The 72089-nt window shown below is 35.3% G+C and overlaps 1 protein-coding gene across 1 annotated transcript; it reads right to left on the bottom strand.

Annotated features, from left to right (window-relative positions):
• Positions 1-40986: 40986 nt before the first annotated feature.
• On the bottom strand, positions 40987-67323 carry LOC142341741 (sodium/calcium exchanger 1-like). The gene is made up of 8 exons (XM_075392918.1): positions 66461-67323; positions 62156-62224; positions 56411-56847; positions 53353-53535; positions 52168-52851; positions 49868-50555; positions 49136-49369; positions 40987-41437 (listed from the first exon to the last, which is right to left on the bottom strand). Exons 1-8 carry the CDS (start codon positions 66612-66614, stop codon positions 41199-41201), a joined length of 2688 nt encoding a protein of 895 aa, XP_075249033.1. The 5' UTR covers positions 66615-67323; the 3' UTR covers positions 40987-41198.
• Between the last annotated feature and the right edge of the window lie 4766 nt (positions 67324-72089).

Below are 72089 nucleotides of genomic sequence, written 5' to 3'. Positions count from 1 at the left end.
TAGTTTCAACTGTTCTCTTGTAAGATTAAGCAAGATTCTTGTATATAAAACTTATGTTGCAAGAGCTTGCTAGTTTCATGCAAATAACATTAATGAATTTTGGACGCTCATCTTGCATGAATCTGGTAAGGCTTTGCAAGACTCAGGACGAAAATCTGGATGAAAACTCTTGCATGGTTGACCAACACTTGCATGGTTGAAAAATATTGAGGAACACTATTTAGTTACACTTAAACACGATAAAATGACGAAAATACGTGTTAAGAGTAGACTTTTTGATATTAGTTCTCACTAGTCCAACTGCGTGCAAACTTTGCATGGCAAAAAAAAAATTTGAATTGAAAGCATAAAATGCCTTGCATGATATCAAATCCTCCAAAGCAAAAAAAGCTCTTGGGTTTACGGCACCACCTCTCCAGGCCATTATTGCGAGACGACTATCTTGCAATATTGCCGTCCAGTTATGACCGGGCTGTTTGTTTGACACACGTTTATGTAATGACATAGATAACACCTTTGACACTTAATGACATTAAAAATGCTAATGGCAAAAGGCGGACTCGAGTGACTATTTAGGGTCCTACAAGTTGGGAAGTTACAATACAGGCTAACTTGCCGCGCTTTGTTATTTATAAGGCTCAGATTTAAAATTATCAATGCCAATAACGCTTTCGTTATAGATTTTACAGACAGCAAAAAACTGCCGGCCGATTCAACTAGAAACTCAGTTACTTATAACTTATGCGCACATTTGAAAGTTTTTGTCAAATCTAACATATTTTAGTCAGTTAAAAAGTAATTTTTCAAATAAGTTTTTAGTATTTTGCTTATATAATGCCAAAAACAACTTGTTTAATCGCGTACCGAAAAATTTGGGCTACTGTGCGTTCGCTTTGATTTACACTTTGGGACCCATAGGGTTAACAAGCCTGAAATTTACTCTTTTCACTTACTTGAATCACCTCAACTCTTCTATTCGTTTCAATGATATTCAAAAAACTATATAAAAATTGTCGCTATGTGAGTTCAAAAATGTTGTTACCAATAATCTTCAGGAATTTTTGTTTGTTAAAAACTGCCTTAGTTCAAACATTTCTCAAAAATCAAGTTTTATTGGTAAGGAGTTCACATGAAAAAAGTACTGGCCACTAAAAGATTTTTAGGATTCTGTATTGATTTTTCAGAATTTTTGTTTGCGCCATCAAATAAAATCAATTTCACGCACCAGAGAACAACAGTTAATCTTGAAACTTAAAAATTGCGAAAAATTGAAAAACGGAAAATTGAAATTTGGGGCTCCATATTAGTCGAACCCTACCCTCCCATCTGGATTTTTTGTGGGACACATAGGACCAGCACAGTATTTTGACACATAGTTGGGGTAACCCTCAGCTTTACATCGACGCACTGAACAATAATGCATTTTTCATGCATTTGGAGATAAAAACTTATTTTTATTGTGGTTGTAGTCACTTTTCATAATAAGCTATTTTCTTTGATTTTTCTGGTTAGAGTTAATCAGAAACCTTGAAACCTTACAGTAGAGGTGTCTCTTGTAGAGTTGGATTCTGATTTGTGTGGGCAGCTTTTTTATAAACATTGGCACATTATTCAAAAATTGTTTGCCAATTTTAGTTTTTTTTAAATATTTAAATCAACTCACCGGATTCTACTGATTTGAAACAACAGAAAACTCCTAATGAGAATGTTTGTAAAGCAAAAATTTTAAAACTTATTCAAATTAAAATATAAAAAGATATAGCCAAAAATTTTCTACTTGAAAAATAAGAGGGTACCTGTTTGATGTTTTCAAGCATTTTAACCAATTGGTTACAAGTCCAGTAGACTGGGATTTTTTCTAGAGTGTTTTTTTTCAAACTGGAAAAATGTTTTCAATATAAACACCCAGTGAACTGAAACTTGATGCTCATTGTTAAGAAACATAAAGTTTTGGAAAATCTTGCCAAGATCTTGACATGGTACTTATTATGAAAATATCAAGTTTTGTACAAATTTGCAAGATGTTTTCATGCGTATCTGGAAACAAAATTTTGACAATTTAACCAAGAAAGATTAACCACAACATGGCGAGGTATACCAATGTGTAAAAATTAAGAAGCAACTTTAAACACGATTTAGCACAATTTCAAATTATTAAGCATATCATATGAATCAAGTTTTATCCAGAAATATCAAGAATCAACGCAAGTTGTCGGAAATTTTAACTCTCATTAGTTTATTACGCTTGATTTTTCAAGTCTAAAGAAATTTTAAAGTATGTGCACGCTTTGTATGTACCTAGTACACACCTTATACAGGACCGTCTCCGGGAAGGCCCCCACTAAAGTCCCATACAAAACCTAAAAAGATCTACAAAAATTAATCAAGATCACATTCAAATACGACTAAAATAAGATTTCGAATGAATTTTTGAAACAACTGAAAACTCCTAATGAGAATGTTTGTAAAGCAAAAATTTTAAAACTTATTCAAATTAAAGTATAAAAAGATATAGCCAAAAATTTTCTACTTGAAAAATAAGAGGGTACCTGTTTGATGTTTTCAAGCATTTTAACCAATTGGTTACAAGTCCAGTAGACTGGGATTTTTTCTAGAGTGTTTTTTTTTCAAACTGGAAAAATGTTTTCAATATAAACACCCAGTGAACTGAAACTTGATGCTCATTGTTAAGAAACATAAAGTTTTGGAAAATCTTGCCAAGATCTTGACATGGTACTTGCTATGAAAATATCAAGTTTTGTACAAATTTGCAAGATGTTTTCATGCGTATCTGGAAACAAAATTTTGACAATTTAACCAAGAAAGATTAACCACAACATGGCGAGGTATACCAATGTGTAAAAATTAAGAAGCAACTTTAAACACGATTTAGCACAATTTCAAATTATTAAGCATATCATATGAATCAAGTTTTATCCAGAAATATCAAGAATCAACGCAAGTTGTCGGAAATTTTAACTCTCATTAGTTTATTACGCCTGATTTTTCAAGTCTAAAGAAATTTTAAAGTATGTGCACGCTTTGTATGTACCTAGTACACACCTTATACAGGACCGTCTCCGGGAAGGCCCCCACTAAAGTCCCATACAAAACCTAAAAAGATCTACAAAAATTAATCAAGATCACATTCAAATACGACTAAAATAAGATTTCGAATGAATTTTTGAAACAACTGAAAACTCCTAATGAGAATGTTTGTAAAGCAAAAATTTTAAAACTTATTCAAATTAAAATATAAAAAGATATAGCCAAAAATTTTCTACTTGAAAAATAAGAGGGTACCTGTTTGATGTTTTCAAGCATTTTAACCAATTGGTTACAAGTCCAGTAGACTGGGATTTTTTCTAGAGTGTTTTTTTTTCAAACTGGAAAAATGTTTTCAATATAAACACCCAGTGAACTGAAACTTGATGCTCATTGTTAAGAAACATAAAGTTTTGGAAAATCTTGCCAAGATCTTGACATGGTACTTGCTATGAAAATATCAAGTTTTGTACAAATTTGCAAGATGTTTTCATGCGTATCTGGAAACAAAATTTTGACAATTTAACCAAGAAAGATTAACCACAACATGGCGAGGTATACCAATGTGTAAAAATTAAGAAGCAGCTTTAAACACGATTTAGCACAATTTCAAATTATTAAGCATATCATATGAATCAAGTTTTATCCAGAAATATCAAGAATCAACGCAAGTTGTCGGAAATTTTAACTCTCATTAGTTTATTACGCCTGATTTTTCAAGTCTAAAGAAATTTTAAAGTATGTGCACGCTTTGTATGTACCTAGTACACACCTTATACAGGACCGTCTCCGGGAAGGCCCCCACTAAAGTCCCATACAAAACCTAAAAAGATCTACAAAAATTAATCAAGATCACATTCAAAAACGACTAAAATAAGATTTCGAATGAATTTTTGAGGAAAAACTAAGCTTTTGTAGCAAACACACTATAAAAAAAACAAAAATCAATTTTTTCAGAAACGGATTTTCTTTTAAAATCACAACTCTTCTCGCAGTTTTTTGATTTCCACCTAATTTTCAGTTGCTCATACAGTTGCTCCAGCTGAGGAACTACAAAAAAGAGGACAAGATACATCGTGCTGCCATCAGAAAAGATAATGTTTTTATCAAGATTGGTCTAGATGTTGTCATGAGCTGTCAAGAAAATTATCTGGTCAATCTTTACAGAATTTTACCAAGACCTTATCATTATTGAGCATGAAATGTTGGTATTTAAAGTTCTTGGCAAGCTGTTTCAAGATTTGCAAAAAAATGTTAACATCATGCATGTCTCATCAAGGGGTATCAAGATTCGATTCACCGGATTTTCTGATATATTGATGACCAACGCTTTACCTACAAGGACGTGGATGAATCAAGTGAAAGATCTCCGTGGAAATAGATTTGATTGTTGTAATTTTTTTATACGAGGTAATCCTTGGAATAGTTTTAAAAATGAGATCTTGATTGCTAAATGTTTTTATCAAATAATTTTCTACTTTTTTGGCACTGAAATGCATTTACTCATGTTTGCTAACGTGTTTTAAAATAATTTACTTAGTCAGTAGAGTATTATAGTTTTCATTTTTCATGATATCAAAATTTGGAGGATTCAATGTGAATCGAAAGAATGGCTCAAACAACTTCCAAGAATATTGAACAATACTGAAATTTCAACTTTAGAACAATAAAATTTAATTGTTTGAGAAGCACCCACTTTAAGACGCAAAACTCCAATTGAGTAACTATTTCAATTGGGGAATCCTATGTATAAACAGTTTTAGAGATCCTAAATATTGTTCCGTCAAATAAGGAGGTTCTGTTTTCCCCAAATGATTTCTTTCTCATGACTCTTCCCTACTTAATCAAAAGAAGTATAGATAGACAAAAATGATGTAGGACAATAGGCTGCTGGTTGCTAATTTTATTATATGGGCGTTGAATAGAGACTGTTATGCAAGTTCTGCTGAGAACAACTTTTTGAAAGTAACAGTTTTAAGAAAAGGAGAGAAGAAATTATTGATTTTGAGTTCTTGTTATTTCATTTCTTCATCTCTATTTTCTCTGTAAAAATTTGATGGCAAAAATCAGTCAGAAACGAATATACAAAAAACAAAGCAAACCTATTATCAAAACCAAATTATGTAACGGCTTGAATCCTTTAAGAGTTTTCTTACTAAGAATTCTTATTACTCAAACTATACCTACATAAAAAAGACACAAAAGAGATTGGGAAAGGTATTTTTTCAGCAAACATTTTTCAGCAAATTCAAAAGAAGCCAAAATTAATTTTTTGGCGTTAAAATTGTCTTGAAATTCGCGAAAAATTCGAGGTTAAGAAGAACATAATTATTTAATTGTTCTTTTCTGACATGGGGAAGTCAGTTTTTGATGGAAAACTAGATTTGAAGAATATAATTTATTAAAACGGACAAAAAAAACGAACACCAGCTCGTCCAGCGCACAACTCAAAATTATTTTTTTTTCATTTTCTTTTTTTTCCGAGAAGCCATCCGGTTTTAAAATTTCAGTTGAACAAGGAATATTTAGTTCACTTTTGTTCACTTTTAGCGAAAAAGTCCGAATTCTATTTGAGAGCTGTTTTTTTAGAAAAGTTGTTATTTTTTTTAAGTCACTCAGAGCAAACCGTTCAATCAATCCCAATGAACAGAAACTTAGCTTTCAGGGAATAGCTCATATTTTTTTTGTCTTCGACTCTAAGATATCATAATTTTTAATAGTGTTTGGATTTTCTTTTCTAGATTTTACTGATTTTTTGAAGTCCTAGGCTATAGACACGTTGACTAAAAGTGCAATAGTCTTCCTAATGAGCATTAAGTGTACCTATCTAGTGCCTCAGGTGGACAAGTAATGGCTGAAAAGACCTTAACTATAACTTTATGGAAAACTTTTATTTTATCGATACCCATTCTTTAACCTTTTTTTGCGAACGCGAACTCTAAGTCAGTCTCAGTAATGAAAGAACCCTCGTTTTTTCTACTGCAAGCAAAATTAATCTGTTTAGCGGTTTTATCTTCAATTATTTGCTTTATGAATTCGATGCGACGAGTTTTCATATATATATATATATATATATATATATATATATATATATATATATATTTCTTTAATTCGGTACGTCTTTTTTTTCAAAATTTCCACAGTTTCAGATTATCTTAAATTAAATTGTTCCCTTTGGCTCAAGGGAGACGTTAGAAGAATCACGGATATTGATTTCAGAGAAAAGCTTGTGGATTAAATGGCTTCGGCAGTTAATTCTAGCACTTTTTTTAATGAAATTTTGGTTTTGCCCGTATTTGTTATTGATCTCACAGTCATAAGACTGATTCTGCTATCTTATTGATGAGTGTTCAACAAAAACAACATTTTTTCCTATCGAGGCAAATCCTAGCGTTTTTATTGACTTCCGATGGAAGCTACTGAATATAGTGTCGTTGATACTATGTTTTTCCTCAATGATTTTTTGTTCAGGCTTGTTGTTTTTTTGAAGTCTTATAGTTGAGAAAAAAGAATCTTAGTGTTGTTAAAAACTAATTGAAGATAGAGATTATTGAAATGAAAAGTTTTTTTTTTAATGGCTTCGACACTTTTGTCTCATTTTTTTTGCGAATTTGCCAATTTTGCTGTTTTTTCCCATTGTTTTTTTAGTCGTAAAATGCTGAGTGGTCTCATAAGCTTCTAAGTGGGGATCAAATGAATGATATTACTAAAATAACTCTATACACTCTGTTCATTGCGAATATGCTAAGGTTTATTTTATTATTCGTTTTCTGTTTTTTTATTTTTCCGTTTTTTGCTCTTTGTTTAGTTATTTATATATTTTTTTTTGTTCTTTTCTTAAACTTGTAACTTATACTCATCATTATGAAGAGAGGTCCGATTCAACTCCTTGTAATTCGAAAACAAATTTTCGATTGACTTTCGTAAATGTTGTTTTGTTAGTGGGAAAATATGCGTTCATAAGATTTTGTGAGTGGTCAATATTTGTGTGTTTTTTCTTCTCTTACCACATTCGCGTAATAACAGAGCCCAATTATATTCGAATGAGGCTTGAGTGAATTTATTTAGTCGTTCAACATAGTTAGCTCAATTAGTATAGATAACAATTAAAATTAAAAAAAATAGATGACAGCTAATGATCTTAATGGCTTCAATAGTTTTTGTTTTGGAAGATAGTTCGTATTTTCTTACCTAGTACACACCATATACAGGACCGTCAACGGGAAGGTCCCCACTAAAGTTCCATACAAAACCTAAAAGAATCTACAAAAGTTAATCAAGATCGCAATCAAAAACTACTAAAATAAGATTTCGAAAGTCTTTTTGATGAACAACTAACTTTTTGTAGCAAATACACTATACTGAAAAAAAACGATTTTTTTCAGAAACGGATTTTCTTATAAAATCACAACTCTTCTCGCAGTTTTTCGATTTCCTCCTAATTTTCAGTTGCTCATACAGTTGCTCCAACTGAGGAACTACAAGGAAGAGGACAAAATACCTCGTGCTGCCATCAGAAAAGATAATGTTTCATCAAGATTCGCCAAGTTGTTGTCAGGAGCTGTCAAGAAAATTTTCTGGTCAATTTTTATAGGATTTTACAAAGATCTTATCAATATTTAGTATGGAATGTTAGTATTTCAAGCTCTTGGCAAGATGTATCCTGGCAAGATTTGCTAAAAATGTTAACCTCATGCATGTCATATCAAGGTATATCAAGATTCGATTCACAGGGTTGTCTGATATATTGACGGCCAACGCTTTCCTACAAGGACGTGGATGAATCAATTGAAAGATCTCCATGGAAATAGATTTGATTGTTGTAATTATTTTATACGAGGTAATCCTTGGAATAGTTTTAAAAAATGAGATCTTGATTGCTAATTATTTTTATCAAATTTTTTTCTACTTTTTTTGCACTGAAATGCATTTGCTCGTAAAAAATTTTATATAGTTGGTAGAGTAGTATTAGTTTTCATTTCTCATGATATCAAAAATTGGAGGATTCTATGTTAATCGAATTAATGGCTCGAACAACTTCCAAGAATATTGAACAATATTGAACTTTCAACTTTAGAACAATAACACTTAATTGTTTGAGAAGCACCCACTTTACGACGCAAAACTCCATTTGAGTAATTATTTCAAATTGGGAAACCTATTTATAAACAGTTTTAGAGATCCTTATTATTATTCTATCAGATAAGGAAGTTGTGTTTTGCCCACATGGTTTCTTTCTGATGACTTTTCCCTACTTAATTAAAAGAGGTATAGATAGACACAAATGATGTAGGACAATAGGGTGCTGGTTGCTAATTTTATTATGTGGGCGTTGAAAAGAGACTGTTATGCAAAGTCTTTTGAGAACCAATTTTTGAAAGTCACAGTTATAAAAAAGGAGAAAAGAGATTATTAGTCTTGAGTTCTTGTTATTTCATTTCTTCATCTCTATTTTCTCTGAAAAAATTTGATGGCAAAAATTAGTCCGAAAAAAAAAATACAAAAAATAAAGCAAAGCTATTATAACTAAAAACCAAATTAACTATTAAACCAAATTATGTAACGACTGGAATCCTTTAAAAGTTTTCCTACTCAGAATTATTATTGCTCAAATTATACCTACATTAAAGGACACGAAAGAGATTGGGAAGTGTAACTTTTTCAGCAATTATTTTTCAGCAAACTCAAGAGAAGCCAAAACTAATTTTTTGGCGTTAAAATTGTCTTGGAATTCGCGAAAATTTGCAGGTTAAGAAGATGATAATTATTTAATTGTTCTTTTCTGACATGGGAAAGTCAGTTTTTGAAGAAAAACTAACTTTGGAGAATATAATTGTTGAAAACGGAACAAAAAAACGAACAACAGCTCGTACAGTGCAAAATTCAAATTAAAAAGATTTTTTATTTGGATTTCGTTTTTTTGAGAACTTATTCTGGTTTAAAGTTTCAATTGAAAAAACAATATTTGGTTCACTTTTGTTCGCTTTTAGCGAAAAAGTTCGAATTCTATTTGAGAGCTGTTTTTTCTTGATTTTTTATGCCACTAAGAGAAAAGTCACCTTTCATATTGAGGTTCGGTTATTGAAAAACCTCATTAACGGTCCAATCATGCCCAATGAACAGAAAATTAGCTTTCAGGGAATCGCCCATAATTTTTTTTGGCTTCGACTCTAAGTGATCATAACTGTTAATGAAATTTTAATATTCTTTTTGAGATTTTAATGATTTTTATGAAATCTGATGCATCTGATTGCATCACACGTTGACTAAAAGTGCAATAGTATTCTTAATAAGCATTAAGTGAATCTATTTAGTGGCTTAGGTGGACAGTTAATGGCTGTCAAGACCTTAAATATAATTTTATGAAAAAACTTTTATTTGAACGTTCCCCATTCTTAAAATTCTTTTGAGAACTCTAAGTCAGTCTCAGTAATGAAAGGACCCTTGTCTTTTCTATTGCAAGCAAAATTGATCTCTTTAGTGGTTTTATCTTCAAGTATTTGCTTTATGACTACGATGTGACGAATTTTCATATATATTTTCTTTAAGCTTTGGTATGTTTTTTTTCAAAATTTTGTCAGTTTCACAATATCCTGATTTAGATAGTTCCCATTGGCTCAAAGAAAACGTTAAAAGAATCATGGCCAAAATTTCCAGAGAAAAGCTTGTGGATTAAATGGCTTCGGCACTTTCTTCTCGCTCTTTTCTAATGAACGTTTAGTTTTTGCCGGTATTTTTTATTGCTCTCACTGTCATAAGACTTATTCTGATGCCTTTTTGATGATTGTTCAACAAGAACAGCATTTTGTCCTATCGAGGCATAACGTATCGTGTTTATTGACTTCCGATGAAAGCTACTGATTACAGTGTCGTTGATACTACGGGTTTCCTCAAATATTATTTGTTCATATTTATTGATTTTTGAAGTCTTTTAATAAAAAAACAATCTTAGTGTTGTTAGAAATTATATGAAAATAGAATTGTTTCAAAAGAAAAGTTCAATTTTTAATGTCTTCGACACTTATGTCTCATTTTTTTAGAATTGGTTTTTCTGTTGTTTTTTTAATCTTAATATTGTCGTGAAATGCTGAGAGGTCTCATAAGCTTCTAAGTGAGGCTCAAGTTAAAGATATTACTAACATTACTCTATGCACTCAGTTCATAGCGATTAGTGCTAAGGTTTTTTGTTTTTTTTTGTTATTCGTTTTCATTTTTTTTGTTAATTGTTTAGTTATTTGTTGTTCTTTTCGTCAACTTGTAACTTATTCTCATCATTGAGAGGAGAGGTTCCATTCAACTCCTTGTAAATCAAATACAATATTTTGATTGATTTTTCGTTGTAACTGTTGTTTTCTTAGTGGGAAAATATGCGTTTTTCATAAATGTTTTATGGTTGGTCAATATTTGTGTGTTTTTTCTCATCTTTTACCGCATTCGCGTGTTTACAGCACCCAATTATTTTCAACTGAGGCTTAAGTTAACTTATTTAATCGTTCAGTATAGTTTTAGCTCAATAAGTATAGATGACAATTAAAATATTTAGATGATAGCTAATGATTTTATTGGCTTCAATAATTTGTGTTTTCGAAGATTGTTTTTAATCTCTTGAGCTTTTCTGCATCTTTAGTTCGTTTCTATGGCTTTGTCTAAACCAAGACAGATCATATCAGTTTCGTAATGACTTTTTATTAAATTTATCCATAATTAATTTATTGAGCTAAAATTTTTAAGACCTTTGAAAATATTGGGTTTAAGAAGTTGATCGATTTTGAATTTCGCCTCATTATTTTTTCTTTTTAATTGTTACCTAATCTTATTAAGGAAAAGTCCTATCTGCTGCATACTTAAGATAAAATAAAATTTGTGCAGATAAGGTTGCATCTGGTTGCATTTTGACGTTGTTTACTAGGTGCTTTGACATTTAAATATTGAGTTTTTGCCGTTAAATTTTTTTAGTTTTTATTGTTTTGTTTCTTTTTTCTCGTAGGTCTTTTGTTGCCAGATCTCTTCATTTGGTTGACAATTAAGTCGAAAATGTAGATCAGCTCAAATCGAAACTTCATGTGCAAACTTGTTATTTGTGATATAACGATATATTAGGTATAGATCTAGGATATAACTGACTACCACATCTTAGAAAAGATTAAAAAATTAAATATTTTTCTCTCTCTTGACTTCGAATTCTTTGCAGCTGAAAATGTCTTGTTTCCGAGCGTAAAGCATTGAACATAAACAATGTAATTAGTGTTCAGTGTAAATTTTTCGTTTTTCTGGGACACATTTATTGTTAAAGACAATTTAAACACAAAAAATTGATCAAATTTTGCGTCTCTTGAATATGCTGAAAAACATTGGCTGTTTTTTTCATCCTTCCCAACCTCTCTTTGTGACTTTTTATTTTAGAGGAGTAGTAATTTTTTGGTTGATAAAAAGTTTAAAGGGTTCCAGTGGTTACATAATTTGCTTTTGATAACAAATTTTTCTATATTGTTGATTATATTTTTCTCTGAAGGTGTTTTGAGATCAAATTCAAAATAAATTTTTTCTTAGTTTCCAAAAAATTGTTTTAAAGATTTTTGGCTCAATTGTGTTGGTTTTGTTTATACATTCATCTGTAAGTTTCCAGTTAAAAGTAAAAAAAAATTGATCTGAAAAAAAGTGTTCCTTTTTTTAAACTCTGATTTTCACGAATAATATTGTAAATACATCGCAAATAATGAACAAGCTAAGGTCTCTTTTAGCATATTTTTCAGTCTTAATGAGAAAAAAGTGAGCTTGTTTTGTTTTGAAGTCGTTATCACAGAAATTCCGCTACTTTATAGAATCTGCAACTACGGTTTTGACAAGTGCCATATATAATTGTTTTCTATATTTTCCTATTTTTTTTTCATTAGTTATTTATCTATTAATTCTTTATGGCAGCTAAAATTGGAAAATAACTTTGTTGGGATTTTTTTTCAACTTGTATTTCTTAATGGTTTTACATCATCATACACATAGTTTTGTGATACTAATATAGTTTTAAGCGATGGGATCTGTTAGCTTTAATTTTTGTAAAAATGTGGATTAACAGGGTTTGTTTAATTATGAACACAGTTTCCAACATTCAATTACCGCTATGCAATATCCCAGTTTCAAATTTTTCAGATAGCTCCGAAAGTTCTCTGTGCTGAAGGCATTAGCCAGAAAATTTTTTGTAAATTTTTCTTCAATTTTGCTGCCTCTTATAAAAGTTTTGACTCGTTAAGTTTTCACTATTTGGTTTGGAAGACACGACGTGTGTTTGGCATCAAAGGTTATGGAGTATACTATCATACTACAATGTGTGTGAGCTGGCGTTCAATTTCATTGTGATGGAAGTTAGATATAGCTAGATGGCGTGCGTCCAAAACTGCTGCTTGATAACCGAGTCAGAAGGTGTCCCCGTAACGCATTAGAACAGCACTGATCAAATCTGAAAGCAGGGTCTCTCAAGGTTTTTCAATACGGGATACTCTTGATACAAAGTGCCTCTTTTCAGTAATGTGCCATCTTTTTGTGATTAATTTTTTGCCAGATTCCCGAGGTGATAGTAAATCAGCTTAAAAACTAATCTTGGGGGTTATTATGAACTCGCACCTGGGGGTTCCGAGTTGGCCAAATTAAAGGATCTTCAACAGTTTTGAAGTTTTGATTCGAATTTCAATTGCAAAATGGAAAAAAATTATATAATATTTTTAAAAATAATTATCTAAACTAAAAATTGAATGTTTCCAGCAGACGAAAGGTTTGAAAAAAAGGCGTTATCACCAGGTTACCCATGCTCTCCCGTGGCCCAGCAGTGCGTATTTTGCTAAATAGCGACCCTATTTCGGCATGAAATGTTGAACAACAAACAACCTTTAATTTCGGACGATTTCCTGTTTTTTAGGTTTTTAGATGACCTATTTTTGGTTTTTGTGGTCTTTTTAGGAACATTCATGCGACCCGTTCCAAACGCTTTTTAGAGTTATCAAGTTTTGTCTAAGACCCTTATTCGAACTTGCCAAATATTGATCAAGACCTGGATGTAGAGTTGCAAGTTGGGACCAAGGCTTGGATTTAGACTAGCCAACTCTTGGCCAAGAAAAGCACAAGAATGACATCCTTTTCAGTCATAATGACATCCTTTTCATAATGAACATCCTTTTCAGTCAAGAATGACATACTTTTCAGTCATAATGAGGAAAAAGTTGGCTTGTTTTGTTTTGAAGTCGTTATCACAGAAATTCCGCTACTTTATAGAATCGTCTCTGCAACTACGGTTTTGACAAGTGCCATATATAATTGTTTTCTATATTTTCCTATTTTTTTTCATTAGTTATTTATTTATTAATTCTTTATGGCAGCTAAAATTGGGAAATAACTTTGTTGGGATTTTTTTTCAACTTGTATTTCTTAATGGCTTTACATCATCATACACATAGTTTTGTGATACTAATATAGTTTTAAGCGATGGGATCTGTTTGCTTTAATTTTTAAAATAATGTGGATTAAAAGGGTTTGTTTAATTATGAACACAGTTTCCAACATTCAATTACCGCTATGCAATATCCCGATTTCAAAATTTTCAGATAGCTCCGAAAGTTCTCTGTGCTGAAGGCATTAGCCAGAAAATTTTTTGTAAATTTTTCTTTAATTTTGCTGCCTCTTATAAAAGTTTTGACTCGTTAAGTTTTCACTATTTGGTTTGGAAGACACGACGTGTGTTTGGCATCAAAGGTTATGGAGTATACTATCATACTACAATGTGTGTGAGCTGGCGTTCAATTTCATTGTGATGGAAGTTAGATATAGCTAGATGGCGTGCGTCCAAAACTGCTGCGTGATAACCGAGTCAGAAGGTGTCTCCGTAACGCATTAGAACAGTACTGATCAAATCTGAATGCAGGGTCTCTCAAGGTTGTTCAATACGGAATACTCTTGATACAAAGTGCCTCTTTTCAGTAATGTGCCATCTTTTTGTGATTAATTTTTTGCCAGATTCCCGAGGTGATAGTAAATCAGCTTAAAAACTAATCTTGGGGGTTATTATGAACTCGCACCTGGGGGTTCCGAGTGGGCCAAATTAAAGGATCTTCAACAGTTTTGATTCGAATTTCAATTGCAAAATGGAAAAAAATTATATAATATTTTTGAAAATAATTATCTAAACTAAAAATTGAATGTTTCCAGCAGACGAAAATTTTGAAAAAAAGGTGTTATCACCAGGTTACCCATGCTCTCCCGTGGCCCAGCAGTGCGTATTTTGCTAAATAGCGACCCTATTTCGGCATCAAATGTTGAACAACAAACAATCCTTAATTTCGGACGATTTCCTGTTTTTTAGGTTTTTAGATGACCTATTTTTGGTTTTTGTGGTCTTTTTAGGAACATTCATGCGACCCGTTCCAAACGCTTTTTAGAGTTATCAAGTTTTGTCTAAGACCCTTATTCGAACTTGCCAAAAATTGATCAAGACCTGAATGTAGAGTTGCAAGTTGGGACCAGGGCTTGGATTTAGACTAGCCAACTCTTGGCCAAGAAAAGCACAAGAATGACATCTGTAGAAAACGAGATAAAATAGTTCTTAATCATCACTGCGTAGTAAGACCTGAAATTAGACTAGATTAGACTCCGAAAAAATACATATCATAATATGGCTCCATATAAGCCTTCATCAAGTTTTCCGGTTTTTTTAATGTGCAGTAATGTCCCCATTAACCTAATAAAGGATCAACACAGCCATGTCCTTGTTAAAAGTCAAGAATTAAGAGACTTTTTTTACAATAAATTTGTGTGTTATTGATATCAAAAATCAACTTTAAATACTCACTATGCAGTGATCGCAACGAACCGCACTTTTTTCATTATCTATGGAGTTCTTTTTGACTTTTTGTAGCAGCATGGATTGACATGTTAGTCACAATAAACAATCATAGGCCTTCTCAAGGATTTCTCGAGTTGATACTAAATCATGAAATGAAAACCAACATACAATTGATGGCTAAAATAGGTACTGAGTTTTTAAGGAAATTTGAACACAAAGTTTTTTTTTACAGAAATCGATTGTACCAAAGAAAACTCCAATGCATTTTAGATTAAAACTTCCATAATAATTGATCATATGAACTGTTATGCGCAAAAATCAGAAAATTTTGTTTAATGTACGTCAACAGGTTCTAGAAAATTTCAAAAGAAAATTCGGAAATTCTCAAAAGAGTCAGTTTTTAACGTGATTTTGGATCATTTTCTGAATACCTGTTATCTTTTTAATATTTTAGTGGTTTCTCTTATCCGTTTTTTGTTTTTTTTTGTTTCGGAGAACTGTGTAAATGCGGTGTTTTCACCCTACTATATCAGTACTCCTATAGTTATTTAATGAACTCCGCCACTGCCGATCCCAAGCCCGGAATGAAAAAGGAGGAGAGTTAAAACACAAAATGTATACTGACAATCTGTTCGCTATTTTACATTTAAATGATTTCTTTTATCTGGTTTTGGTTTTGTTTGAGTGCTGCGTTATAGTAATTGCAGCAACTGCGCCACTGCCGGGGTCACTGTGCAGAATGAAATAGGACAGGGGAATAAACCAAAAAAAATTATACTGGAAAACTCTCAAGTAGTCGGTTGGTAACTTGACTACAGAGTTTTCCGACAGCTTCCTGGCTATTATATTAATAACGACCCTTCAATGAACTTGGTAAGACCTTAGCACGGCACCTTATTGATCTTGATACGGCCTTAATACGGTAAATTAAAAAACTTATTAGGTCGTACTACGGACCGTAGTCAACTTTACAAGTTCTTAGTTTGGTTTTCATTCAAGACCTATACGGTACCGTACTACGGCCTCACCAAGTTTTCCAAGTTCGGGTAACCTGAGAATGCATATATATTGAAATTTATGCGGATGCATAATACAATTGCTTCACATAAACGGAGTAAAAGCGCTTCCTAAATTGATCAGATTTGACAAAAAGAATAATACAAAATTAAATTGACAATCTGAAATATTTTTTTTTCTGAAATAGAATATCACTCTCAATTGGTAATTATCAAATTATTCACAATCCATCATTTACAGCAGCAGGTCAGGTAAGGCGGTTTAGAGCTAAAAGTAAGGCTAGTTGCGATTAAAAGAGTTATAACCAATTGGTTATCAATTAGTGCATCAATAGCAGTTATTAATTAATTCATGTTAAAAGAGCAATTCGGGTTGATTGTTGCATTTAATGAAGCAATCATTATTATCAATCAATATAATCATTATGATTTCCACATTTTTGAAAATTAACCATTCGTAAAAAGAAAGAGAACCAATTACTTCTAAAGTTTTTAATTTTTTAGTCAGAGAAATATGAAATCAGCGCCTTTGATTATGGTTTCAAAATTCAATTATAAACTCGGAGATTTGAACTGTTTTGGGTATTCCACATTACACACGTTTTCATTATCTTATGTATAAAGTTGAAACGCAATTAATTCTGAAAGGAAGCATTCTGCCGTTTAATAAAGCGCAAAATGTTAAAAAAAATAGTTAAAAATTAAATTAGTTCATCAATTTGTATCTGAGAAAATAATTAGCTTAAAGGAATTTGATCATGCTTCCCTTCAAAAACTGTATTGTATTCATCTTAAACTGACAATTAAAAAATTTCCAAACTAGACCGCAATTTTCCTTAAGCAATAAGCAAACCAGTTCAAATTCTCGGTGTAAAATTTTTAATCGATGATTGATCAGTTATTGAAAGCTGTAATATAAAAAATACTGCACATGTTTAGCGAGAACAAATTTCATTGAATCTATACCTTGCTTCGTTAAATTCATTGAGGTTTAAATCTAGACTATAAATGCCAGCAGCTCAAACCATTTCAGGCAATGAGACAAATTAGTATTTCATCAGCAATTTTGGTTGTAGTTTAAATTTCAAGCAATTAAGTTCGTAACTCGATATGAACTTGACTATTCGAATTTGATGACAAAATTATTGAATCAATTCACAATAAGTTTCAACCGTTTACAGAGTCTTTCCATTTCCTTTTTTTACGAAACAAAGAAGATTTAAAATCAGAGTTGAAATGCGATTAGGAAAAATTCATTCTAAGGTAATGCAAGTTTTTAAAAAGCCAAGCATCTTTTTATTATTGCAGTGCATATAATTGCCTGTAACATTATTTTTATGCATTACAATTCCATTGATTTTTTTGCGGTATCAGTTGGAAAAAAACTTCTTGATACCACGAACAACCTTTAAGGCAACATTTATGAAAAAAAGTTCAATATCTGTAGATTATCACAAATCATTTCTAATGATTTTAGAATCTTTTTTTTACCGACAGCCCAAATACTGTCACTGCTTTTGTTGACTATGAATTATTTTTAATAATCCAGAGTCGACAAAAGCAGTAACAGTATTTGGATTGTATGTAAAATAGGATTCTAGAAAAAGGTAGAGGAAAATTTATCGCAACGTAAGTGCATGGCAAGTGGGATCAACAAGTCCATCAATTCTACATACATGGTACTTGACACAGTGATTCTAAAGCAGTGTAAAAGAAATTCAAAACACGTCAAGAAGACTCAGACAGAAGACTTTTTTTCGAAAACCTGTACAGAAAGAATTTTTTCGGTAACAATGACTGTCGAAAACTTCGTTTCTTTGAAATTTTTTTCTTAGAAGTCGTTTCTGCAAATAATTACTATTTCAAGAAAAAAAAGTAATCACAGTTAGCCCAAACCTATCCTTTAATCGGAGAACGAACTCCAAAATATCACAACATAGGAAAGTTGCTTTGATTTGCTGAGATCGCAAGGAACCCAATTCTCTGCGATAATGGTGATTTATCCTAATAAGCGCTCTTTGAATATATTTTGTCAGCAAAAACTCTTATTCAACGAAACCAAAAAAAGTAGTTGCAAATTTTGGATATGTTCCCTAGCAGAATGGCTTGGACGTTCCCCGAGTGAATTTTCCGTGATTTTCGACTAGCTGGCACACGCAAACATTTGAATACCAATGCTACCAATGCTACTGGCGTTCAAAAAGAACTGTAACTGTGTTAACTCATTATAAATTTACACTAAAACCAACAAAATAATCGGTTGAATTTTTTATAACTTGAAGCATATTGTAAAACTGTATAAATGAATTTTTTGACCCGAGAAATTCTTCGACATCTTTTAAAAAGAAGAAAACTTCAAAAAAATCAAAAACTATTTTACTGTAATCTCTCCGTAGTGTAATTTTGACTTGAAATGGAATAGAACATAAATAGTTGAGTTAATTAGGACTTTATAAGCGGAATATTTAGCAAATATTTGTCTTGAGAAGTATATATAGTCCCAACTTTTTCCCAGCAGAAGAGGTTTAGAAACTTGCATGAAGTTTCTAAACCTGTTTTGTGAAGAAAGATGTTTTGACCCCAAATTGTGATAAATTTTAATTTCAAGATTATGGATGAAGAAGTTTTAACCATAAAAAATTGTCTTTTCGAAGCTAGACATATTTTTTTTTTAAAATTAGGAGTTACTTTTCAAAAACTGCTAAAATGGTAAGCGCTTCAACCTTCTCCTGAAATTTGAGTTCTATGGAAGTCAGCAATTTTTGCTATCTCCGCCGTAACTGTGTTCCTTGCATTTGAGCAGCCACTTAAAACTGCAAATTCGTTAATTGTAAAAAAATTTTGTATCATACTTGCTGTTTTACATTACCTATTAAGCAGAACTTGCAGTCAGCTAATCAACAAGCTCGACCAGTTCTGGAAAAATTTGCATCTGTTACTACATTTTTGACAAAAAAAAGTTTGCAGCCAAAAATCCAAAAACTGGAAAGTTTAAAGCTAAAGATTCGGACTATAGGTCTATAAATATGGCAAAACCTGATTTTTTAGCTTTACATCGAAAGGCAAATTTTTATTTTAAAGATGGAAACATTGATTAAGGGATAATCAATGAAATGGCACTTACTCAGATTTACTTTGCAAACAAAAAAATATGGCATAGCGCAAATAAAAAATTGTTTTTGCAAACATAGTTCTCAGTAATAAGTTTTCAAGAACTAATGATTGTAATTACTTTAGCCAGGTAAACTATATCGGTCTCTGGCATTATTCGAAAAAAGATCTTTTGTTGGAAGAGTAGATGTTTTTGATTCGGCGTGGTTTTAATTGCTAACTGCATAATCAGCGTCAATTAGGTTCAGCACTGAAAAAGTGTCTGTAAAAAAAGAGAAGTTTCTGCAAATAAATTACCAAAGATATTCATTTTTTTACAGTTTTAAAAAAAACTGACTCCAATGATTGACGATGTTAGAACCCAATCAGCAAAATCAATTTTCCGCAGATTTACCTAGGAAGGAATAGAGAACCGAGGGTTTTTCGGCCACTGCAAATCAATGTTTTTGAGCAGATGATCACTTTGGTGCAGTAACTACTACCAAAAAGTTGGATATCTTGCTCACAAGTCTAATGGTTTGAACGTTTTCTCGGGTAATCTGAAATAAGTCTTCCAAAGGCTTGCACAGAGCTAGACAGGAGTAGAAAAGTCATATTAGCAACCTCGCAAACACACACAACTATGTGTATGTTCATAAACACTTATAATTCTAATTTGAAAACCGTTGGAATCGAGAGAATCGAAGAGTTTGGAAAATGACGGTCCCAAACAAAAAAGGCCGAGGAAAACAGTAGAGGTTCAATAAGGTGTCGTTCAACCTGAACTTAAAGGTTTGGAGGGCCAAGCGGACCGTTTATCGCGACGCAAGTGCATGGCAAGTCGGATCGTCAAGTCCGTAAATTCTACACATCAGTATTTGACACGGCGATTCTAAGATAGTGTAGAACAATTTCAAAACATGTCAACAAGATTCAAACAGACAACTTTTTTGAGAAGTCTGCAAACAAAAAATTTTTCCCTTAACGATGACTGTCAAAATTTTTGATTTTGAGAAGTCATTTCTTCAAATTATTTCCATTTGAGTCGAAACCTGTACAGAAAGAATTTTTTCGTTAACAATGACTGCCAAGAATTTCGTTTCTTCAAGATTTTTTTCTTCGAAGTCGTTTCTGCAAATAACTACTATTTCAAGAAAAAAAAGTAATCACAGTTAGCCCAAACCTATCGTTTAATTGAGGAACGAAATCCTAAAAGTCTCAACTTAGGAAAGCTGCTTTGTTTGCTGAGATCGCAAGGATCCCAATTCTCTGCGATATTGGTGATTTATCCTAATAAGCGCTCTTTGAATATATTTTGTCAGCAAAAACTCTTTTTTCAACAAAACCAAAAAAAGTAGTTGCAAGGAATATGCAAGGAAACCATTTCCTGAGGATAATGGTGATTTATCCTCTTATAAACTCTTATTTGCATTGTACTTGCTGTTTTACATTACCAATTAAACACAACTTGAAGTCAATTAATCAACAGCCTAAGCCAACTCTCGGAAATTTGGCATCTGGTAGTACATATTTGACAGAACAAACTCTTTGCAGCCAGAAATCTAAAAAACTGGAAAGTTGAAAGCCAAAGTATCGGACTATAAGTCTATAAACTTGGCAAAATCTGTTTTGTTAGCTTTACATCGAAAAGCAAATGCTTATTTTAAAGATGGAAAAAATTGATTTAGTGATAACTAGTGAAAAGTTTGAGACACTTAATTAGAACTATTTGCAATTGCAAACAACAAAAAAAAACGGTTTAGCTTAAAAAAATGTTTTTGCAAACAATGTTTTAGGTAATAGTTTTTCAAAAACTAATGACTTTCAATTATTTAGTTAAGTAAATTATATCGGTCTCCGTCATCTTTGTTGAAAAAGATATTTTTGATTGACCGCGGTTTTAATTGCTATCATTATAATCAGCGTCATTTAGGTTCAACATTGAAAAAAGTATCTGCAAAAATAAAAGGCGGACTTCCTAAAAATAATTTACACAAGATATTCATTTTTCTTAAGCTCTTAAAAAGTGACTTCAACGATTGATGATGTTAAAACACAATCAGCAAAAACAACTCTCCGCAAATATCTCTAGGAACAAAGAGAGAAGCGAGGCTTTCTTGGCCCCTGCCAATCAAGCAGATGAACGCTTCGGCTTAATTAGTACAAACAAAAACTTGTACATGTTGCAATTAAGTCAAATGCTTTGGACGGTTTCTGGCGTAATTTTCTCAGAAGGATTCCAAAGGCCCAGGCAGAGATAAAAAAGCGTATACAAGCCATATTATTACACTCGTAAACACACACAACCATGTCTGCATTCATCGATTCGTATTACTTTCAACTCAAACTGTAGGAATCGAGAATCGAAACACAGAAATAAAACACACAAAGAGTTTAAAAAACGAGGGTCCCAAACATAAAAAGGCAGAGAAAAAAGTAGAAGTTCAATTATGTGTCGTTCAACTTGAACCTAGTTGTTTTTAGAGACAAGCGGACCATTTATCGCGACGTAAGTGCATGGCAAGTCGGATCGACAAGTCTGTCAATCAATTCTACACATCAGTATTTGACACGGTGATTCCAAGATAGTGTACAACAATTTCAAACACGGCAAAAAGATTCAAACAGATGACTTTTTTGAAAAAACTTCAGACAAAAACTTTTTCCCTTAACGATGATTGTCAAAATTTTCGTTTCTTCAAAAATTTCGATTTTGAGAAGTCATTTCTTCAAATTATTTCCTTTTCGAGCCAAAACCTGTACAGAAAGAATTTTTTTGTTAACAATGACTGCCAAAAATTTCGTTTCTTCAAAATTTTTTTTCTTCGAAGTCGTTTCTGCAAATAACTACTATTTCAAGAAAAAAAAAGTAATCACAGTTAGCCCAAAACTTTCGTTTAATCGAGGAACGAAATCCTAAAAGTCTCAACTTAGGAAAGCTGCTTTGATTTGCTGAGATCGCAAGGAACCCAATTCTCTGCGATAATGGTGATTTATCCTAAGAAGCGCTCTTTGAATATATTTTCTCAGCAAAAACTCTTTTTTCAACGAAACCAAAAAAAGTAGTTGCAAATTTTGGATATGTTCCCTAGCAGAATGGCTTTGACGTTCCCCGAGTGAATTTTCCGTGATTTTCGACAAGCTGGCCCACGCAAACATTTGAATACCAATGCTACCAATGCTACTGGCGTTCAAAATGAGCTGTAACTATGTTAACTCATTATAAAATTAAACGAAAACCAACAAAATATTGTGGATGAAGTAGTTTTAGCCATAAGAAAAATTGTGACGTTTTCGGTGCTAGCGCAAAAAAAAAATTGTGGTTTTGCGAACAATATTCTTAGTAATAATATTTCAAAATTAAAGAATTTCAAAACTTTAGCTAGGTAAATTATATCAGTCTCCTGCATCTTTGAAAGAAATATGTCTGTTGGAAAAGAAGAAATTTTTTTATTCGTCGCGGTTTTAATTGCTACCAGCAAAATCAGCGTCAATTATATTCAACACTGAAAAAATCTTTAAAAATAAAACGCAGACTTTCTTCAAATAATTTACCAAAGATATATATATATATATATATATATATATAATTAATTAAAAAAATATCTTTAATGATTGATGATGTTAGAACACGATCAGCAAAAACAACTTTCCCCAAATTTTCCTAGGAACAAACAGAGAAGCGAGCCCTTATTTGGCCCCTGCTATTCGACATTTTTTGAGCAGATGAACCCTTCGGCCTAATTACTACTCAAAAAAACTTGTATATGTCGCGGAAATTTGATGGTTTTGATGGTTTCTAGCGTGTTTTTCTCAGTAGGCTCCCAAATACCCACGCACAGGCATAGACAGGCGTAGGCAGGCCACATTAGCACCCTTACAAACAAACAAAACTATGTGCGTGTTCATAAGTTCTTATAACTTTAATTTGAAACCGAAAGAACCCAGAGAATTGAAACACAGAAAAAAACAAAGAGTTTAAAGAATGGCGATCCGAAACATAAAAAAGGCTGTGGTGAAAAACGGTAGATGCTCAAGCAGTTGTCATTCAACTTGAACCTGGTTGTTTGTAGGGCCAGGCGGACCATTTTTTTAGATAAAGGAACGATAAAGGCCCGGTCTTGCAAACACCGACACCTTTTCAATTGCACTTACAACTAGCAACCAATTTACGCTAACAGAGTTGTAATAATTCAGTGTGCTTTTGCTCACATGTTCTTTGTTCCGTCATCTTGTGGTCTGCATGGCATATCAACATAGACAAGCTTTCACACTCTTGGCCTCCCCCCCCCCCCAAATTTATCAGCTACTTATTCATTCGTTCTCGATGCTTTGAGGGCCGGAAATTAACTTTTGATGTAAACGTTTTGATTGATTAATGTTTGAGTTTCTGGTCTCATTTGTTCCACATAAAGTTGCCAACTCTAACATTGTAAAGCTGTTATCTCAGCTTTTAATATTTCTACTAGAAAATCAACCAAACTCTCTCTCTCTCTCTCTGATTTCCATAAGCTTGAACAACAACAAGTCAAAGTCAATAAAAAATTAACTTTCAACTACAAAAATAATAGAAATAGTCTACTCGTACCATAGCAGCCAACATTATTCGAACCCAGTGAAATTCCTTCCGGATTTTGAACAATGGGCTGCTGCACTGGTGACAAGGGTGGAATTCTAGATTCGCCAAAAAAATAGCTCACCATTTCTTTTTGGTGCAATAACACGAAATGTCTTAGTTTCCAGCAAAATTTGCCTAATAATCCATTTTATTGCGGTTTCAACAAAACATCGAGGATTCTCAATAGAAGAGGTCTTCTAATTATAAAAAAAGACGTTTCGTATCATTCAACGCCTTTTGACTGCATTTGCATTAGTTGTTACGCTTTTTAACAATTATAACTCCAAGTTTGCAAATTTGACAAGTTTGGTTTTTTAACTAAAAACTGGTAAACAGTCTTTGGCAAGCGTGCGAAGAAAAGCTTCACCTGCATATTCAGCTGCTGACCTTTGTTTTGAAGCACGCAACTTTAAATCGTCTCTTAACGAGGAAATTCACTTCAATTTTTAGTAACATTCTCACACAAATTAGTTTTTGGCATGACTAACGGGCATAATTATTTGCTTCCAGAGCAATTTAAAGGCACTGGTGATCTATCGTATATAAAGCAATTGGAGCTTTTGAGTTCGATGAAAGAAAGGTTTAAACAGGTCATAGACCGCACTTCCGGTAATCCTGTGTTGGATGGCGGTGGAAATCCAACATATGCCTAATAATCCAACATATGCCTGATCCAACATATGCCTGATACGAGGCATCTTATTTTTTCTCTTAGATTTTTCGAAAGAGCAAAAGAAATATGTCCCTCATCTGATAATGCACCTAAGTTAAAATATGAATTACTAAAGGCTGAATTTTCGAGACTCCAGAGTTTTTACCTCTGCTCTATCAAAACGAAAACCAGCAGAAAGTGAGAAGGTCATCGAGGTCCGGCCAGAATTGCAGCTTCAGGCAAACAAAGCTTTCCTTACAGGTTCAGCAGATATTCGGACCAACGTTGTTTCATAGGCAGGCGTTTATGGATGGCAAACTCAATTCGAATGTTTGTATACAACTTCGCCATCAAAAACCTGCTATAATCCGTGATGCACTAGAATCTGCAATACACTTAGACGCTGTCTATGAGTAGATATCACTAACTAACTTGCCTGTTATTCGTGGACAGCTTTCCCAGTCCGCATTGCGTTCTCCTATATCATTTGAAGAACGATCTCGTTATCTGCAAGTTCCTAAAGAAAAACCTCTAACATTAACTATCGTCACTTGTAGAGCCCAACCATATCCCGCAAATATTTGGGAAGCCGTCACAATTCAGAGGAGCGTCAATTATTGTCCATTGGCCGCTCCCTTAGAGGCAGGCGGAGATCCTACGATAGAAACAACTCCTTTGTGAAACGCCCTTCTTCTCGGAGTCGAACGCTAAGCAGCTCTCCTAGTCAATAGAGACGAATTCGTTTCTAGGGTCGTTCAGTTTGCTTTGGTTGTAATTGCGAGGATATACAAAGAAAAATTGTCGTAATTGTTGGAGCTGTGATTATTCGTGCCTTGCCCTTCCTAGACTGTCCATGTTAAGAACTAACAGTGAATAACTAAACCATATGTTCTGCGTTGTTTTTGGTTTATTTTGCCAGTTGTTGAAAAACAATGACTGACGATCAAATCAATTGAAATCAATCGCTTCTTTCCAAAATGATTGTTAGGCAGTTCCTCTTTCCAGTTTTCATTAACTCGGGTGCAACCTTAAGCGTAGTTCGGACTTAAACTTCCACAAGATTGCGTGCTCTTTTTCCACGTTTGACTTGAAATAACTGACATCGAAGCAGTGGCAGTTAACGGATCCCAACTGTCTTTTATTGGGGTTAGATTTCTTCTTTGCTGATGACTCAAGGATGACCCACAATTCTTATTCAACTTCTTGGGGCTCGGAATCTGAGTGTCTCCTGCCCTGTTGGAATTGATTTATTGCCCGCACTCAAAATGCTCTCAATCGAAACCCATTTGTTTTTGGTGGACGTTAATCATGCTGTAAAAGAATATGTCAGTCCTGTAGCAGGAGCTCTAGAAACTGATCCTAGACTTTCAGCTCGCTGCAGTTACCGTCAGGCATCAGTTTTTGTACAGCTTTTTTTCTGAAGCCCTCGTTTCTTTGTTCGTTAGCCATCCTTATTGTTGTCCCGATTAATGCAAGAAAAAGAAGTCTCTGTTTATTGGAAAGCGACCTAAACTAAATAGAACTTGGAGTCGTCTAATCAACAACCTATGTCAGCTTCGTGAATGTTTGCATCTGATACTACATAATCGACAAAACAAAAAGTTTGCAGCCAAAATTCCAAAAAGCTGGAAAAATTAGTGCCATAATATCAGACTAAACATCTATGTAAATGGCAAAATCTGTTTTGTTAGCTTTACAACGGAAGACAAATGATTATTTAATAGATGGTAAAATTGATTTAGGGCAAAACAATGATGTTTGAGACATTTAATCAGAACTACTCTGAAAACATGGAAAATACGACATAGCGCAAAAAAATTATGTTTTTGCGAACAATATTCTCAGTAATAAAATTTTAAATTAAAAGAATTTCAAAACTTTAGCTAAGTAAATCATACCAGTCTTCTGCATCTTTGAAAAAAATATGTTTGTAGGAATTTAAGAATTTATTTTATTGGTCGCCGTTTTAATTGCTATCAGCATAATCAGCGTCATTTAGGTTCAACACTTAAACGATCTCTGAAAAAACGCGGACTTTCTACAAATAATTTACCAAATATTTGTACACACACACACACACACACACACATATATATATATATATATATATATATATATATATATATATATATATATGTATATATACTTTATTAAAAATGTCTTTATTGATTGACGATGATAGAACACGATCAGCAAAAACAACTTTCCCCAAATTTTCCTAGGAACAATCAGAGAAGCAAGACCTTTTTTGACCCCTGCCATTCGACAGTTTTTGAGCAGATGAACTCTTCGGCCTGATTACTACTCAAAAAACTTTTATATGTCGCCGAAATTTGATGGTTTTGATGGTTTCCTGCGTGTTTTTCTCAGTAGGCTCCCAAATACCCACGCAGAGGCAATGTCAGACGTAGGCAGGCCACATTAGCACCTTTACAAACAAACAAAACTATGTGCATGTTCATAAGTTCTTATAACTTTAATTTGAAACCTAAAGAACCTAGAGAATTGAAACACAGAAAAAAACAAAGAGTTTAAAGAATGGCGATCCGAAACATAAAAAAGGCTGTAGTAGATGCTCAAGCAGTTCTCTTTCAACTTGAACCTAGTTGTTTGTAGGGCCGGGCGGACCAATTTTAGAATATAGGAATGAGAGCTCCGGTCTTTCGAACACCAACACTTTTTCAATTGCACTTACAACAGCCAACCAAATTAAGCAACCAGTTATAATAGTTCAGCGTGGTTTTGCTCACATGTTCTTTGTCCCGTCATATTGTGGTCTGCATGAGATATCACCATAGACAAGCTTTCACATCCTTTGCCTCATTGAAATTTATCAGCTAATTATTTCATTCATTCGTCCTCGATGCTTTGAGGGCAGTAAAATTAACTTTTGATGTAAACGTTTTGATTGAAAAATGTTTCCGTTTCTGCTCTCATTTGTTCCACAGAGCGTTGCAAACTCTAACATTGTAAAGCTGTTATTTCAACTGTTAATATTTCTACTAGAAAATCAGCCAAACTCTCTCTCTCTCTCTCTGTTTTCCATTAGCTTAAACAACAACAAGTCAAAGTCAATAGAAAATTAACTTACAACTTCAAAAATAATAGAATTTTTCTACTCGTACCATAGCAGTCAAAACTATTCGGACCCAGTAAAATTCCATTCGGATTTTGAACACCGGGCTGCTGCACTGGTCACAGGAGTGGAATTCTGTATTCGCAAAAAATTAGCTCACCAATTTTTCTGGTGCAATAACACGAAATGTCTTAGTTTTCAGCAAAAGTTGCCTAAAAGTCCATTCTTTTGCGGTTTCAACAAAACATTGAGGATTTTCAATAGAAGAGGTGTTCTAATTTAAAAAAAATTGACGTTTCATTTCGTTCAATGTCTTTTGTAAACAATCTTTGGCAAGCGTGCTAATACTTTACGCATAATTCGAATAAAATTTTCACCAGCATATTCAGATGCTAACACTTGTTTTGAAGCACGCAACGTTAAGTCGTGTCTTACCGAGGAAATTCACTTCAAGTTTACTAACAATCTCACAAAATTTTGTTTTCGGCATGACTACCGAGCATAAATATTTGCCTCCAGAGCAATATGAGGGTACTGACGATGTTCTATCATATATAACTCAATTGGAGCATTTGAGCTCGCTTAAGGAATGGTTGAAAAGGGTCATAGGCCGAACATCTGGTAATCCTGTGATGGATGGCGGTGGAAATCCAACATATGCTGATAAGAGGCATCTTATTTTTTCTCTTTGATTTTCTGGAAGCGCAAAGAATTATGTCAGTCATCTGTGATTCTTGTGAAAAACAATGACTGACAATCAAATCATTTGAATACAATCGCTGCTTTCGAAAAACGATTGTTGTGCAGTTCCTTTCACCAGTTTTCATCGACTCGGGTGCAGCCGTAAGCGTAGTGCGGTCTGAAATTTTCACCAGATTGCGTGCTGTTTTTCCACGGTTGACTTGAGATACCTGACATCAAAGCAACGGCAGTTAAATTTCTTCCGAACTTTCTTTTTCTTTTATTGGGGTTAGATTTCTTCCTTGCTGTTGGCTCAAGGATGGCTCACAATTTTAATTCAATTTATTGTGGCTCGGGATCTGAGTGTCTCCTGCATTGTTGGAATTGATTTATTGCCCGCACAAATTTGTTCAGTCGAATTCCATTTGGGTTCGCTGGACAATGATTATGCTGTATTAGAATGTGTCAGTCCTGTAGCAGGACTTCTAGAAACTGATACTAGAATTTCAGCTTTGCTGCAGTTACCACCAAGGATCAATTTTTGAGCAACTTTTTCCTGAAGCCCTCGTTTATTTGTTCGTTAGCCATCATGATTGTTGTACCGGGCGTGGTGAGAAAAAGAACACCAAATGTTTATTGGAATGCGACGTTGGTTTCACAAGTGCGAAGGTTTTTCTTGTTGTTGCTTCTTCGTGTACTGTGGAACATGGCGATTTATTAAAGCTGTTTTGAACCGCACTGCCATTTTTCTGAAGCTAGATAAAATTCAACGCGTTGCAGTTTTTTCTTCTTACAAGAAGCCTCATGAAGTATTGTGATCCTTTTTCTTTATCTGCCTCTTTCCAAAGCGTGAGACCCTCTCAAAAAACCAGCGCTTTTTCCCTATTTAGTAAGTTTCTTATCGCGATTAATTGCGATAAATAGGCTTTAGGTTCATGTGATCTAAATAAGTTGCAATCTCAACACAGAGAGAATGCACAACCAGGCCGCGTTCCTTATCAAAGCATAAATACTTCAAAACGCAGTAGTTCGAAAGATCAACTTGAAATTTAAGAGCTCAAGATTTAGTCACTCCTACTCATTCCGAATGGGCTGCACCTACAGTTCTCGTACCAAAACGATACAGTTGGCACAGGCTTTTTTAATCTATTACAGTACACCAAATTAACAAATCGTTACAATGTCGTGGCCTCTTCCATGCATTCCTGACGTTCTGTTGAATCGCTGCTTTTCCAAGAAATCGCTACTTTTCCATCATTGATATTGCAGTGGCTCTCACCAGATGGAAATAGATGAAGATATTCAAAATTTGTCTGCTTTTATCACACCTTTTGGTCTTCGTCAATGGAAAAGAATTGCGATTGGTTTATGCGACGCAGCCTTCCAACGGTTGATAAAAAAAGTTTTTATAGTTATCGTCTTAACGTGCCAGATTGCATTGCTGTACCTCGATGATATAATTGTCTTCCAACGAACATCCTGAGCGTCTGGAACAGATTTGTGTCGCATTGAGGAAGGAAATTAATTCCGCAATTTCTCCTTCAAATTGCCATTGTTTCCAAACTAATTTGAACTTTCTTGTTCATGTTGCGTCTGCTGATGGAATTAAGACTGATCCTAATAAAGTAAAAGCTGTTAAAAATTACCCGGTTCCAATCATTTAATGCAGCATCGAACAATGCTCGGGCCTGTTGGGTTTTGCCATAAGTTTATTTCCCAATTTGGTGAATTTGCAGAACCATTGTTCAAGTTACTGAATAAGGGTGCTAAGTTTGATTGGTCCGAGAGTTGTGAAACAGCTTTTTCTCAGCCTAAGGTAGCTTTGCTAAATACTTCTTCCTACTCTCCTTTTTCCAAAAAAATCGAACCATTTGAGTGCTGTACCCATGCTTCACTCACTAGAATTGGTGCTAATCTTTCTTAAAAACGGAGACCGCAAGCAAGTGATTTCGTATGCTAGCTAGTCCTTGCAGAAATCATAACGTATTTACTCAGCAACAAAATGCGAAAATTTACTCCGAAAGAAATTCCAAATTGTCACGGCTCATCGTGTTTTTTGTTTGATTGTACTCATTCAGAGAGCCGGATTCAGTTGTTTGAATTTGGTTAGAAAAGCTGAACATGTATCACTTCAAACAAGCAAATCGTCTTAGCAAGTTCATACAACAAGCTGACAGTTTTTTGCGCATACCAGAAAGCCAATTTATGGTTCCGGCAGTCTAGTTAGATTCTATATCTGTAACTGCAGAGAAAGTTTGGCTTCTATTCAAATAGAAGACTGCATTCTAGCTGAAGCCCGTGAGTAGGTTGAAAATTCAGAAAAACCTGCTCGCTGCTCCCTTTTTCGACCAGTTGGAACTTCTCTTCGTTATTGAGATCAACATGAGCCTCTCATTCGTCACGAGGAAGTTTATAATGAGAATTTGCGGATATTCATTTCCGGAGACAGTTCATGCAATGTTGCGTTCCTTTCAATTGGGTTCCCTTACCTCTTGAACAGCTCAAGGACTGTGCTTGTTCTGGTTATTTTGGCTCCTCATAAACGATAGGTCGAATCCGTTTCGCAAAGCCAAAACACTTCCAACTTCCGAATCTGAAAGTTTGGTGTTTTCAGATTTTTCGGAGCCAGTTACTCCTGCTCTAGGTTCTAGATTCCATACCGTAACTGCAAAGATTGCAATTCCTGCTTCTGTCCCATCTACACCGGTTTCTGCCGGTCCTTCTACCTCGCCGCTCAGTTGACAAGTTTTTCACGAGAGCAATTTGTTGTTTTCTAAAGTAATGCACACAGAGCCACGGCTAAATATGTCCGTTATCCGAGATTTTACGGAACGATAACAAATAATGATGGTCACGAGTATCAGTCCAGTTAAAATATTTTAAGGCATTCTGGAAATTCTCGTACTTCTTGACAAACTTCTAGTTACGACTGCAACGATAGTCGATTATGACATCACCACAAAAAGTTGCTCGCTTAATACTACAGGATACTCAATTCCTCCGAGCGAACTGTGCCATCCAGACAAATTTAATATGAAAAAGGCCACGCATGGTACTTTGAATCACCATGCTCCTGAAGTTGACATTTGACATTTGAATGAATTTTTGTGTGTTTCAAATTTCTTCTCCAACGGAATCAATAGCACATTCCGCTCTTTTTGAAGACACCACTCATTTAACTTTGTTCTTTTGGATCATAATAACTTATTGCCAGTTTAAACTTCGGTTTGTCCAGCTATTTGACGTCAGCGATATATTCGCTTGCCAGGTTTCGCAGACAACATTTTTTTAATGAATTTGAAGACCTCTTGTTCACCGGAGCTGTGTTTTCTGCAGGAGTCATGAAAGTTTTTGAGTAAACTCATAGGTTTATGAAGGGAGGTTTCACAACATGAAATTAATGTGCCTGGCCCGTTGTTTGGGATACTCATAGTGGTACAATTCCCGTCAATGGAGTTATCAATGCTGAGCTCACAATAGGAAAAACTTTTGCATCTTTAGATCATTAGATGAAAATAGCCATCCTTGGTCACTCGTGATGCAGCAACCTCATGGCCAGCATGCAATTTTCTCTGCCTGATTTAAATCATGACTCAGTAACATACCTAACAGATATTTAGGGTCAATGTGAGATAAAAGAATTGTTCGATTTATCCGAAGACTTTCCTGTAACAATAATTTTTATCTGCATATACGATTTAACTAAGCAGGCGTACTTTCAAAACATCTGAGTTTCGTGATTTACATTGAGTTTTTGAACAAAACTTTTAATTTTCGAACCTACAATATCCGGCTTAAAACATGTAATGATGCGTACTTCGTAATTGAAGCAATCGACGCAAAAAACCCTGCAGTTGGTTGACCTCCACACGGATGCAATTCCTAACTCAGTTATTCTTACAACAAATGAGTTTCCCTTTTCATCACAAATTTTTCCATATTGTACAGAAGAATTGCCGGTTCTCTTGGGCAACAATTCCAGCATTAAACTCATGAAACGTATCGCGCATCTGGTGTCTCTACACTGCACGCTCACGTGAAAGCTTTTGCTCTTTTCTCTAAGCTTCTCTGGAAATACCGAGAAGAGTTTTTGTATGCTGCACATCTGCTTGTGACTCAATCTTCATCAACATCTTCTAAATTTAGCTAGCGCATGGTTCATTAAGCGCACCTCATTATAATAACTCATCATACCAAAACTACTTTTGCCATAATGCAGAAAAACTATTTCGTTTACTTATCACTTATGCATTTCAGATAACCGGGCAAAATTCTCCAGCACCTCTTGATTCAGTATCCGTGCTGTCAGAGACAGCAGAAATCAACATGAGCCCTGTGGAGGAAAATTCTGCCACCTCTAGCAATGACACTGCCACCCACTACCCAGTTGCTCCGCCTTCGGTTAATCCACGGTCAATGCAGTCAAAAAGTTTGGAGAACAGTTCATGGGCGGATAACGGGGAAATTATATCAGTATCACGACTGCAGAATGACCCCGCTACCAACCCTAAATATTCAGCAATGGCTGTCTCAGAACTTTCTCCTGCTCCCTCTGTAAATGCCAATTTAGCCACTTCTGCCTCCTCGTCATCAGTACTTTCTTTTCGGTCTTAGCAACGCCAATCTCTGGGACCTCAGTGTCCTCCTCCAGCCATCTCTATAGGTGCTCTGCTTTTCCAACCGTCAGAGTACGCTGTTCTGTCGGTGTACTACAATGGTAACATTCATTGTCAGGACACAGTCAATTCGCAGCGAAAGCCGCTTGTACCGCCAGCGGAACTGGTCTCTCCACCCCAAATGGCGCATCCTTCGGCTTCTCGCACTCCTTCTCCTACTTCAGATGAACACTTCCGCCGTCTTAGGGCAGAAATCGATCAGCTTCGGCAAGAAATTACCAATTCTAACGCCGCTTAGATTCGGCTGAACGGTCGTTTTCGGCACCTTGAAAAAAGGACTACCGCATTCATGGAAGACGCTGATATTAACACATTTCGAATGCACCGTATTTCTGCGCTAGTTGCGGAAACAATTTTCTGCCTCCCGATTATGGCGATGCATCCACGAATACCCTTTCTTCCACGGGGTCTACCCAAACTACCTCAGGTTGTTCTTCCTGCTCTAGACCCTGTCGCCAAATTGGGCTGTTACCAGAGGAGATTAGGGGCTACAGGCACCAAATCCGAAGAGTCAAAACAAACCCAAAGAGCTCAAAGAAAAAGTGACAGTCACCTCGGTCTCACCCGTAGTCCTCTTCGAGCTCTACAAGCCACACGGATTGAAAAATGAAACTGAAAAAGAATGACACTTTTTCCTCTTAGGATGGAGAAGTGTCACACCCTTGTCACACCACTGAATTTCATCCAATACTTTTTTGATTCATTATTCTTCGCTCTTTCGAGGGCGCAAAACTAAAATTTGATGTACATTCTTAATTGAATGCCAGCATTTTCTGGTCTCTTTTGTTCCACGTAATTTTGCCAACTCTAACCCTGTAAAGCTGTTATTTCAGCCTTTAATATGTCTAAAAGAAATTGAACAAAACTCTCTCTCTCTCTCTCTCTCTCTCTCTCTCTCTCTCTCTATCTCTCTGATTTCCATCTACTTAAACAAAAACAAATCAAAGCAAGTAAAATATAACTTAAAACTGCAAAAATCATAGAGTTTTTTCTAATATTACCAAAGCAGCCACAACTATTCGAACCAAGTGCAATTAATTCCAATATCCAAAACACCGGGCAGCTACAAAGCCTACGCATCTCGCTCCAACTTCAAGTGCTTATTATTGTATCACATAGACTATCTGATTTCCCTCGGGAAGCCAAATTCCTAGAGGACAATTAAACCCGTTGCGTACATGAGATCTCTGGATTAGATAGCCATCGATGGTTCATTATCCACATTATCAGTGACAGGGAAATGAACATGAGTCAACTGATGAAAACACTGGGTACACTCTTGTCACTGTGTCTCAAGACTACGAAAAAAACCTGACTCCAAAAGCTATCAGTTCAGATTTCACCTGCCTCCTATCCCTCTACTGCTCATTCTGGCTTCACTCGGTTAGCCTCTTCTTCAGCCTCATCTTCCTCCCTACACTCGTTGATGCCAGACTTTCTTCTTTCTCTCCTCGCCCTCAACTACTGTCAAAACCTCTGGCACCTCAACGTCCTCCTCCAACTTCCTCCAAGTGTGGGCTGGTATATCAACCAGACTAGCACGCGGAATATTAATCAAAGCTTATTAATAACGCTTAATAATATGAGTCGTCAGCAAACAGTCATCTCGCAACAGAAGCCGTTGTTTTCTTCCTGTTGGTTTAGTAGTTTTGCCTCTTCTGTGGCAATTTTCAGCTATTAATTTGAGCTTTCTTATCTGTACATCATTAAGATTTGTGTCATGTAGTAGCGTACTATGTACGATAATCGCCGATTCTAAAGTCAAATAGAAATTTAATGATTGTTTCCGGCAGCCTAAAAACAAAATTGTTGATGCTGTAAAGGAATATCAGGAGAGGCTGATCTCATATGAAGCGGCCTTCGACCAATTTGCAACACAGCGTCTCCATTTTTGTGTCGCAAATCGGGACGAAAAATCAAAAACTCGCACTTCACGTGCATCCCCTGATTCATTTTCTCCTCTTGCCCCAGTGCAGTGGAAGTGGTTTGCTTTTACAGCAGGAAGAAGTTCGTTTCTGTGATCAATGCGAACACCCTGCTCAATTTCGCCAAAAGTTTTAAGAAGAGTTCTTGATTGCGACGGTTGTCGTCCTAAAGATAGACTGATTTCATTAACTGAGATTGGAAATCGGGTGGCGTCGTTTCATCCTGGATCCAGTCTCATCTTGTTTTGACTTAATTTATAACAAGTTTATGAACAACTTGTAACTATTTCACTGACCATTTCAAATAGCCTCGCGGCTTTTTGGGGACGGAAAGAGATGTTTTTACATTTGAAATCAATGCCTGCAGTTTCTGGTCCTTTCGCCAGGGCTTGTAACAATCGATTTAGCATTCAATTAGCTGCTGATTTATCCACCAAAGCTCATACCAGATTGCTAACTAAACTTGATCCCAATTTCTTCCGTTCAATTTAACGGAAAACATTCAGAATTAGTAATTAATGTGTTTTTATGATGAAAAACGGTAGATTTTTTCTAATCAAACCAAAACAACCATAAAGTGCTCAAACCAAGGCTCTTTCAATTCGGTTACACTAGCTAAGCAAGTTTGATACCTTGCTAGACAAAATGGACAAGGCGGCTCGGTAATGTGCGTACGCACATAAGGTTCCGACCACGTTCATCCACACTCTTGACTTAATTGGCTACCAAAAGACGAAGAGATAGAAAACTTTCGAATATTAAATATCGTTCCATAAACAGCCAATGGAAAACAATAATGCCACCCTAGAAGGCCGATGAATGTTGTTGATAATATGACTACTAGAAAACACAATAATAAATATCAAACAACAATTATTATTTACGACCAAAACTCTATTTCTGTAATAAAAAAAATGATAACAAAATCAAACTCACATCAGATTAAATCTAAACGAAACAATTTAACCTACACATCATTAGACAAAATATGGAATCTGTTCTCAATGCGACTGGTTGATAAGTCGAAAAAAAAATCAATGAGGTGTGAAGTTCAAAAATACATTTCTATTTTTGAAAAGAATTAAGTTCACTGAAATACCTAAAATGTTCATTTGTATCTCCATAGGAAGCAATTGAGACATGTCATTATCCACTATTTAATTGCGCAAAATTACAAAGCCAATGGGACCTAGGATTTTTGTTATAAAATTAAAAAAAAACAAAAATCCTATAAAATGTACAAATACAAAAAAATCTCAAGTTTTTTTTTTATAAAATCTCGTAGTAACAGCAGTACAAAAGCCGACAAACAAATGATCAAAGCTAAAACTGTTATAGAGATTAAAATATAATTCACTGGAAACGGGTTGTGACCTGTGTTTACAGAGACTGAGCTACAATTTGACCGAAAAACTAATTAAAAACGACGAAGCCCAAAAACCCAATTATGTTTCAAAAGTCATAACAGACTTCGAAAAGATTTCGAACAACAGCGATAGTCTAAGTAGCAATGCTTCAGGAAGTCAATTGGGCCTGTTCATAATGAGACTAAGTCATGACCCCCCTGTAATATATACAGTAGCCAAAACAATTTTACGTGATCACACTGTTCAAGGCACTTTTATTATAAGATGTTACCTGCAAGAACTGTATATCATCACTTTCTCCTCAACTTAACATCAACGAGTCTTCCATCTAAAAGGACTACGCAGACATGTCAACAAAAAGATATCCAGGAAATGAATGGTACAGAAATCACGAATTTTTTTTTTATGAAATTAATGGTCGAAGCAACCAGTCACAACGTATAAACAAACGCGAAACGTATAAAAAATCTTGAATTCACACAAGTAATTGATACTTCTAATTCGTGAGATTGAGACACATGGTTACGAAAATGAAAGCGAAAATCATAGTTGAAAAAAATTCCTTTTTTTAATTTCAATTTGTAAGTCATTAAAACAAACATCTGTGAAATGAATTCTGTAACCAGATTCATTTATACGTCCTGGGGAAGCAATTGAGACCTATCGTTATTAGGTTAAAGGCGTATTACACCAAAAGGAAAGACAAACATAGGCAAAAACAAAAAAAAATTCAAAAAATTTTGCGAGATAACTGCGTCTCAGCCTAGAAAGCAAAAACTATATAACAAAAACAATTAAATTTTCAGATATATAACAACAACAATTAAATTTTCAAGCTTTTTCATCGCTGTGCATTTTCCCTACTATAATTTTTCTCCAATTGCAATTGTCAATAATGCGCTAATACGACAAGGAAACAAACTGAACTCATAAAATATGCAGTTATGCTCAAAAAAATTGAAAGGGCGTAGTATCAAAACAAAGAGACCATTAGTTGAACACAAAACCGTTACCAGATTAATCTATAACCCACAAAAATTAGTTTCTGCTTGTTTTTACTGACTCTGCTTCTGAAGTGGAGAGAAATAGGATGAAATAGTGGCAAAGTTCAAAAATTAAAAGATGTTTTCTTAAAACAAACATATTCAATGTCAAAACAGACATTAGATAACAACTGAAAGTAGTTTCAAGGTTCATTTATATCTACTGAAAAAAAATTATACCTACTGAAACCTTGCTAGACAAAATGGACAAGGCGGCTCGGTAATGTGCGTACGCACATAAGGTTCCGACCACGTTCATCCACACTCTTGACTTAATTGGCTACAAAAAGACGAAGAGATAGAAAACTTTCGAATACTAAATATTGTTCCATAAACAGCCAATGGAAAACACTAATGCCACCCTAGAAGGCCGATGAATGTTGTTGATAATATGACTACTAGAAAACACAATAATAAATATCAAACAACAATTATTATTTACGACCAAAACTCGATTTCTGTAATAAATAAAATGATAACAAAATCAAACTCACATCAGATTAAATCTAAACGAAACAATTTAACCTATACATCATTAGACAAAATATGGAATCTGTCCTCAATGGTTGATAAGTCGAAAAAAAGATCAATGAGGTGTGAAGTTCAAAAATACGTTTCTATTTTTGAAAAGAAGTAATTTCACTGAAATCCCTAAAAAGTTCATTTATATCTCCAATGAAAGCAATTGAGACATGTCATTATCCACTATTTAATTGCGCAAAATTACAAAGCCAACGGGACCTATGATTTTTGTTATAAAACTAAAACAAAACAAAAATCCTATAAAATGTACAAATACAAAAAAATCTCAAGCTTTTTTATAAAATCTCGTAGTAACAGCAGAAAAAAGCCGACAAACAAATGATCAAAGCCAAAACTGTTATAGAAATTAAAAAATAATTCACTGGGAACGGGTTGTGACCTGTGTTTACACAGACTGAGCTACAATTCGACCGAAAAACTAACTAAAAATGACGAAGCCCAAAAAACCCAATTATGTTTCAAAAGTCATAACAGTCTTCAAAAAGATTTCAAAAAACAGCGATAGTCTAAGTTGCAATGCTTCAGGAAGTCAATTGGGCCTGTTCATAATGAGACTAAGTCATGACCCCCCAGTAATATATACAGTAGCCAAAACAGTTTTACGTGATCACACTGTTGAAGTTACTTTTATTATAAGATGTTACCTGCAAGAACTGTATATCATCACTTTCTCCTCAAATTAGCATCAACGAGTCTTCCATCTAAAAGGACTACGCAGACATGTCAACAAAAAGATATCCAGGAAATGAATGGTACAGAAATCACGAAATTTTTTTATGAAATTAATGGTCGAAGTAACCAGTCACAACGTATAAACAAACGCGAAACGTATAAAAAAGCTTGAATTCACACAAGTAATTGATACTTCTAATTCGTGAGATTGAGACACATGGTTACGAAAATGAAAGCGAAAATCATAGTTGAAAAAAATTCCTTTTTTTAATTTCAATTTGTAAGTCATTAAAACAAACATCTGTGAACTGAATTCTGTAACCAGATTCATTTATACGTCCTGGAGAAGCAATTGAGACCTATCGTTATTAGGTAAAAAGCGTATTACACCAAAAGGAGAGACAAACATAGGCAAAAACAAAAAAAAATCAAAAATTTTTGCGAGATAACTGCGTCTCAGCCCAGAAAGCAAAAACTATATAACAAAAACAATTAAATTTTCAAGCTTTTCCATCGCCGTGCATTTTCCCTATTATAACTTTTCTCCAATTGCAATTGTCAATAATGCGCTAATACGACAAGGAAACAAACTGAACTCATAAAATATGCAGTTATGCTCAGAAAATTGAAAGGGCGTAGTATCAAAACAAAGAGACCATTAGTTGAACACAAAACCGTTACGAGATTAATCTATAACCCACAGAAAATTGGTTTCTGCTTGTTTTTACTGACACTGCGCCTGAAGTGGAGAGAAATAGGATGAAATAGTGGCAAAGTTCAAAAATTAAAAGATGTTTTCTTAAAACAAACATATTCAATGTCATAACAGACATTAGATAACAACTGAAAGAAGTGTCAAGGTTTCTTTATACCTACTGAAAAAAAACTGGATCATTGATTGGGGATAATGAGTTATTGGGCTTAAGATTGGGCAAAAAAGATAACAAATGAAAGCAAAATTCAAGAAGTACATAATTTTTTTTTACGAAAACAATTGGTCAGAGCCATAGAAACCCCGCGCTGAACTCTGAAACCGTAATATAATCTCGTTGGGCCTCGTGTTTTGTAAATGATATCTGTTATTAATTGAACCCTGATTTGAAATTCTTGTCAGTAAAAAAATATACAAAATAATCATTTACAAAGCGGAAGTATTTAAAAAAGAAGTCGTGCCTCATTAAAATCAAAAAAAATTTTTTTGGCGTAAGGATCCATGGCGAGATCAACATCAACCCTAATGTTGTTGCCCGTCGAACCAAATACTCATTATACTCATAATACCAATACTCAATTGGTTGCAAAACAGATCAAATTGTTAACAAAATCTTTCAGTTTGTCAAAATTAAAAATGAATTTTGTATATTTAATGTGTTTAAATTTGCAAAAAAACTGGCAAAACTATAACTCCAGAAGAATCTCAAAGCCAGGAGGTGTACAACCAGTTTGATTGCCAGCTTAAAAAGAATATGGCCGTAGTTTTAAGGTTTCTACTTCCAGAAAATTTAAAGCAAGTCGGCTGAAAAAGCAAATTTTGTCCCAATTTTGGGACCAAAAAAGTAGAATTTTGAAAAATTTAGCATAAATTCTAGCCAACAAAATTAGACCGAACAATTCAGCAACCCTCTTTTATCTTTAGAGAAAAAATTAATAGCACTACAGTTAAAAATTTGAACAAATTTTTAGCAAAACTGACGAAAATTAGGTCAAATATACCGAAAAAGTGAATAAAAACGGCTAAATTACGTCTAATATTCACAAAAATTTATACCTCGATAACACCCTATAAAGATGAAAATTGAAAAAATCTTTTTAATTCCATATTCTACGCTGGACAGGCTTTTTAATGATACCACTCACAACTCTCTACGATCATTATATCGATCGGCCAAAATTGTGTGAACAAAAAAAACCCATTTGAGTATATAGTTCCTCCCCCACTAAAGTGGGTCGAACAAAATTTGTGCATTTGGTAAGACAAATTTTATTGTCTTACAAATTTCAATTTTACCATGTATTTTGTGTTCGGCCTTAAACGTAGAAAGCTTGCGAACAACTCATTATTTTACCCAACCCATTTTTGTACCATATGCACTGCCAAAATATTTTCAAATGTTATTGAAGAATAATTGGATATCCTTAAAAATATCCTTAAATATCCTTAAAAAGTTATTTTTGTGACTGAATATCAGGTGTAAAGAAAGACTCTGTTCTTGTTAATTTCATAGTATTATTTATTTGTGAGAAAGTGTGCGAGTTATGCTTGAGCTCCGTAGCTGTTCTGTTGCACTAATTTTTTTAACGAGTTATCCTAATTCCTACTATAAGGGTAAGCGTAGCAAAAGACTATTTCACAGTGTCGTGAACTGTTTCCATCCAACTGAAGATACCAAATGAAAATAATTTCCATCGAGTAACTGGTTTTCAGAAAACTGAACAAAAGTCGCGCTAAATATATGAAAAATTTTTCCTTATTCGGTAAAAGCTAACTAACCGTTTGTTAAAACTCAAAATTGGGTTTGAATCGAACATTATGGTAAGTGGAATATTTATTTATGCTGCTAAAGTGACATGGAAACAGCTCAGTCAATACCCAGGCCGAGGATTCAAATTTCCTACATTTCGAAAAGAAAATACTCTATGAATTCAAAATTTTCAACCCTCAACATGTCAGTTACCACAGTTTGAGTACAACGAACTATATTATTGGCTCATATTTTTGAATTTCAGATGTTGATTGTCTATCAAAAGTATTCCAATTATCTAATCTAGGTAACGGACAGTTCTTTGGTTGAAAAATTTTGGCATTTCTGAGAAGCTTTTGACAAAAAGAGCCTTCTGAGAAACCTCGGCTGTACGTTCCATTAATGTTAGAGATTCTGGAAACCCTAGACTTAGAAATCCATAGTTTCACAAACTCATCGGCATTTCGGGTAAGTAAGTTTTAGAGATAAACTTGCAACTTAAGTTTTAAAAGGGGCTCTCAATCACATCGTAGGCATTGAGGACGGAGATGATGATGTATGTCAACCAGAGGGTGACAAAGAAGGAGGAGGTGATGTACTTGGGCACCTTTGGACCTCCCAGCTCGGACCCCAAGAGCACCCTTCGTAGGATGAGGACGGCAATGCACACTATGGCCTCGACTACAAACACTGTCACAGAGAGACCAAGACTGCCCTCACATACTACGAATCCACCCTCCGTTCCTGAAACAGTACCACTCTTTACTGATCAGTGCTATAAAAATTCTTTCATACGTGGCCTTCAGACAATGTTACAGAATCATCACTTTGCTGAAAGACCTGAAAGGCGTTCCAAAATACGTGTTCCTCTCTGATAAGTAATATATATTAATTTTGAATGAGTACTTAATGCAAAATGAAGGCTCACGAGACACTCTGTGCGAGAGAGAATGATTATCTTTTAAGATCTGGTAAGATTTTCATATAAGATGGTTATCTTATAAGTTCTTTCAAAATTCTCACAAAAGATGGTTATCTTGTACGATTCTCGCACGTTCGATCCGGTTGAGCTGAACTCTCATCGGTTCTTTTGCGCGCATTTTCTTCATTTAATGAATCCGCATCAGTGAGCCAATTTTTAAGCATTAGTTTATTTGAAAATTGCGTTTCATGATAACAAACTCAAATTTTACTGCCTAAGCACATAATTGGTACTTTTTACTTTTGGTTTACAGCCAAAAAACTGAAGCTTCCAAAAGCATGAATTAAATCATTATAGTTTAGTTTTCATTTTTCTTAAATTATGTTTTTATTTAAGCGACTAACAAGTTGCTGAATTAATTGATGTTAAATAGATGTTTTCTCATTACACTCAATCTGGAGGAATTACAACCGGTATTAATGTAAATTTCAAAAAATATGTTTTCTGACTTTTAAGCTTCACACCAATGAAAAATATACATCTTGTTTTTCGTCACGTTCATCTCCAATTATTTTATGCCCTGTTTTCCTACAAAACGGTTGGTTGCCTTGCGAAACTCTTGTAAGACGAATGTTATTCTTGTAAGACTCTTATTCTGACAGAACCTTACAAGATCTCACAAGGTAACCATCCGCAGCTCACACGGGCATTGTTGCTCTTGTTTGGCGACTACACAATTTTTTGTACACTTCACCTTTCGAGTCTTTGAAAAAAGCTTTGTTTGTTTGAGAGAATGGATGTTTTTAAACAAAATTTTCTCTTTGCTATATCGGAACAATTTAAAGCGTTTCATGCAGCATATTGGAGATGTATTTTAGCTGTCACACACAAAATACAACTGAAAAACACATTTTTTTTACAATTAGCAACATAGAATAAAGATTCAAGACTATTGTTGTTGTATTGATCTCGTAACAGAATTCATTTCAGAAAATTTTTTGACCTGCCTAGCTACTTTCACAATAAAAATTCTCAGATGGTAGTTTATTTCTGCTATCGATGTCTCCCCTAAAACCATAGAAAATAAGATTTCAAAAATTTATCATCTTCGTCTAAATCTTGGCTGGTTTTTGCCTTCCCGGACTGGGATCGCAGACAAAATCGGTACTGAAGCACAGTATTTGATTACTGTATTTTACTCTGACCAGTATTACTGGGCCATTGTTATTTTACTGTTTGAAAATAGACCTGCCATCAAAAAATTCTGAAAATGAGCTGCAATCAGTCGAAACAGCCTACGATTCGCGCTTCAAAACAGAGTCCACATCGCCTAACCATTAATCACTTCGAACTTTATCTGAACTAAGTCAATTTTTCGTCAATGAATTTTGTTTCATTGCAGCACTGAAACAACTTGTTCAAGCCCTAGCTCAAGTTTCGCAACATTTCTAGTTAAAAGAGTACTTAATTTAGTCTGGCTGAGTTCTGGCTAGACTTACTTGAATGTGACGACAGCATGCACCATCCTTAATTTCCACTTAGCTGTGAAAAGGTATCCTAATTATCGTTTGTCCATATTAGAGGGCAATGTGTTTATACCTAAAGCTGTTCAGTTCTTTTTGATGTTACAGGTAGGGGAGATATTAAATAAACAATTTTGAAAATCGAGCTTGACTATTGAAATAACTTAATTGAAGAAACGTGCTCCAACAGTAGAATAAACATAAAAAAAACCAGTTTAAATTGCTTGACGAACAGCAATAATCCCATCTGTTGTTGGGGCAGGGATAGTCTGTGCTTTTTCAGGTAGTGGTCTCTCTCTTTCTCTCAAATTTATCTCTTCTTTTTTCTCTCTCTCTCTCTCTCCATTTCTCTCTCCCTCTCTACCTCCCTACATCTCTCCCTCCCTCCTTCCCTCCCTCCCTCCCTCCCTCCCTCCCTTCCTCCTTCTTTTCTTCTACCATTCCTCCTTCCCCCGTTCATACTGTTTCCACATCTATTTCTCTCTCTTGTTTTTTTTCTGCCGACTTCTATCTCCTCCTATTTTTCTTCATCCCACCGTTTCTTCTTGAAAATTTTCACTAAATTCTTAGATACGCATTTTGGTGGAGGTCACAACAACAGAAAAGGCAAAGCTCAAAACGAAGTCAAAACAAGTAAAAACGAGAGGATTCCTGCTTTTTCACACCTATTCATTTAACCCCCTATCATTTAACCCCGATTTATTCACCCCTGTATCATTTAACCCCTCTATCTTTTAACCCTTCTATCATTTCACGCCGATTTTAATCTTTCTATATAAAATAAAGATTATTAAATTAGCAATATAATCATTTGGCCATGCCTCGCGTGCCATAGCCATGCCTCAGTGGCCCGTGGGACCTGATATGAAAGTATCATAACCGAACGTGGGATTAATTTATGACTTAATTATGACAAAACATGCCTTTAATGTCGCTTGCTAATTGGCGGGATGAAATGATGGAGGGGTAAAATGATAGAGGGGTTAAATGATAGAGGGGTGAATAAATCGGGGTTAAATGATAGGGGTTAAATGAAAAGGGGTGAAATGAAGTAGAACCAAACGAGAGCCGCTCAATCTATAGTACAATTTGTCATTCGCTATGAAAGTTACATGAATGCGCGCTTCAATAAAACTCAAATAATTCAATCTTGATTTCCACAGTTTAATTCAATACGTTACTTTTTTAAATATTTCAGATCTTACATTCTGTTGATTGCTCTTCAGAATCTTTTTGATTTTTTTTAACTACTATGATAAATTCAAGAATTTGCTACGCAGTTTTTTTCTACATGAAAATGGCGATCATAATCAGTCAACATTGTAACTGGCAACTCGAAGTCAGCCTGGCAAGGACTCAGGACATGTTAAATAGTCTGGCTATATTTCTGTCAGACATAGGTTAGCATGTACTTGGAAAGAACCGCAGGTATAATTTATTAACATCCAGCCGATTAGAGCTGCCACAGTCTCGTTTTACGGAGGTTATTATTTTTTAATGAGGTAATTATCTATGCGCATAAAACGCAAAGGTGACATAATTAAAATCCGAATGCAAACAAATTCTTTCAAAACCTTTGACAAAAACGCTAAATTGTTGCATTTAGATTGGCCAAACTCAGCCTATTGTCGGAAATCACCAGAATCTGACCAGAAGCAAAAGAAAGTCTAGAATCGTTAAGTTCTGTTTTCCCATGACTGGTAGGTCCGGGCGCGTGAATTCTGTGACTTGAGGTTTAGCTCTGATTAAAGTTTTTCCGTAACAATTCCTTCTTTTGTGGCCACCTTGATAAAAAAGGAAACACCAAAAAGGTGTAGTTTGAGACCATTCTCTCACTGTTTCAAAAATTCCGACACACTTTGAGTGATTTTTGATGTACTTTCCGCTATTGTGTCTCTAAAAAACTAAATTATATTAGAGAAATCGATACAGCTATTAGTCTCTGGACGTTGCAAAGCATGATACTAGCTCCCATTCACATGAAAATTCGCTCATGACAAGAAGACTTTTCAGGACCTGACGAGAAACAAAATGTGCACCCCTAATTTGAATATCGACTTTTGAGGCAATTACTGGAAACAAATATTTGACAAACTGAACTTCAAACATGATTACTTGTCAAGGTATGTCGCGAAAGAATGACCCAAAGCCATCTATCTGTTAACAGATTCACGTTTTGATTCAAAACTTTGAACCTGTATTCAAAAAATTTGAGCTAAACAACTTGCGTATCACACCTCGTTCATGTTATTTCTCTGTATCCTCTGAATTTTGCAAGTAATGCAGAATTTGAACGAACCTTAAGGAAATTTGACTACAGTCAAAACTAGTTTACGTTTAATGGGGCCAAAATAAATAAATAAACACTGCCCTTCGCTTGACTTAGTTCCCTGTGCTTGCCGTCGCATTCAAAAGCCAGAAATGCTTGAATGGCGCCTCTAACTTCAATTATAAGTTGTAAATGGTAATCTAAATAAATTCTCCGCTGCAAGTAGCCGCAAGAGAACGAGACTCAATTTGTGCATATAATTGTGAAATATTGAATTCCTGGAAAAGACAAAAAGATTACAGAAAACATATTTGAACCCAAATTTTCTTCTATATGGGCCACCAAGATTTTGTGTGGCGAGCAAAAAGGCAAAATCAACTCTAATTTAAAAGCATAAGAGCTGTTACCGTTTTAAACGTTTTCTTGCAGGTATAAGTTTTGAGATAGGACTCAAATAGACGGTTTAATAGCCGGCATTTCAGAATATATTTCAGAATATGTTTTAAGAGTCGTATTAGCCCCCTTTAGACATTATTTATAAGATGGTGCAGCTTTTGTTGTAAAAATAATGCATATGTTGAATAATGCATAAATTTTACACAGGAAAATAAAATTAAATTAAATATTCAAATGTTTTATTATTTTGTATTCGAAAAAGAAAAGACTATAAGAACAATTTAGCATGCTCTTTTGTTAAGAATTGCTATTCAATGCTGTTTTCTGTATATTTAGCTCTCCAAACATTAGTAATTGTTTAACTTTACCAGCATTCTGACAGAACCACTCTTGAAAACGTTTTTAAAAAATTGGTTCTCAAAAAAACCACCAAGTTGTCAAAATTAAAAAAAGTTTACTAGTGCAAACTTTATTTTTTTCTTCTTATATTACAAAGGTTCAATATCTCAGCTTTCGTGTTAGGCATGCTATGCTGTCAGAGTGTTTTAGGAAAATACAGATTAATTTTTCCTTATATTAAAGAACAAAAATGACAAAATGGCATCATTATTGGCTGAAAACTAACACTTTACCTTTAGAATCCTGCTTTAGCAGCTAAATGGATGCAGGGGGTTTTCCTGAGGTCAATTTGGTCTTAAAATGTCCCAAAAACAGAGTTCATTGAAATTTCTCAAAACCTCTACATCAAAATACCAAATTGGACCGAACTTTTGAACACATCTCAATCTAAGGAGCCACAAAAAGTATGGACACACTTTCAACCTCCTCTACAGAGTAAAGGACAACTTGGCGAACAGGGAACCGACACCAGAAGAGTCACAAATCTTCAACCATCTTCTCGCGATGCAACCCCACTGTATCAACGAATTATACTCCGGTGAACTCGCCGCCTGTGTTGCACGAGCAAAGAAATTTTTGGAATTCTTCAGAGATCCTGATAATATGTCCCCTGACTTAGAATTCGATTTCTGGACATAGGCCACAGTCTTAACACATTGGGCTTACTGTCCCAAAAAATCCCACACTCACTGTTCTATAAACTCAAAAACTCATTTTCTGTTCTTTTCTTTCTATTTCTATTTTTATATACATTCTCTATATTTAGCCTAAATGTTCCTTCTTTCCAACAATTGAAGACTGGGATCAGTTTTTCACCTTTTTTGTCCGGTAGGAGTTTACTCAGCAAATATTAAATTTTATAAAAGTTAAGGGATTAAGTAGCTAAGACAGTGACTATAAGATGGATTTCCACCAGAAGATAAGCTGATAATTTCGATAGGAACAAACCACGTACCATATTGGGATAAAAAATTCTCCTTGTACAAACCGACAGAGGCTACGACTACAAGAGACCCTCCAACTGGGAACAAATCTTCACTACAGGACAGTGAGAGACAGTTGGGTACTCTATCAGGACTGACGTTACTGGCCAGCACACCCTGTAGCTGGCATCTTCACTGATTCCACACTTGCAAAAGATGTGGGCTATTAACTGAAGACATTAGTCAAAACGTCACTAACAGGGACTTCAAACAACGGTACAAGTTACAGACTCCAACACACAACGAGGATGGCACATCCAGCGTATTTCTGCTTCAACTCACAAATTCGGATCTAAAACTCTTAACCGCGGATAAATGTAGCAGTAGAAATACTGGATGTATATCACCGGCCCACCAGACACCGAGAAGACACTATTCTCTTTTATATAACGCTAACTCAACTAGCTATAGTCAGTCTATTAGTTAGATACACCATGTGTATACCCTTAACTCCGGTGCTGTATTGCATTACCACCGTATTAATAGAAGTGTATCTTCAGTGTTTTACAGAGTCGGTTAGTCTGAGAGATATAGGTAAACCTACTTTGCGCGCAGAAATAAGTAGCCATAGCTCTTTATATCTTAAGGCTGTAAAAGGAGGCCGCCGAGGGTCTGCCTGAAAATGGTTCAGGAAAAATATGGTGCATACCTTAATTTTGAGTTACAAGTTTTAATTGAGTAGTAAATCAATTCTAAGTGCGGCATAAACTCCCTTTAAAAATTTCCACTTCTTTTAATAGGATGTTTGATAGATATTGTTTTTTTTGAAATAAAGATTGCGCAATTTAAACAAATACTACAATTTATGTGATGTATTTAAAAGAAAATAATATAAATCACAGTGATCGGAAAGACGAAGCAAATTGCTGTCTTCGTGCCTTGAATTCTGCAAATATCAGTTTTTTGTCGGATGCAATAGAACATTCCAGAAAATTCAAAAATTAGTTTATTTCTCAGCAAAAGTGGTGAGTTGTTTTTACTTTTTTTGCTTTAAGAATTCAAAACCACAGCTGAATGTTTGAAGGATTTCTCCAAGGAAAAAACTTCACGATGAAGCTAAACGTCACTTGGAGTAGATTAAAAATTTATAATATTCTGGGAAACTAGTGCATCGATCTATATCGATCTATATCGATCTACAAACGCATATTCTGTGGAAACAGTACCGTAATAATGTAGATAGCAGAAAAATTGGCAAACGTTTTGAAGTATTATCGTGTATTTTTGCATAGTATTCTTTGTTAAAACGAACAGGCGTTTCCAAACTACTAAATCGAGGCTTAAACTAGGATATGAAGTTGTAGCAGAGCTAAATACAAAACAAAACAACTTAATCATTTTTAGTGCTGTTTTATGCAACCATACTGTGCTATTGCTGTAGTTTATGTTGACATACTGAATCAACCAATCAGAATATGCCAGCTGGCAAGAAGTATAAACCACCACTGTAAAAAGCAGTAGAAGAACTTTTTCCACCTCTGCGAGGATTCAATCCACTGGCTGGCGATTCAAGCCCAGCAGCAGAGGAATAGCCGCCAACAACAATAAGCTCAGCTGAGCGCTGCGGCTAAATGCTTAGCGATATAGCTCGAGCACTAAGAGCTAATGCTTAGCTTATTTCCTCACATTAGCAGTACATACAATTATGCGCTGTATTAGATAGTGATGACTGTAACTACGTACTTCTTGTTTCCTATTGAACAACTCATTAGCCACGCATATTTCTTACTCTATAAAAGTGTAACACAAAGAATTATCGGAAACGTACACAAAAAATTGCGTTTGATTTGATATTTTGTATCACTCAAGAAAACACCCCTGGCAAGCCTCAAGAAAACACCCCTGAGGTTAAGCCTGGCAATATCATGACAAAAACCACACAATTTCTCGTGCAACTGAGGATTTTCTCGTGCGTCTTTTTTTTAAAATAGGTTCTAAAATTCAACATACCTTTAACTTCGTGATAAACAGCCGCAGTGAACCAGGCCACCCCAACACCCAAGAACACATTGACAGCGTTGGATCCAGTGACATTGCCGACAGAGGAGTCAGCGAACTTGTCATTGACAGCGGCCACTTTGCTGGCGAAGGTGTCTGGCAGACTGGTGCCCAGGGCCACGAGGGTGATGGCTGTGACTGCGTCCTTCAAGCCCACTGTGCAGCCGAAAGCCGAAGCTAAGTCACCTAAAGAGAACATAATGCCATAATACACAAACAGTTTCTATGTAACCCAATAATTCAATCCTAAAACTAATCCTGTTAACAACCATCAGTTAACTTTTTGAAAATCAGACTTCGTGGAATGAACCGTTTCTGAAACATTATTGAATAGAAAGCTTTTGAAAAAGTACCGCGATAGTAATGAGTTTCAGACCAAATATCATATATTTATTGCTAAAAATCTGCCGTTTTTTCGCACCTGTTTACTGTTATAAAATTGGAACACCAAAAATTGGCAATATGAACCCAAATTTACTATCGTTCGAACTTTCCGCGAAAACCATCAAAACAGTAAATAATAATAACTTTACATTTTTTGGTACATTTAGAAATTATGGTCGTCAAAACTCAATTTATTAAAAAATAATTTTTCATGAGGAAAAGAACTCATTTCTCTGTGAGAATGCCTGTGATTCAAATTTGAAGGCAAAAAAGAAACAAATGTGAAGTCTTAAAACTAACCAATAACGGCAGTCATTCCTCCGATGAAGATGATAGCCACTACGAAGGCTGCCCAACCTCCCAACAGTCCAGGTGGAGGCACCAGACAGAACATAATGGTGAAAGGCATTTGCAAATAATGAATGATGTAATCCAGAACCCCAGGATCCCCTTCAGTCTGCATGGTCAAACTGTCAGTTATCTTCTTTTTCCAGCTAGTCTCCGCTTTTTCCTTCAACTCCTCGTACTGTTGAGGCGCGAGAGACGGAACCAAAGTCACAGTGCACTCCTTATCCTCTAGAACCTCCGGTTTCGCTTCCGGAATATCCGATGCGTCCTCAATGACTTCCGGATCCTTGAGAATCAACTTGAAGCTCATGTTATCCGAGGACAAGTCTTCACAAGGCAGAACTTCAACCTCAATCAGTGCTTTGTACTGTTTTTCCTGGAAAATCAGTTCAGGTTTCCCGGCGATAGTGAAGTTTTTACCACCCACGCAGTTTTCACTCGGGATGATTTCGTAAGGAACCCGGACAACTCCTCGACATCCCTTAGTTCGTTCCACTTCCACTTTGTAGATACGTTCCGCCTCGGAACTGTTGGCACTCGGGATCTTAGCCGAATGGGTGGTCTCGGTGAAGCGGAATCGGCCATGGTGGTCATCGTCGATAATGACGCACGTGATGATTTCTCGTTGAATCTTAGGATCCTGAAAAGTTCGCAATAATTTAACAAACTAAAGAACTTTTAATATTTTTTGTAGATTCAAGTAATCTTGTACAAAAACGGTGGAAATTAAACAAGGGCCGTGGTTAATTGTTTATTTAATTATTCAGAAACCCATTAAGCGTAGAAATTCAAGTTATCAAGAGTTTTTTTTTCGAATTTCGTTTTTCCCGAGGATTTATCAAGGTTTAAATTGTAGTAAATATTTGGCTAATTTCCGTCGTTTCGGCATTTCCGATAATTTTTGCACAAATTCTCATTAACTTCGCAAAAATATGTTAAAATGGTTAAGAAAAATGCTATTGGATACAAATTTAAAGAAAGAAGGGGGGGGGGGTCGCTGAATTGTTTGTTCCAATTTCATTGGCTAAAATAATGGTGAAAAAATAAATAGTTCAGCCTTCTTTTAAAGATGCCAAAAAATGCGATCAATGCGGCAGAACGATCAACCTAAAATCTGCTGACACAATTTGCGTTGGAGTTGCGGTTCAATCTATTCGGTATTTGTCTGAGGTGAAAGCTGATTCATTGATCTTTGAGTTATTTGTTATCCAACAATTGAATCGAATTTTAAGTTTTGCATATTTTTGATCTCCTTTTTGTCGACTTGTTGTCTTGTCTCATTAGGAACAGGTCGCAATCGCTTTTTTTGTGAAGTAAAATTTAATTGTATCTGTTTTTTTTTCAGATTAATTTTTTTGTCGGTCTTATCTCGTAGCACCGTTAATGGCAGATCCCAAATCATGCATTTTCAATTTCATATTAAGGTTTGAGTATATAATGTTTTCTGAAGATTTTCTCTCATTTGGTAAGAATTCAGTTAAAAAACGAACGAGCAGAGTGGGAGCATTATGTGCAAACGCATATCACCGAGCCTCATCATTGAGTTCAATTCTCAGAAGAGATGCGGCTCATTGACCTCATTTTTACAGCATCTATCAATTGCATGAGTTCCTCTACTTTCATTCGAGCCAAATAGTGAACTCAAATATACTTTTTGTTGAAATCTTTAAGCTAAAGAATTATTTAATGCTTCTATAACATTTTGTCTAAGATAAGACCGATATGGCCCAAAAACTGTGAAGAAAAAAAATGAATAACTGCATTACTTCAAGGACGGAAAGGGAAAGAAGAGAAATATTATATCAATTGAGAACAATGCTTTCAGTTCTTTACGATGACAAGAAAAGTTGTGGCAAATTTACAACTAATTGCATATCTGTATTTGCCATCTTTTGCGTGTTATGCATGCACATCAATACTCAAAAAAATTCAAAATATCTACGCAAAAATTGATTTATTTTCAACAGTTTTATTTATCTTTTTCTTTCCGGGAGAACGTAACGTGGTATAATTCTTTCGTAAAGATTGATACAAATTCTCTTAAGTTTTTGTAATGGTGTCCCGGTGGTATTTTACTCCAAAACATCGATCACTAAGTTTTGTACAACCAAAAAAAAAAAAAAACGCTCGAAATGGCTTAAAGTTTTATGATAATTTCTATTGGTGGGTGGAACAACAATTATATTAGAGTTTATAAAAAATTAATTTCAATTTTGATTACGATATAAAGAAGAACAGTTAAACAATCTTACCACATATGCCTTTGGAACATCTGATGTTGTTTCCTGGATGTCGAAAAGTTTCACAACAAACTCTTCATCTTCTTCAAACTCTGGGTCATCATAGATCACGACATCAACCGTCTTTTGAGTCTCCCCTGGTGCAAATTCCAGCCATCCATTTGAAGGCTCGAAGTCCTTTTTAGCCGTCGCGGCATTCTTAGCCGTTTCGCTCTCGACCACAGCGTATTGCAATTTGGTAGTCGAGGTTTCCAGAAAGGGTCCAGCTCGTTCAATCACAACTTTACCAGTTCCACACGACTCGGCAAACTTGACCTTGGTGTCGGCACAGAACACGACGTTTCGGGTCGCCGAGTCTTTCTTTATCTCGCTCAGGTTGGAAACCGCTTCCCGAAGGAACTTTCGGTATTTCTCAGTTTGGTTCTTAACATCTACTTTGTGAATTCTGAAGTAAGCTCTTGATTTACCGTAGAATATAATTTGACTAAGTTCTGAATCGACTTTATTGAGCCAGGAGTCGGGTTCGCTAGGGTTTTTGTCGGCTATTTCCTTCAGTCGCGCCATGATTTTCTCCTTGGTCGACATTTTCTGCTGGACCATTTTGGACAAGGTCAATGCTGCCTGCGACGGTCCATCAGTTGCACGGGAATTGTCAGCAGCCATTCCATTTTCTACGTCATTGAGGGGAAGTTTTTCCTGTAAAAAGAGCAATCATTTTTGTTCAAAAATTGGTTTAACATACTAATAGTATTCTTTCACCATGAACAAGCTCTATAAACCGTGTTTGGCGATGCACTAGTAGTGTTTTTATACCATGAAAGGGGCAGGATTGGCAAGAAAAGCTCAGAGCGGTTCTAGATTTAGAGGGCATTTACGGCTGAGTTTTACCAAAAGAGCAGTAAAAGGAAAAAGAAAACATTCCACCATTTCCACCATAATTGATAAATTGAGTTTGTTTCCGTCGTAATTCTTACAAACTTCTGCTATTTCACCGTGCAGTTTGATAATAGTTTTCGAAATAGATCTGCCGTTTTTTGGGCAAAAACCCCTCTCTAACACCTTAAAAATACAGATTATCTAAAAATATCACTACGGATAATCTATTTTTGTATTCTATTAGCAGAGTTTTAACAAAGATATATTCTACAGTCTCGCGGGGGGGGGGGGGGGGGGGGCAATTTGGACATCAGTACTCACAGATCCCTCCCCGTTTGCAGTGACAACGGCAGTGTCCCCTCCTTCGCCATCTCCTTCTGGGTCATAGATACCCACATATCTGAATCCCAAGGCACAGGCTTCGTTCTTCCTGTCTATGGTGTAGGACATGAGGATAAATGCCCCGAACAGCAGCAGGGTTATCAACCCTTCCCACCAATCGACCTGCAAACCAACAAAAAAGGAATTAAAATCCCAACAGGGCTGAGGAGGTCGGTCAATACTAGGTACAAAAGAAACAGAACAACTATAAAAACTGTTCAGAGTAATTCAATACTAAAGACAGTACTGTGAAATTTTCGAAAATGTTGAAACATGGGATTAAACTACGCATTTTAGCATGACCAAAAAAGCGTTTAAATCCTATTTTGGAATCAAATTTTTGAAGGAACACATCAAAAGGGAATCAATTTGGTATTTCGACGGATTAGGTATTTTGGCATAAATAAATTTTCATGAAAAAATTGATTTCAATTAAACCAAACAATGAATCAAGAGGAAGTTTTTATCCGAGGATACCCGTCACTTTACTGCTTCAAAGCGCTAATATTCAATTGGAACATCAATTTAAATTTTGATCCAAGTACAAGAATAGGAATTCATTTCACAAAATGTGCCACTGGAAATTTAAAAATTGATAATTAATTCATATGATGCGTCTGAAACTGTATGCTCAACTTGTTTTATATTTTTTCAGTTTCGGTAGATAGTAGAAAGATGTGAAGAGTGTCACTAGAAAGCTACCAGGCGGTTACCGGGCTTGAATTTAAGGTATATCGGCTCAGAGTTTGAAAGTTTCGGCTGAAAATTCAGCTTTTTTCTACAAAATGTAGTTAAAAAGTTAAGCTTGCAAAATACAGTGATTAAAATTAGAATCCCGCTATTCTAGATTGGCGGTACCTGCGTTTTCTTCTAATCAAAATATTGATACCCGGGTCGAGATGTCAGCGCCGTTTCAGCGCATTATTTTGTAAGTGCGCTGAATGTGCTAAAATTATGTAAGAAATGAGTTGAATGCGCTCTATTGCGCTGAAATGAGTTGAAACGCGCTGACTTTTCAATTTTTTCAGCGCAAAAATCTTACATAATTTTGCGCAGAAATGCGCTGAAAATTTGTAAGAAATTTATTCAAAATTCAGCGCATTTCTTAAAACTATTTAGTGGAATTAAACACTTTTCGACACCGATTCCTTAATTTCGGACCATTTAATTTTCCTTATTTAAGGATTAACTTTTTTCTTAAAAAATGCGCTGAAAAGCGCTGAAAATATGTAAGAAATGCGCTCAAATTTCAGCGCATTTCTTACATAATTTCAGAGCATTTATTCCTAAACTGTCTATTGCTATAAAATCAAAGTAAATAGGAAGCATTTCAGGTATGAATGGAGCAGTGGATTGAGCGAAAGCTACGGCACCGGAGAGAAAGGTTCGATTTTCAGTGATAGCTATTTTTTGAAAGCTCAGGGGTTTTCATCGCGTTTCTTGCAAAGTTTCAGCGCATTTCAGCACAATTCAGCGCATTTTTATGTAATGTTTTTGCGCTGAATTTTTTGAAAAATCAGTGCATTTGAGCGCATTTATTACATAGTTGTTCTCGACCCAAGTAGTCCTATGCAACGTTAAAATTTTTCAGACGTTCAGTTGTCCAAAATACTGGAAAATTGTCGGTCTTTGAACAGATTGATTGAATGGAGCACTTTGCAAGCCAAGTTATGAACTTTTTTTTTATTTCAGATAACATATTGCGTAGATCCTATACCACCATTAACGCGGATATCATACCACAAATTGAAAAGCCTGATTGTTATCATCTGGTTACATGACAAAATACATAATGCCATTATATCCAATTCCTGGATCGAGGTTTGGCGGCGAATTTTTGTAAGAAATGCGGAAAAATGCGGTGAAAAAAAATAATTTTCACCGCTTATTTCTTACCTCTTTTTGCGGTGAATGCGGTGAATCGCGGTGAATGATTTATTTTCACCGCGTTCTTAGTGTATTCTTACAAAAAAGAATTTTTCTCTACCCGGGTTCGAGCCCCGCACCTGCTCCAGGCCTTCATCTGCTTATTACACAGCGCCAACTGTCACTTAAATACTTGTGAATTTTTCTTGTGAATTTAAATCAGATTCAGTAAGCGTTGGAAAGCAAATGCGGTGAATTTTTGTAAGAAATGCGGTGAATTTTGCGGTGAATTTTTGTAAGAAATGCGGTGAAATGCGGAGAATTATTGTTTTTTCACTGCATTCACCGTTTTCACCGCATTTCTTACATTAATTTGCCAAAAAAGTCGATGCGGTGATTTTTTTAAGAAATGCGGTGAGTTTTGCGGTGACTTTTTGTAAGAAATGCGGTGAAATTTTTTTTGTCACCGCATTCACCGCAATTTTTACAAAAATTCACCGCATTCACCGCTTTTCTTACAAAAATTTACCCAAGAACCTCGACCCGGGTTTATTTCCTTCGATCTTTTCGTTCGATAAGCCAATTAAAAATATCACTAGGTATTATAAGCATGTTTTTATCGTACTTAAGCAAATGTTTAATGTCATGTTCGGTGTTGATAGTTTCATATCAAATCACGTGGACGGCTGAAACATGGCCATGGCAAGCAAGACATCGCAAAATGCACCAGCTAATTATTATGCTAAATAATCGTTCCAGTAGTTTCAACATTAGGACAAAATTTGAGAAGCATTTTAGGTATATTTCGTCGGATTGGTATATTGGTTTTGGGTATTTTGTCCTTATATCGTTACAATTAGGATGTAAAATTGCGGAATCTATATGTGTTACAAGATTGTATTTGCTTGGTGATTTTGGAAGACCAAAAGCGAACCAAATTATTAGAGAGGTAAGAAAAACTGTAAATTCAGCAAAGAATTAGAGGGCAAATTACCTCTCATCATCTAATTCGAAACCAAAAATTTGTGATTTTATCACTAGAGTGTGGAAATCTATCGCAGGACAACCTTCCTGTCTCGACTTGGGAACCTAAGCTGTATGGGGCTATTTTGCAGCTGTGATTAGCCCTTACCTTTTCCTTAGTAATAACAGCTATCATCAGGTACAACCAGACGTATGCACCAATACTCCAAGATGCAGTACATGCGAACACTCCAAAGTTCTTCACACTTTTCCCAGTTCCATCGGGAATCACAGACACACACAAAGCCGTGATCACAAATAAGTTGAATGCTGCCGAACCCACGATAGTTCCCGGACCCAAATCACCCGCTTTGAAATTGTTACCGCAAATTTCAATAACTGAGAGCAAAATCTCAGGAGCCGAAGATCCGAGTGCCATTAGGGTTAAATTGGCGACCGTTTCGTTCCAAACTTGCACCTCAACTTCTTTGTATTCGCCAGAAGAAGTTTTCACCACCCGGACAGAAGTGGTCGAAGTGATGACTTCTATCGCCTCCATGAACAGATCGGCTATTTGAGACACTCCAAGGAACATGTAGCACAGACCTAAATGTGTGAACAGTATGTACGTTCCATCAGAAAGACAAGCATCACTTAGAAGGTCAACGCCTTTTCCCTGAAGGTCCCATTCATTTTCATTCATAACCATTACCCTTTGAACTCTGCATGGTCATTGGTTTTTGAAAAGTTCACTTATTTCAACTTTATCGGACAGGCTATATAAGTAAACTGTATGAACAATATGCGCGTCCGAGGAAACCCGAGTCGAGGTTTGGCGATGAATTTTTGTGAGAAATTCGGTGAAAAAAAATTATTTTCAGCGCGTATTTCCGACGTCTTTTTGCGGTGAATGCGGTGAATCGCGGTGAGTTATTTATTTTCATCGCGTTCGGTATTCTTTCAAAAAAGACATTTCTAAACACGCGTGCAAACGTCTTACCTCCTGCATGTCTTCAATTTCTTATTTCACTGCGCCAACTGTCACGAAATTCTATGATATTTCTTGTAAATTTAAGTAAACGTTGGAAAACGGACGCGGTGAATTTGTAAGAAATGCGGTGAATTGCGGTGAATTATTTTTGTTCACCGCAATCATCGCATTTCTTACATTAATTTGCCACAAAAGTTGATGCGGTGAATTTTTGTAAGAAATGCGGTGAATTTCGCGGTCACTTTTTGTAAGAAAGGCGGTGAATTTTTTTTTCACCGCGATCACCGCATTTCTTACAAAAATTCACCACATTCACCGCATTTCTTAAAAAAATTCACCCAAAAACCTCGACCCGGGAAGGTGAGTATCACACACCAGAATTCTTTTGTGAAACCTACTTTTTCATGTTGTTATTGCATTCGAACAAAACGCAATACCGGGACGATGTTTGAGTAAATGTTTTCAAATGAGTACTGAAAAATAACAAAATATAATTTCGTAAAACATAATAGTGTCATGAAATACGGTCACTGCAACATTATTTCGAAAGCGTTCTGCTTTAAAGTTCCAAATACACACCTTATCTGAAACAATTTTTCGTTCTCGAACCTTCTGATGACTCGAGGGTTGTTACAAATAGGGCAGCTGCTGTGCGTATTAAAATAAAGAGGCTCGGTAACCTGCTTTTCCAAATATTTTCCAACCCCACTCATCCAAAATTTTGGCATAATTGTCCACCAAATGAGGAAGAGATAGAAAACTTTCAAAATTCAGATAATGCTCAAAAATAATTGATGTATGAACAAAAAATAGCTCAAACCTCAGATCACTTAGTAAAGTAAATAATGCCTTATTAGAGGACAGATTAGACTTCTCAATATTAAGACTACGAGACAAGACAGGGAACAAAACCCAGCAACAACAACGAGCCTTGCTTACATCCGAAACTCAATGATTATTTAATTGGAGAAAATTTATTTTTAAAGTCAAAATAGCGTCAGATAAAACATAAACTAAACAAATTAATTTGTTCAACAAAAAACATGGGGCCAGTTATTAATGCGACCTGGTAACAATTAGACAAAAAAGAAGAAAATCGGATCAGTTAAAAAACCAAGATTCGAACAATGACAACCATAAGCTATAGACTGAATTTCTTTTATAGATCTATGTTTAACCGTCTAAGTGAAGAAACAGAACAGTCATTATTCATAATGTGTCGTACGTCTACAAAAACAGACAACAAATAATGAACACAAAATTTCATTTAAAATTTTCGAGAAAGCGGTCTCAATGGCATTAAATCAATTGCGCCTTCATTGAACACCGATAAAGTGACTTTCGACAAATGAATAACGAGACGAGGCAACAAGTAAACAAAAAAGAAAAAAACGAAAAATTAAAAAAGACATTCTTTTCTGTATCAATTACAATTTATATCAAAGTGATAAAGATATTAAATATCAACTAAAAAAGTAAATATTTCAGGGTTTTATTTCTCCAAAAGAAAGCCGTTGAGATCTGTCATTATTCAGAATGTGTCATTCCTCGTCAAAAAGAACAACAAATACGTAAAAAAAATCAAAATACACTAAATCTTTGCAAACAAATGGTGTCGAAGACGTTAAAACAAAAAAAATTGCAAAGAAAGGTTTAGATACGTACAACTGAACATTTTATCACTACCAATATTTCGATATGCGAACTTTAAGTACTGAGACTATGTAACCATTAGACAGAAAACTTCTGCAGGAGAAAATATCAAAAATACGTCTAGTTCTTTAAAACAATTCATTTCAAAGTCATGAAAAATTTTGGCTATCAATTGCAATCAGTAAGTAGGTCCACTTAGTTAGCGATAGCAAAACGCTAGTACTTGCTTTCCTCCTGATTTTTTTCAAACGATTGCAAACAGGGCGACAAAGAAAGAAAAAAATGAAAAAAACTTTCTTTTACTAAAAGACTTTTAGTAATACTAAGTTTACTAAAAGACTGTATTGAAACCGCAAGAACTCTAATCCAATCTCTAAACATGTGATAAGTTACAATTTGTCTCTTTTGTAGGTGTCAATATTGTGATATACGATCTGTGAAAAAAATGACAGGATAATAAGAAGAATCTCAAAAATGGGAAAAAGTTCAGATGTCTTAAACATTTTCTGAAGTTTCGTATTATCAAAGCCAAGAAAGCATAACTTAAAGCGTAAGATTACAATAATTATTAAAATCTAAACCATAAGAAAGACGATGCATTTTTTCACTACTGAATTTAAGCTACAACTTGAAGAGAAATACCGAAAAACTGGCGAAGCTAAAAAATCCAATGTCAAATTTGAAAACAAGTAATTTTAAAACTCGAAATGACCAGAGGCAATTGAATAAAAAAGCCTAAATATAAGCCTCTATATAAAATATTCAGTTCTGTCATAAAAAAGAGTACATATTTTTCAAAAAGTCAGCAGCTGATTACAACCCCAATTTTATTGGACTGTAAAACAACGATTAGACGAAAACTAATTCATCAGAAACACCTTATTGTTCAAATTATTATGAATTTGGATAATTTGAAAAAAAGTTATAATATCAAAAATAAAGGATGCATTTTGGATAATAATTGTGTTAATATAGGAAAACGGGCTAAAATTAAGTTCAAGAACGCTCTCAAAAGACGCGTGAGCAAAATTAGCCATCTTAGGGGTAAACAGAGATTGCGATAGCAAATTTTAGATGTGTTAGTCAGCCAGTTTTTTTTATTAAAAAAATGGCAAGAATGCTTATTTTGTGCCATTTTGATGGAAAAAAGCAGAAATTAGAAAAGCTCAAGAAAAGTTTTTCCAGAAAGTTCAACGTAACAACAACACTCTTCTCTCTCTAGAAGTTGAACCATAAGATCTAGTAAAAAATTTTAATATATTTTATTAGCATATTTGGCAAAAACATGTGTAACGGCTGCTCTCCTATCAAAAACCAGGAAAACTTTTTAGCGCCCAGTTCATTTCAGCGATTCGCAGTCTGTCCGGTTATTACATTTTTTTCAGTTAGGTTTTGGGATCTGTATTATCCGCCACACTGTAGATTACCGTGGCATTACCATTACTTTATTTTGTAGCCAAGCCGTCGTTTAGTGTTGAATTCTTCCTTTTCAATCTTCTTTCAAGCTCAATATTGTAATTGAATTGTGCTGATATTGTACGGTTACTGTGCATAAATTGCGGACCAAGTTTGAATTTCCTGGTTGCTTTCGCTTTTTATTTGCTGATTACATTAAAGCGGGTTTGAACTTCAATTTTTGAAGTGCATTTTTTGATTCGCCTCAGTGGCGTCCCTCTGTTGGTTCTGTCGATTTTCGGTGGTTGATGGTCTTGGCATTTTTTTTTTAGCAGATTGGACGCAGTTGGCCTACCATTGTCATCTTTCTCTCGAAATTTTGTTATTATATCAAAACATAAAATCAAAACTCAAATTATCTTGATGTTAAATACCAGTTAATATACCTAGTATTGGGTCGAAACATCAAATGAATTGATTAATCAAGTAAAAAAGCGGAAGCGCTTATGAATTTACCTTTGTAATTTCCGAATTTAATCAATATTAATTTGTTTTAATTCGCAAATTGGCCTAAAAACCAGCTGGGCTTCCTTAAAGCCAAAAAAAGAAACTTTTTTATGCTTTGCACAAAGTTTGCTCTTCTTACAAACTTTGTCCCTCAGAAAAATGTTCGAGAATATCAAAGTTCAATCTCATTTCCACAAGTCAAAGTCAGTTAAACTGCACAATCACTACAATGACTCATAGAAACAAGACACGATAACATATAGCTCAACTGTGACTGAATTTTTATCAATAAGCATGTATGTTAATTTAATGAGACAAAATAATAAGTTTCAACTGATTTTTGGTAGCTTTGTAAGCTACTTTTATGCTATTAGTCAAGTGTTTTACAAGTCAAAATTGCATTCTCAATTTTTGTAGATAGGGTTCTCAACAGAATGTGAAAACGTCTTCATAACGTTATTTTTTCAGTGGAAACTTGATGTCATGGGAAGTTTGTTACAATATAGAATTTTTGCTGACTCGGAAACCGTGCGTAAAAAATCTGATGCTAATTGTTCGTTAATTTGTCGTAATATTGCTTCATTGATGCGGTGGTAGTTAGTGTTTGAGTTTCAATTTCACTCCATACAACATGTAGCATTAAGGTTTGCTTGGCATGCTATTCTAACTTCTCTGTTCAAATTCGCCTTGAATTGTTTTGCTTGCTTGTGAAGCGAAGCCGCCAAAAATCGCCTAAAGATAGGGAAAATATAAACAATAACAACGAAAATCAGTCGCATGTTCACAAAACGTTAAGGCTCGATCACTCCGTTGAAAAACCGCAATTCAAAAAATCTTTTTAATTATATATTTTACGCTAAACGTGGCTTCAATTGATACCACTCGCAACTCTCTTCAATGAAGATATAAATCAAGCGAAGCGGACTGAACAACAAAATCTATTTGAGTTTATAGTTCGTCTCCCACTAAAGTTGGTCAGAACAATCAAGAATAACATACTTCAAGTACCGCAAGCACTTAGAAAAGTTGGTTCGACAATCGGAATTTTGATGAAGTACAGAAAAATTGCCCGTAAAAGAATAAAATCTCAAATAATATGTAAATTGTGGCCCTTAGGACCTCGACTGCAATGATTGCGGTATCGCGCCGAAGAACCACGCACAATAAAACTCGCCACAGAGCAGAGATCCTCGCATAAAGAAAATAACTTTACGAATTGTGTGGAAATGGTAGAAAAAAACAGCTGAGAACAAGCTTCTGCTAATCATCCAGAGCTCATTCGCTGTATCACTGAGAATACGCACAGACAAATATATTATTCGAAATTGGAAGTAGTACATAATAATAATCTGAGCAAAAAAGTCTCACCCAAAAAGTAGATTGTGGCCCTCAAGATCATGGTAGCTGTTGAAATTTCTTCTCCGTCTGTGCCCCATCCTAAAATCAAAATTCATTCTCTATCATTAAACTATCTAAGAGAGGTTCGTAATTAAAACAAATTCTCCATATAGCACCCCCCCCCATTTTACCACATCCAGAATGTCGTTAAAGCAAACTAATAATTTTTACGGTTAATAATAATTCATTTATTAGTGCTATGTGAAAAATATCTGTTGCTATTCAAAAGCAATCAATTTTATTGACGGCAAAAGGCATTTTCGTTTCACAATAAATGACAGAAGTTGTTAATTTTAGCGACATTGTTCAGACACAAATTTTGGCTTTAGCAAACAATCAAGCTGGATAATCAAGCATACGTGTCAAAGTAACAGATAAAGACGCTGGAAACGACAAAAATTGAAAAACGTCAGCAAAAGGACACATCCAATACAGGTGAACAACAAAAGAATAAAATGTATTAAAATTTTATTACAAGATCAATTGAAAGATCAAATAAAGAGTGATTTCTAGGGACCTTGGTTTGCTGACACAATAGCAACTTTTGTTACTAATAGTAACCGAAAGATTTTTTTTAAATGTTCAGAAAATCTGTAATGTACAATTTTCACCAACACTTATTGTGAAGCTGAAAATATTTAATTTCGAAAAGTCGAGCAGCAACTTTTTTCCATAGGTACAAGTGAAATATTAAAATGAAGAAAAAATTGTAAGGGAAAAAGTGATTGAAAAAATTTATAATGAAATTAAAACCTGGGAACGTTCATTTGTTGAGCACTGACACCAGACATACGGAAATTTTTAAATAGTTTCTAGAACCATAGCATAATCTTCAAGGAAAGTTCTATGACCACAAGTTACTTATAACGTGAAGGTGATATGAAACATGTTTTCCCCTAAAGAAAGTTCTATGGCTCAACTTTTCCATAAACGGACACGAAGAAAGAGATCTTTTCTGAAATTCCACCTTTCTAATTAAATTACGATTTTCAAAGAATACATCTGTGCAAATTAAAATTTTATTAATGTTTTGCCAAAAACGGCGGCAACATTTCTCCTTAGACGCCATCCAAAAACAGCATTCAAGAAAAAATTGAGATCAGTTTATGACCCTCATATATAACTCGAATGGTCTTTGGAAGAACAGAATAATTAAGAATTGAGTTTTTGTCTAATAATACTCAACAAAAAATTCTGCAGATACTGGAATGTTAAAAAGATAAAGGATCAATCAGCAAACAAAAGTTCGGGCGTTAATTTTGCTACCCGTACCGAACTCCAAGTCTCTATCAGTACTGGGCAAATCTAAATGCAAGTCGTATTTCGTTTTTCAGTACTGGGCAAGACTTAAGAAAACCCTACAAGTCTGAAAAGTATTGACCAAGACTTGGGTAACACTTGCAAGTTGATTCCCAAGTCAAAACCAACTTTTCAAAAATTTCGAGTGAAAATTTCGAATAAAAAAATTTTGCAACGTGCCACGGTTGTGGCATTATATTTTGGGCACTTTCCGGGGTGCTATAAAATGATGTCGGGGCATACCAAATTGTATATTAGCACCCCGGGAGGGTCTATTGAGGGTATTATAGCACTAATTGAGGGTTTTTCAGGTGTTCTGGGCCGTTTTCGGCCATTTTTCAGCCATTTCAGCCCTAAAATTGCCGAAATCACCAAATATATGCACTTTTCAGATAAACCAAATGTCGGACTTGAACCGAGGCAAAATTGTCAAAAGGTGTGCTACTGTGAGGGTTCCCATGAAAGCCCGAGGTCCCGTGGTCCGGCACCAAGTGGAACCTAATCTGGTGCAAAGTACTGCAAATCAGCCCAAACAAGCACCGAGAGATGTCCCTCAATATAAACTATCAAGAGCCTATGTTGCCCTCTGTAAATGCTACTAAAACTAGTTATAAATAACGAGCTATAACTGTTTGTATCACTGCTTATATCCCGGTTATGGACGATTTCTCGGCTATTTTTGACGTTTTTTCGGCTATTTTTGACGTTTTCTTTCGGCCATTTTTGACGTTTTTTCGATCATTTTTGGACAAACTCCCGTCTTTTTTTGACGTTTTTTGGCCATTTTTGACTTTTTTCGGCTATGTTTGACGTTTGTTCGGCCATTTTTGACGTTTTTTCGATCATTTTTGACGTTTTTTTACTATTAAAACTTGAATTAAGACTTGGCAAGTTTTGGCGAAGACGTTGATTAAGACTTGGCAAGTCTTGGCCAAAATTTGGATTAAGACTTGCCAAGTCTTGGCCAAGGCTTGGATTAAGACTTGCCAAGTCTTGGCCAAGACTTGGATTAAGACTTGCCGAATCTTGGCCAAGTCTGACAAGTCTTAAAGGTGTTATGATCATAGATCTGAATCAGTACTGATACCCAGACTTGGAATGAGACTTGCCCAGTACTGATATTGACTTGGCGTTAAGTACGGTACCCATATTTGAGAGAGTTTTTTATTTCCTGATACAATATCCCAGGAAAACTGTATATTATTCTTTTGATTTTTCGCGAAGTAAGAACATTATTCATTATTATTATTAAATTGTCTTGGTACCCGCGATGCGGGAATCACTTTGTTAGTTAATTACAAAAACAAGACCAATTAACAGGATACTCGTAGTATTTGAATTACACAGCCTTTATTTTCAACAGAGAGTGCAGCTGTTTCCGAAATAACCTTTTTGGACATGTCCAGTCAAAAGTTGAGATGTTTTTTTGGTGGGTGAGAACATTTGCATATTTCACAACTCTCAAGACAAAATATTCTTCCAACTTGACTGATTTCGTCCACTGATTTCGAGAACCATACATTTGACGCGTAAAGGGGAATTGATAAAGGAGAATATTCTCAGGATGTGCCAAATGAATTGAAAGGTGTTCTGGATATCAAGAATTATTTAAAACCCAAAGTTTTGCAAATTTTAATGTAACTTCACGCTTAATACATTAAGCAAGAAAACTATTTTCTTTAAATATTTTCAGGGAATGATCAGTTTTCATCAAGGAGCCAAACATAGATTCGGCTTTCGGTGGATTTGACAAAATTTTGGGCAAAAGTGAGCAAATACCTTGCAGCATTTGTCCAAGATTTATGTCGCTAATTTCCACGATCTTTCATACGATTAATCAGTATAAATCTAGATTTCTCAATTTTATTAATAATGATCTAAGATATACATCTGAAAGTAAATTTGGTTAATTACCTCATTGTGGGTACGTTCAAACCAGCAATTGACCTTTTTAGTTCGCAATTTGTAAGATCAGGAACTTATGTACAATTAAAAATTTACTTTTTTAAATTTGAATTAACAATTAACTTGGTTACCATGACTAGGTTTATAAAACAGCAGATCACCAGTTAAACAAATCAATTTTCAACAGTTCATTTCAGTTCCAGAAAATATATAAAAATTAGTTGATTTCATTGATTCTTGTGTAACAGCCCTACCCCATTATTATTCCTTAGGCAGTATAATGTTCCAGCTATTAATCTATTAATCTTATAGCGCCTTTCCGCTCAAGCTTTGTTTTACTTTCGTGCCACTGGACCATAGTGTATTTATTATTGATAACACAATTTGGCACGCAATTTATTTAGCTTTTGCGTGTTTCAAGAGCTAATTGAGAATTTGTTCCGTTGGCCATGTTCCTTCGCCCAAACGACACTTGATACTTTTCTGCTTACAATCCAGTTAGTTGAGCTTTTTCTCAACAAGCTTTTATAAATAACCTATTCAGTTTAATTCAATATTCTGAAAACTTACTTTGTCGATTTTCCCAAAGAAAAAGATAGAGCACAGAAAACAAGGTAAGATCAATTAAATTGAAGTTGTTAATTTCAACAAAAAAAAACTAAAACAACCCAATCTCGAATCCCGCATTCGCAATTCAAACGTTCGTTTTTTTTAATACCTACCGGGTTGTTATACTTGTTTAATTTGTACTTTGATAGCAGTTTTAGTTAGACAATTGCTCAAAAACACAATTCGGGGACAAATGTGACGGATATTTCCATACCTTCTCAATTTTTCACATAAATCGCATTACTGTCATTGTTTTCCACGCTTTGCTTATCACTCAAATCTTAAAACATGGGCCGTGAAGAACCCCGACAAAATAAAGCAAATATGCGTGTAATGGTGCTTTCCACATACAGCAACAAAGTGTAGAACGATTGTCTAGAATTATGCTCAGAATTTCACTCATTAAATCATTGAAGAATTATTTTTCTATCAATTAAGCTCTCCTAAATCTGTTGTACTTACTCGGTAATATGATTCCGCCGGTGCTGCACGGTTCCTTGGGTGCATTGGGGTCGCACTGGTCGTATTCAGTTGTACTGTTCCCACGCACTGATCCGGACACGAAAAGAACCGGGACAAAACACGACAATAATAAGAGTGTGCTATAGGACATCATTACGGGATCAAAAGTTACCAATTACTTCGATTTTCAGAGTTAATAATTCGGGGATATTTGTTGTCGATTGATGTTCGAATGATTCTATCGTTATAATAAATAAGTAATGACTTCGAATAATCACTTCAGTAATGCCCAATATTTGTTTGATCAAACGATTTAAGGGCAAGAGCACCCGATAAGTATAAAGCTAGAAAATAATACGAGCACTGAAATTTAAGTTAATAAATAAATGATAATAATAATCAAAGTTGGGTTCAAAACATCGTTACCCAAATGTAGAAACAAATTGCACCATATTGCGTAATAACTATTCGTAGTTAAAATTCTAAGGGTGATTTAAAGATTTTAAGAGCAAATATAACGCAATTTAACTTGAAAATGAGGTAACAATTATGATATTAAAGGTCAAATATTTTTTTCGATTGATTTTCCTGAAAAATGTCGATTGCCTTTGTAAAATGAGATTTATAACTGTGCTCTGGTTAAAAGGAGTAAAAATTTTTTATGAGAGTAATATATGATAATCTTGAGACAATTTACTGGTGCGTGTTGGATTTTAAATGTCTGTGAAAGATAAATGCGTAATTCTAGGGTGGATAATGTCAATTTCCAAAAATAAATAACTGCAAAATTATAAACAATAAGTTAGATGTAATTTCAGCTTTTTGGTTCGATAATATGAACGACAGGTAAAAACAACGAGGTGCCGTCTAAAACATGACAAAAAAAATTTCACTACGTTATTTTTCATAAACTGAACAGTTGGTTAAAGTATGCAGTGAAAATTTATCTCATTAAAATTTCAAACATTTTTTACCGCGTCGAAACAAATCCAATTTGAAACGGAAATTTTTCCTAGCGCTTAAAATTATTTCAGACAGCAACGGGATCAAATTTACATGTTTACACGAACGGGAACAAAAATCCGCAATTCAAACGTTCGTTTTTTTTAATACCTACCGGGTTGTTATATTGTTGACAGGTTCGGGATTTTTTTTCCAAAATAAGCTATCCTGCAATTTTCAGGAACATCTGCTTTTTCTTTACCTTCTTTTCAAAAAAAAAAAAAGAGAAAAATAACTCAAATATTCGGTCGTTTTTGTGATCTGCTTGACAGATAACGGTTGTTCTTTTTCTTAGATGAGCAATAATTGCCTTTAACTTTAGAACGCTTTGACAAATAGGTACTGATTTCAGAGGCTTCTCAAGCGTTATCCGATTTATCGGAAAATAGACGCTCCTTGCTTCCGCAGCTTCTACATTCCCAGTGTTTGTAGGTCCCACGTAGTAAGACTAAGGGGCTTAGCAAGGGAGGTTTCGGCGGCTGCTACGGCAACCTCAACGATACATAACTTAAGACGAGAGACCTGAAATCCTAAGTTAAAAAAAGTCTCTGCGTTCTTTTCTGTTATCTCTTAGAGGCCAGCTTTTTCTGGTCCCCACAATTTTGAACAACCGATATCTGACTTGCCGGTCCAATCGCAAGGTTGGAACTTTGTGCAGCATTTTTTATTTCCATGTAATTAATAACAAATGGCTGACGCAGCTCTGGAAGCTAAACTTCTTCTACCGGAGCCTTTTAACGGAACAAGTGATATTCAGGCCTATATAACACAATTCGAACTCTTGAGTTCGTTACAAAATTGGCTAAAAAAAGCATTCAATAGTGATGGAACTCCGCAACACGACAGCGCTGGTCAACAGGTTTACATTGATAAGCGTCATACTATTTTTCCCTTGCGCTTACGAGGCAGTGCTATCGAATTTTATCAGTCATTAGATGACGCAACAAAAAATGATTATTCAGAGCTTAAAAAGCAATTTTTGCGCCAATATCAGGAACCTCCTGAATTTTTTCGGTCATCCCTTGCAAAACGTATTCAAGGCGAGTCCGAAAAAGTAAGTGATTTTTTAGCTGAGCTCAAACTTCTAGCTAATAAGGCTTATCCCCAAGACACGCAGGCAATCAGAGACCATATTGTGCTTCAATCTTTCATTGATGGCCTTCACAATATTCATGTAAGGGTAGAGTTAAGAAAGAACAAGCCGGCTGACATTAACGCGGCCTTAGAATCAGCACTCCACTTCGACGCAATTTACCGTCTTGAAGCAAATGCAAATGAGACTGCGCCTTCATCTACTTCTGTGAGTTCCATTGAAGCACTTTCGCGTAAAGTTGATAAACTCATGGCCGGACAAGTTAGTTACCAACCACGTTCTCGTCCGATGAACAAAAAATCGGGTCGCAGGAGCAACTCTCCTTACAGATTGTCTCCGTTTAACAAACGCAAGTCACCTACTTTCTCTCGTAGCCCATCGCAACACGGAGAACGTCGTCAATCTTCCTCTCCGCGAAAAACGTTTCTTGACAATTCACACAGTCGTTCAATCAGTAATGAAAGAAAAGTCAGGTTCACCGGACCAACTATTTGTTATGGTTGTAATCGTAAAGGTCATACTAAAAATAATTGCAAAAATTGTTGGAACTGTGGTTCTTCTCAACATCAGCGACGTAATTGCCCAGAGTCAAAACCATACTCTAACCGATAGCTTCTTCTATCGCCATAGTCCACCTTGAAAGAGTTTGTTCTCCATTTTTAATAACCCATGGCACAAAACAAGCGTATTTTTGGCATACAGTCGCTTCTTTCCAAAATAATAATCGCCGATAATATACTGCCTGCCCTGATTGATTCAGGTGCTTCAATTAGTGTAATTCGTGCCGATGTTTTTGGCAAGTTCAGCAACTTTAGCCCTTCGCTTACATTGGAAGCATCTGACATCCAAGCATCCGCCATAAATGGCTCTATGCTTCAATTTAAGGGTATGTGCTTGCTTCCATGTCGTTGGTTTAAAAATGGTCCCATGTTTTCTTTCAAATTTTACATTTGTGCCCACCTCAGTGTTCCTTGTGTGGTCGGTTTTGATCTCCTACACAAACAAAAATGTGCAGTAGACTTCTCTCGGGGTTTATTAGATGTAGGTGACGCAGTACTGGAATGTATCAGTCCGTTGTCTCAGTGGTTTGAGGATAATTCTCCGACAACTGAGACTTCGCTTTGTTCTGTAACTTCGCGTTTCTTTATTCCACCTCGAAGTGAAGCACTCGTAAAATGTAATCTAAAGTCCCATCATGCGCATAAGTTTTCTTCAAGCAGTTCGCGTACTTCGTCTGACGCGACTGTGGGTTTGGTTGAGCCCCACGTAGGTTTCACCAGTTTAAACTCCCTTTTAGTGGCCTCGTCTCTTGTAACAGTTTCTCAAAATGAATTTTGGCTAAAAGTACTTAACCCTACTTGTAATTCCGTAACTTTATATCCTTCGCAAACTATTGCGCAAATCTTACCCTACAACGAGACTGTCCTTCAAACTGTTGGTTTCAATGCTGTTGACATCAATTCAGCTGAAACTTTGATGCAGTTGTTTAAATCAAAGTTCAGCACTCTCACTAAAAAACAACAAAAGGACGCTTTTAGTCTACTCAAGCAGTTTGCAGACGTGTTTGCTACCGACAAATGGGATCTAGGCTCATGTAATTTGCATAAACTGCGTATTCAGTTGAAAGATGACGCCCAGCCTAGCCGAGTGCCATACAGATCAATGAATCCTTCTAAAAGAAAAGATCTCAAGGATAAGATAACCAAACTCCAAGAAAAAGATCTCATATCTCCTACTCATTCCGAGTGGGCAGCTCCAACCGTGTTAGTTCCGAAACGTGACGGGTCATATCGTCTTGTTATTGACTATCGGAAACTAAATGCCCAAACAGTCAAAACATCGTGGCCTCTTCCGCGCATATCAGATATTCTAAATAATCTCGAGGGAAGCATTTTCTTCTCTAGCCTCGACCTTTGCAGTGGATTTCATCAAATGGAGATTGATGAAGAAGATCGACACCTTACTTCTTTCATTACGCCGTTTGGACTGTATCAGTGGAAACGGATGCCAATGGGTCTTTGCAATGCCCCTGGAGCATTTCAAAGACTAATGGAAATTGTTTTATCAGGGTTGACATATGAAATTGTCCTGGTTTATCTTGATGATATTATAGTCTTTGGTCGTTCTTTCGAGGAACACATACATCGTCTTCAACTTGTGTTCCAACGCATACGGGAAGCAAATTTGAAAATTTCACCTGCCAAATGTTCCTTATTCCAAACGAAGTTAGTATTTCTGGGTCATGTAGTCTCTGCTGACGGGATACACACTGATCCTGCTAAAATAGCAGCTGTGGAGAAATACCCAGTTCCACAAACTATTCGTCAGTTAAGATTGTTCATGGGCCTTGTTGGCTTCTATAGAAAGTTTGTTCTCAATTTTGGTTTGATTGCGAACCCTCTGTACCAATTGATGAATAAAACAACAACGTTCCATTGGACAGCAGACTGCCAAAAAGCTTTCGAGAAATTGAAAACAGCGCTAGTATCCGCTCCAATCTTAGGTTTTCCAAATGAAAAGGATCAATTCGTTCTTTGTACTGACGCATCGCTTACTGGAATTGGCGCAGTGCTATCTCAAAAACAGAAAAATGGTGAAAAGGTTATTGCATATGCTAGCAAAGTGCTGCAAAAAGGTCAAAGAAACTACTCGGCTACGAAACGTGAACTCTTTGCTGTGGTGTTCTTCACATCATACTTCAAAGAATTTCTTCTTGGGCAAAAATTTCAGATAATTACTGACCATCGCGCCCTCGTTTGGCTCTATTCGTTCAAAGAGCCTGATGCAATAGTAGCGCGTTGGCTAGAAAAATTAAGTATGTTCAATTTTGAAATTGTCCATCGGCCTGGAAAAACTATTGCAAATGCTGATGCTCTTTCCAGATTACCACCTTTGAATTTATCTGCTACTTCTGTCACATCTGTTTCTTCGTCTCCGCACTTTTCAGAAACGCAAGATCAGGATAAAACTCTGTCTGTAGTCAAATCATGGTGTCGAACAGGTGAGAAACCACCTCGATCCTTAATGTTTGGTAGACCATCTGCTTTGCAGTGTTACTGGCAGCAATTCGAGACATTGAAAATTATTGATGGTGTTTTGTACCGGCTATTTCAACAACTGGATGGATCTACACTTTTCCATCAGTGTTGCGTTCCACTTAACCAGGTTCAAAAAGTTCTTCTTCAGTTGCATGATTCACCTGCTTCAGGACATTTAGGCAATAAGAAAACTCTTGATCGGGTACGTCAGCGATTTTACTGGCCAGGATTGAAAAATGATGTGGACTCCTGGATCTCAGGTTGTGCAACTTGTCAAAAACGAAAGAATCCCAAACAATCACATCAACAAGAAATGCAGCTCTGGGCATTCTATGAACCTTTTCTTTGCGTGTCAGTTGATATCCTTGGCCCTCTCCCAGAAAGTCGGTTGAATGAGAAATTTTATAAATACATCCTAATGATTGGAGACCATTTTACTCGCTGGTTCGAGGCTGCACCCCTACAGAACATCAAGGCTGAGACAATCTGTAGCACT

This window comes from Convolutriloba macropyga, chromosome 6 (genome assembly GCF_964194025.1).
Source record: "Convolutriloba macropyga chromosome 6, txConMacr16.3, whole genome shotgun sequence".
NCBI lineage: Eukaryota > Metazoa > Xenacoelomorpha > Acoela > Convolutidae > Convolutriloba > Convolutriloba macropyga.
Note: the sequence above shows the minus strand (reverse complement) of the source record. Positions and strands in the feature narration are given on the sequence as shown.

Bases quoted from the DNA above. Each gene is read 5' to 3' on its own strand.
- LOC142341741 (XM_075392918.1), bottom strand. From the start codon at position 66,614: ATGATGTCCTATAGCACACTCTTATTATTGTCGTGTTTTGTCCCGGTT. The intron at 62,225-66,460 runs GTAAGTACAACA...TTTTGATTTTAG, and splicing joins CGGCGGAATCATATTACCGA to GATGGGGCACAGACGGAGAA. The intron at 53,536-56,410 runs GTAAGGGCTAAT...GTTGGTTTGCAG, and splicing joins CTGTTATTACTAAGGAAAAG to GTCGATTGGTGGGAAGGGTT.